The 60,948-nt window shown below is 43.7% G+C and overlaps 1 protein-coding gene, 1 long non-coding RNA gene and 1 pseudogene across 9 annotated transcripts; all 3 read left to right on the forward strand.

The window, feature by feature from the left end:
* Positions 1–9,427: 9,427 nt before the first annotated feature.
* On the forward strand, positions 9,428–14,399 carry LOC139080157 (beta-defensin 104A-like). Of its 5 annotated transcripts, none has more exons than XR_011534434.1 (3): positions 9,826–10,124; positions 11,371–11,426; positions 14,229–14,399. XR_011534434.1 is itself a non-coding variant. In XM_070599135.1 (2 exons), the coding sequence occupies exons 1-2, from the start codon at positions 10,026–10,028 to the stop codon at positions 13,556–13,558; spliced, it is 219 nt and encodes a 72-aa protein (XP_070455236.1). In that variant the 5' UTR covers positions 9,871–10,025; the 3' UTR covers positions 13,559–13,972. The 5 variants fall into 5 exon arrangements, 1 of the variants encoding a protein (XP_070455236.1); XR_011534432.1 differs by lacking the exon at positions 14,229–14,399 and adding an exon at positions 13,398–13,537 and having other exon boundaries at positions 9,845–10,124; XR_011534433.1 differs by lacking the exon at positions 14,229–14,399 and adding an exon at positions 13,398–13,537 and having other exon boundaries at positions 9,845–10,083.
* Positions 14,400–14,684: 285 nt separating this feature from the next.
* On the forward strand, positions 14,685–22,742 carry LOC139080091 (sperm-associated antigen 11B-like; annotated as a pseudogene).
* An 8,752-nt stretch (positions 22,743–31,494) lies between these two features.
* Positions 31,495–47,729, forward strand: LOC139080158 (uncharacterized). 4 transcript variants are annotated; one of them, XR_011534436.1, is made up of 4 exons: positions 31,495–31,573; positions 33,347–33,470; positions 41,553–45,787; positions 47,137–47,729. It is a non-coding gene; the product is annotated as an uncharacterized lncRNA (long non-coding RNA). The 4 variants fall into 4 exon arrangements; XR_011534437.1 differs by lacking the exon at positions 31,495–31,573 and having other exon boundaries at positions 33,226–33,470; positions 41,553–42,751; positions 42,997–45,787; XR_011534438.1 differs by lacking the exon at positions 31,495–31,573 and adding an exon at positions 34,667–34,759 and having other exon boundaries at positions 33,230–33,470; positions 45,654–45,787.
* Positions 47,730–60,948: the final 13,219 nt, after the last annotated feature.

The following is a 60,948-nucleotide window of genomic DNA, read 5'->3' on the forward strand; positions in this document are numbered from 1 at the left end:
CCGGCGAGCTCGGCAGGTGGTACCACGTGTCCGGAACATGGTTCTGGCACGTCTTAGAGATGGTTCCGGCATGCCCGGCAGGTGATTCCGGAGTGTCCGGCATGTGGTTCTGGCACCTCTGAGAGGTGGTTCCGGCATGCCCGGCAGGTGGTTCCGGAGTGTCTGCCGAGTGGTTCTGGCGTAGTCGGCAGGTGATTCTGGCGTGTCCAGCAGGTGGTTCTGGGGAGTGGATCATGTGGTTCCGGCATACTCTGCAGGTGGTACCGGCGTGTCCAGAACATGGTTCTGGCAAGTCTGAGAGGTGGTTCCGGCATGCCCGACAGGTGATTCCGGAGTGTTCGCCAAGTGGTTCTGGCGTAGCAGGCACGTCATTTTGCATGTCCGGCGGTGGTTCCGGCGAGTCGAGCCGGTGCTTCCGGCGTGTCCGGCAGGTGGTTCTGGCGTGACCGGCATGAGGTTCTGGCAGGTCTGAGAGTTGGTTCCGGCATGCCCGACAGGTGATTCCGGAGTGTCCGCCACGTGGTTCTGGCGTACCCGGCAAGTGATTTTGGCGTGTCTGGCAGGCGTTTCTTACAAGTCGAGCATTAGGCTCAGGCATGCTCAGTAGGTGATTCCGGCGTCTCTGGCACGTGGTTCTGGTGAGTCTGAGAGCTGGTTCTGGCATGTCCGGCAGATGATTCCGGAGTGTCCACCAAGTGGTTGTGGCATACCCGGCAGGTGATTTTAGCGTGTCAGGTAGGTGGTTCCAGCGAGTCGAGTAGGTGGTTCCGGCGTGCTCGGCAGGTGGTTCAGGCGGGTCTGGCAGGTGGTTTCGGTCTGTTTGGGGTGTGGTTCCAGCATCTCAGGCACATGGTTCTGGCACGTCTGATAGGTGGTTCCGGCCGGCCCGACAGGTGTTTCCATGGTGTCCGCCAAGTGGTTCTGGCATAGCTGGCAGGTGATGTTGGCGTGACCGGCAGGTGGTTCCAGCCAGCCCGGCAGGTGATTCCGAAGTGTTCACCAAATGGTTGTGGCGTAGCCGGAAGGTGATTTTGGCGTGTCCAGCAGGTGGTTTTGGCGAGTCGAGCAGGTGGTTCTGGCGTGCTCGGCAGGTGCTTCCAGTGTCATTGCCATGTGGTTCTGGCGTGTCTTAGAGGTGGTTCCGCCATGCCCGGCAGGTGATTCCGGAGTGTTCCCCAAGTGGTTCTGGCATAGCCGGCAGGTGATTTTGCATGTCCGGCAATGGTTCCGGCGAGTCGAGCCGGTGGTTCCGGCATGTCCGGCAGGTGATTCCGGCATGTCCAGCAGGTGGTACCGGCATGCCCGGCAGGTGATTCCGGAGTGTCCGGCATGTGGTTCTGGCACCTCTGAGAGGTTGTTCCAGCAAGCCCGGCAGGTGATTCCGAAGAGTTCACCAAATGGTTGTGGCATAGCCGGCAGGTGATTTTGGCGTGTCCAGCAGGTGGTTCCGGCGAGCTCGGCAGGTGGTACCGGCGTGTCCGGAACATGGTTCTGGCACGTCTGAGAGATGGTTCCGGCATGCCCGGCAGGTGATTCCGGAGTGTCCGGCATGTGGTTCTGGCACCTCTGAGATGTGGTTCCGGCATCCCCGGCAGGTGATTCCGGAGTGTCCGGCATGTGGTTCTGGCACCTCTGAGATGTGGTTCCGGCATGCCCGGCAGGTGGTTCCGGAGTTTCTGCCGAGTGGTTCTGGCGTATCCGGCATGTGATTCTGGCGTGTCCAGCAGGTGGTTCTGGGGAGTGGATCATGCGGTTCCGGCATACTCGGCAGGTGTTACCGGCGTGTCAGGAACATGGTTCTGGCAAGTCTGAGAGGTGGTTCTGGCATGCCCGACAAGTGATTCCGGAGTGTTCGCCAAGTGGTTCTGGCGTAGCCGGCATGTCATTTTGCATGTCCGGCGGTGGTTCCGGCGAGTCGAGCCGGTGGTTCCGGCGTGTCCAGCACGTGTTACCGGTCTGTCCGGCAGGTGGTTCTGGCGTGTCCGGCACGAGGTTCTGGCACGTCTGAGAGTTGGTTCCGGCATGCCAGAAAGGTGATTCCGGAGTGTCCGCCACGTGGTTCTGGCGTACCCGGCAGGTGATTTTGGCGTGTCTGGCAGGCGTTTCTGGCAAGTCGAGCATTTGGCTCAGGCATGATCAGAAGGTGCATCCGGCGTGTCTGGCACGTGGTTCTGGTGTGTCTGAGAGCTGGTTCTGGCATGTCCGGCAGATGATTCCGGAGTGTCAACCAAGTGGTTGTGGCCTACCCGGCAGGTGATTTTAGCGTGTCAGGTAGGTGGTTCCAGCGAGTCGAGTAGGTGGTTCCGGCGTGCTCGGCAGGTGGTTCAGGCGGGTCTGGCAGGTGGTTTCGGTCTTTTCGGGGTGTGGTTCCGGCATCTCAGGCACATGGTTCTGGCACGTCTGAGAGGTGGTTCCGGCCGGCCCGACAGGTGTTTCCATGGTGTCCGCCAAGTGGTTCTGACATAGCTGGCAGGTGATGTTGGCGTGACCGGCAGGTGGTTCCAGCCAGCCTGGCAGGTGATTCTGAAGATTTCACCAAATGGTTGTGGCGTAGCCGGCAGCTGATTTTGGCGTGTCCATCAGGTGGTTTTGGCGAGTCGAGCAGGTGGTTCTGGCGTGCTCGGCAGGTGCTTCCGGTGTCATTGGCATGTGGTTCCGGCATGTCTGAGATGTGGTTCCGCCATGCCCGGCAGGTGATTCCGGAGTGTTCGCCAAGTGGTTCTGGCGTAGCCGGCAGGTGATTTTGCATGTCCGGCAATGGTTCCGGCGAGTCGAGCCGGTGGTTCCGGCATGTCCGGCAGGTGGTTCCGGCATGCCCGGCAGGTGATTCCGGAGTGTCCGGCATGTGGTTCTGGCACCTCTGAGAGGTGGTTCCGGCATGCCCGGCAGGTGATACCGGAGTGTCCGGCATTTGGTTCTGGCACCTCTGAGAGCTGGTTCCGGAATGCCTGGCATGTGATTCCGGAGTGTTTGCTGAGTGGTTCTGGCGTAGCCGGCAGGTGATTTTGGCGTGTCCAGCAGGTGGTTCCGGCGAGCTCGGCAGGTGGTACCGGCGTGTCCGGAACATGGTTCGGGCACGTCTGAGAGATGGTTCCGGCATGCCCGGCAGGTGATTCCGGAGTGTCCACCAAGTGGTTCTGGTAGACCTGGCAGGTGATTTTAGCATGTCTGGAACGTGGTTCCGGCTAGTTGAGCAGGTGGATCAGGCGTGCTCGCCAGGGGGTTCAGGCGGGTCTGGCAGGTGGTTTCGGTCTGTTCGGGGTGTGGTTCCGGCATCTCAGGCACATGGTTCTGGCACGTCTGAGAGGTGGTTCCGGCCGGCCCGACAGGTGTTTCCGGAGTGTCCGCCAAGTGGTTCTGGAGTAGCTGAAAGGTGATGTTGGCGTGACGGCAGGTGGTTCCAGCCAGCCCGGCAGGTGATTCCGGAGTGTCTGCCGTAGGGTTCTGGCGTAGTTGGCAGGTGATTTTGGCGTGTCCAGCAGGTGTTTCCGGTCTGTCCGGCAGGTGGTCCTGACGTGTCCGGCACGGGGTTCTGGCACGTCTGCGAGTTGGTTCCGGCATGCCCGAAAGGTGATTCCGGAGTGTCCGCCACGTGGTTCTGGCGTACCCGGCAGGTGATTTTGGTGTGTCTGGCAGGTGTTTCTTGCAAGTCGAGCATTTGGCTCAGGCATGCTCAGCAGGTGCTTCCGGCGTGTCTGGCACGTGGTTCTGGTGTGTCTGAGAGCTGGTTCCGGCATGTCCGGCAGATGATTCCGGAGTGTCCACCAAGTGGTTGTGGCATACCCGGCAGGTGATTTTAGCGTGTCAGGTAGGTGGTTCCAGCGAGTCGAGAAGGTGGTTGCGGCGTGCACGGCAGGTGGTTCAGGCGGGTCTGGCAGGTGGTTTCGGTCTTTTCGGGGTGTGGTTCCGGCATCTCAGGCACATGGTTCTGGCACGTCTGAGAGGTGGTTCCGGCGGCCCGACAGGTGTTTCCATGGTGTCCGCCAAGTGGTTCTGGCATAGCTGGCAGGTGATGTTGGCGTGACCGGCAGGTGGTTCCAGCCAGCCCGGCAGGTGATTCCGAAGAGTTCACCAAATGGTTGTGGCGTAGCCGGCAGGTGATTTTGGTGTGTCCAGCAGGCGGTTTTGGCGAGTCGAGCAGGTGGTTCTGGCGTGCTCGGCAGGTGCTTCCGGTGTCATTGGCATGTGGTTCCGGCATGTCTGAGAGGTGGTTCCGCCATGCCCGGCAGGTGACTCCTGAGTGTCCGGCATGTGGTTCTGGAACCTCTGAGAGGTGGTTCCGGCATGCCCGGCAGGTGATACCGGAGTGTCCGGCATTTGGTTCTGGCACCTCTGAGAGGTGGTTCCGGAATGCCTGGCATGTGATTCCGGAGTGTCTGCCGAGTGGTTCTGGTGTAGCCGGCAGTTGATTTTGGCGTGTCCACTAGGTGGTTCTGGGGAGTGGATCAGCTGGTTCCGGCATACTCGGCAGGTGGTACCGGCGTGTCCAGAACATGGTTCTGGCAAGTCTGAGAGGTGGTTCCGGCACGCCCGACAGGTGATTCCGGAGCGTCCGCCAAGTGTTTCTGGCGTACCCGGCAGGTGATTTTGGCATGTCCGACAGGTGTTTCTTGCGAGACGAGCAGGTGGCTCAGGCATGCTCAGCTGGTGCTTCCGGCGTCTCTGGCACGTGGTTCTGGTGTGTCTGAGAGCTGGTTCTGGCATGTCCGGCAGATGATTCTGGAGCGTCAACCAAGTGGTTCTGGTATAACCGGCAGGTGAGTTTGGCGTGTCAGGAAGGTGGTTCCGGCTAGTTGAGCAGGTGGATCAGGCGTGCTCGCCAGGGGGTTCAGGCGGGTCTGGCAGGTGGTTTCGGTCTGTTCGGGGAGTGGTTCCGGCATCTCAGGCTCATGGTTCTGGCACGTCTGAGAGGGGGTTCCGGCCGGCCCGACAGGTGTTTCCATGGTGTCCGCCAAGTGGTTCTGGCATAGCTGGCAGGTGATGTTGGCGTGACCGGCAGGTGGTTCCAGCCAGCCCAGCAGGTGATTCCGAAGAGTTCACCAAATGGTTGTGGCGTAGCCGGCAGGTGATTTTGGCGTGTCCAGCAGGTGGTTTTGGCGAGTCGAGCAGGTGGCTCTGGTGTGCTCGGCAGGTGCTTCCGGTGTCATTGGCATGTGGTTCCGGCATGTCTGAGAGGTGGTTCCGGCATGCCCGGCAGGTGGTTCCGGAGAGTCTGCCGAGTTGTTTGGGAGCCAGCCCGGCAGGTGATTCCGAAGAGTTCACCAAATTGTTGTGGCGTAGCCGGCAGGTTATTTTGGCGTCTCAGGAAGGTGGTTCCGGCTAGTTGAGCAGGTGGATCAGGCGTGATCGCCAGGGGGTTCAGGCGGGTCTGGCAGGTGGTTTCGGTCTGTGCGGGGAGTGGTTCCAGCATCTTAGGCACATGGTTCTGGCACGTCTGAGAGGTGTTTCCGGCCGGCCGGAGAGGTGTTTCCGGAGTGTCCGCCAAGTGGTTCTGGCGTAGCTGAAAGCTCATGTTGGCGTGACCGGCAGGTGGTTCCAGCCAGCCCGGCAGGTGATTCCGGAGTGTCTGCCATGTGGTTCTGGCGTAGCTGGCAGGTGATTTTGGCGTGTCCAGCATGTGGTTCCGGCGAGCTCGGCAGGTGGTACCACGTGTCCGGAACATGGTTCTGGCACGTCTGAGAGATGGTTCCGGCATGCCCGGCAGGTGATTCCGGAGTGTCCGGCATGTGGTTCTGGCACCTCTGAGAGGTGGTTCCGGCATGCCCGGCAGGAGGTTCCGGAGTGTCTGCAGAGTGGTTCTGGCGTAGTCGGCAGGTGATTTTGGCGTGTCCAGCAGGTGTTTCTGGGGAGTGGATCAGGTGGTTCCGGCATACTCTGCAGGTGGTTCCGGCGTGTCCAGAACATGTTTCTGGCACGTCTGATAGGTGGTTCCGGCCGTCCCGACAGGTGTTTCCATGGTGTCCGCCAAGTGGTTCTGGCATAGCTGGCAGGTGATGTTGGCGTGACCGGCAGGTGGTTCCAGCCAGCCTGCCAGGTGATTCCGAAGATTTCACCAAATGGTTGTGGCGTAGCCGGCAGCTGATTTTGGCGTGTCCATCAGGTGGTTTTGGCGAGTCGAGCAGGTGGTTCTGGCGTGCTCGGCAGGTGCTTCCGGTGTCATTGGCATGTGGTTCCGGCATGTCTGAGAGGTGGTTCCGCCATGCCCGGCAGGTGATTCCGGAGTGTTCGCCAAGTGGTTCTGGCGTAGCCGGCAGGTGATTTTGCATGTCCGGCAATGGTTCCGGCGAGTCGAGCCGGTGGTTCCGGCATGTCCGGCAGGTGGTTCCGGCATGCCCGGCAGGTGATTCCGGAGTGTCCGGCATGTGGTTCTGGCACCTCTGAGAGGTGGTTCCGGCATGCCCGGCAGGTGATACCGGAGTGTCCGGCATTTGGTTCTGGCACCTCTGAGAGCTGGTTCCAGAATGCCTGGCATGTGATTCCGGAGTGTTTGCTGAGTGGTTCTGGCGTAGCCGGCAGGTGATTTTGGCGTGTCCAGCAGGTCGTTCCGGCGAGCTCGGCAGGTGGTACCGGCGTGTCCGGAACATGGTTCGGGCACGTCTGAGAGATGGTTCCGGCATGCCCGGCAGGTGATTCCGGAGTGTCCACCAAGTGGTTCTGGTAGACCTGGCAGGTGATTTTGGCGTGTCTGGAACGTGGTTCCGGCTAGTTGAGCAGGTGGATCAGGCGTGCTCGCCAGGGGGTTCAGGCGGGTCTGGCAGGTGGTTTCGGTCTGTTCGGGGTGTGGTTCCGGCATCTCAGGCACATGGTTCTGGCACGTCTGAGAGGTGGTTCCGGCCGGCCCGACAGGTGTTTCCGGAGTGTCCGCCAAGTGGTTCTGGAGTAGCTGAAAGGTGATGTTGGCGTGACGGCAGGTGGTTCCAGCCAGCCCGGCAGGTGATTCCGGAGTGTCTGCCGTAGGGTTCTGGCGTAGTTGGCAGGTGATTTTGGCGTGTCCAGCAGGTGTTTCCGGTCTGTCCGGCAGGTGGTCCTGACGTGTCCGGCACGGGGTTCTGGCACGTCTGCGAGTTGGTTCCGGCATGCCCGAAAGGTGATTCCGGAGTGTCCGCCACGTGGTTCTGGCGTACCCGGCAGGTGATTTTGGTGTGTCTGGCAGGTGTTTCTTGCAAGTCGAGCATTTGGCTCAGGCATGCTCAGCAGGTGCTTCCGGCGTGTCTGGCACGTGGTTCTGGTGTGTCTGAGAGCTGGTTCCGGCATGTCCGGCAGATGATTCCGGAGTGTCCACCAAGTGGTTGTGGCATACCCGGCAGGTGATTTTAGCGTGTCAGGTAGGTGGTTCCAGCGAGTCGAGAAGGTGGTTGCGGCGTGCACGGCAGGTGGTTCAGGCGGGTCTGGCAGGTGGTTTCGGTCTTTTCGGGGTGTGGTTCCGGCATCTCAGGCACATGGTTCTGGCACGTCTGAGAGGTGGTTCCGGCGGCCCGACAGGTGTTTCCATGGTGTCCGCCAAGTGGTTCTGGCATAGCTGGCAGGTGATGTTGGCGTGACCGGCAGGTGGTTCCAGCCAGCCCGGCAGGTGATTCCGAAGAGTTCACCAAATGGTTGTGGCGTAGCCGGCAGGTGATTTTGGTGTGTCCAGCAGGCGGTTTTGGCGAGTCGAGCAGGTGGTTCTGGCGTGCTCGGCAGGTGCTTCCGGTGTCATTGGCATGTGGTTCCGGCATGTCTGAGAGGTGGTTCCGCCATGCCCGGCAGGTGACTCCTGAGTGTCCGGCATGTGGTTCTGGAACCTCTGAGAGGTGGTTCCGGCATGCCCGGCAGGTGATACCGGAGTGTCCGGCATTTGGTTCTGGCACCTCTGAGAGGTGGTTCCGGAATGCCTGGCATGTGATTCCGGAGTGTCTGCCGAGTGGTTCTGGTGTAGCCGGCAGTTGATTTTGGCGTGTCCACTAGGTGGTTCTGGGGAGTGGATCAGCTGGTTCCGGCATACTCGGCAGGTGGTACCGGCGTGTCCAGAACATGGTTCTGGCAAGTCTGAGAGGTGGTTCCGGCACGCCCGACAGGTGATTCCGGAGCGTCCGCCAAGTGTTTCTGGCGTACCCGGCAGGTGATTTTGGCATGTCCGACAGGTGTTTCTTGCGAGACGAGCAGGTGGCTCAGGCATGCTCAGCTGGTGCTTCCGGCGTCTCTGGCACGTGGTTCTGGTGTGTCTGAGAGCTGGTTCTGGCATGTCCGGCAGATGATTCTGGAGCGTCAACCAAGTGGTTCTGGTATACCCGGCAGGTGAGTTTGGCGTGTCAGGAAGGTGGTTCCGGCTAGTTGAGCAGGTGGATCAGGCGTGCTCGCCAGGGGGTTCAGGCGGGTCTGGCAGGTGGTTTCGGTCTGTTCGGTGAGTGGTTCCGGCATCTCAGGCTCATGGTTCTGGCACGTCTGAGAGGGGGTTCCGGCCGGCCCGACAGGTGTTTCCATGGTGTCCGCCAAGTGGTTCTGGCATAGCTGGCAGGTGATGTTGGCGTGACCGGCAGGTGGTTCCAGCCAGCACGGCAGGTGATTCCGAAGAGTTCACCAAATGGTTGTGGCGTAGCCGGCAGGTGATTTTGGCGTGTCCAGCAGGTGGTTTTGGTGAGTCGAGCAGGTGGCTCTGGTGTGCTCGGCAGGTGCTTCCGGTGTCATTGGCATGTGTTTCCGGCATGTCTGAGAGGTGGTTCCGGCATGCCCGGCAGGTGGTTCCGGAGAGTCTGCCGAGTTGTTTGGGAGCCAGCCCGGCAGGTGATTCCGAAGAGTTCACCAAATTGTTGTGGCGTAGCCGGCAGGTTATTTTGGCGTCTCAGGAAGGTGGTTCCGGCTAGTTGAGCAGGTGGATCAGGCGTGATCGCCAGGGGGTTCAGGCGGGTCTGGCAGGTGGTTTCGGTCTGTGCGGGGAGTGGTTCCAGCATCTTAGGCACATGGTTCTGGCACGTCTGAGAGGTGTTTCCGGCCGGCCGGAGAGGTGTTTCCGGAGTGTCCGCCAAGTGGTTCTGGCGTAGCTGAAAGCTCATAAAACCAGCCTGTGACAGGCTGGGAGTACCCATGGGCCATAAACCATGGTGTTCTGGTTTGTTTGCTGTCAGGAGACAACACCCCACCCAGGCTACTCTCTCCCCAGGCTGCCACCAGTCACTGAATAAAAACAGAGCAAACTCAGATCTGTGCCATGTCTGCCAATGTAGGAGTCGTCCAAGGGAAACCTTAGCTCTGGGGTCCCCATTTACAATGCTGAGATGTCTTGCACTGCAGTCTGAAGCTATTCCTACCTACCTCCACCCCACCATTTCACAGGCATCGGACTCCTAACAAGGTCAAAGACTTTCCCTGCCCAGTCTTGCTCCTTTCCCTTCATCATCCACAAGCGTTCCCACAGTAAATGTCTTTCTCTTCTAATTACATTTGACATCTGCCTCATGGAGATACATATTGTCCTCATCCCACAGGTTTTCTGTTCCAGAAATTTGCTGAGATCCCTTGGCATTCATAATACCCCATGTCTCACAGCATCCTTCTTTATTTCTTTCTGTGTCTTCATTTCAGAAGGGCCCCATGAATAATGGCTTCACCTCAATTGCCTACACCGCTATTTCAACAAGAAGCTCAGACTGAAATTTACTGGGAGCAATTTAATGCCAATTGAACTGAAACAGAACTGAAAGTCCCCTCACCCAAATCACAGACTATCTAGAGAACATCTAATTCAATTATTGTTTCAGATGGGGAAACAAATGATGTGACTTGCACTAGGTTACAAAGAACTCCTCTCAATGGGTTATTTCTATGCGATAATCCGCCCCCCTACTCTGAGCACTATCTCGCTGACACTTCTAATGTCCCCAACGCCTGCCCTTGTGCTGCATGTAGTGAGTGCTCACCCACGCGTGCTGGGTTTTGAGAAACTTCAGCAATCAGGAGCAGCACTCTGCCCATAAAGAGAGCTGCTCCTCTCCTGCCTGGTGGTAATTCCCACACACCTGCTTCTGCGTCTCTTCAGCAACCCTTGCAGCATGAGGATTCTTGTCCTGCTCTTAACCATTTTTCTTCTACTCTACCAAGCTCTTCCAGGTAAAAAGAGACTCTCAGCTAGAAACTGCAGAAGATGGCAGGTAAAGAAAAAACTTGACTAAGAATAAACAACCTGTGGGATTCAGCAAACTTCTTAATCTCTCTGCCCTGATTGAGACCATGAGTAAAATGCAGTAGAAGGCTGCCCTCATAAACACTTCCTAGCACCAAGGCTTCATAGCTCAAAAACGTAGGGGTCTTAGATGTCATTGGGGATTCACTAACCATACTTATTGCATTGAAGGGATATGCAATAATTCATTGTTGATTTTCTGGAAAGAGATGCCTTCTCCCCTTGATGGCCCCCATCAGGCTCCCTCTGAAAAGTTTTGATGTGCAAAGAAGGGGGCCTATTCACCCTCTTAAATCATCCAATGCCTCTTCAGATCAAGTCAGGGGATTAGAATTAAGAGGAATGCAGTGATTTCGGTAGATAAAAAAATTTGTTGATAACACAAATAGCAGGTGTCTTTGGAGTCTGCTGAGGAAATTTCAAAGTTAGATGGAGCTATCAGCAATGTGTTGACTCCTATGTTAATCTATGCACCCAGAAGCACACAGTTTTATGACACTACAGTTGGAAGGGACATGCAAAGTCATCTAGTCTAATTCCCTCCCTTTAAAATCGGAGCCAAATGCTCTGCAGGTACAGTGAAGGAAAATAGCTTGCCCAGAGCGACTGAAATCTAGCTGTGCTGGGATAAAACCAATTGTTCTGACTTAAGGAACCCCCAAGGCTCTCCCCAAGCTCCTTGGTAGGTTCGCAATGCTCACGGGTATGCCCAGGCCATCCTCTTTGCCCAATTCCAGCGTGCATCCATGCAGTGGTACAGAAGGGTGATTTCTTTTTCTCAAAGGGTCATGTTTAGCTTAACTCTTTCTAACTTGTATCTTTTTCCTGGGTCATTTCCCATGGATGTTTCTCAGAATTTCTGCTATCATCATACTCTGGACCTGTCAAACCATGATAGTAATTTATTTATCACAAAACAGGTTCCCCTCAACCTCTGATCATGAGATAAAAAACCTGGTGAGATTGAAAGCCTGAATTTGGGTCCCTCCAGAGCCAGGGGGATGCTCGTGCGGAGCTGGTCAACATTGCCTGCATCTGGCAGCTGAGGGCTGGGTCAGATTGGCCTCTACAGTCTGATTCTGAGAAAGGCCCTCAGGAGGAAGGCGGTAGGGAGGAAAAGTGGAAGGGAAGGCAGGTGAGCACGAACTACAGTGATGCCCACCCCTCATCTGCTCCTCCTCCTTCTGGTAACTTTGGCTTTTACACACTTCCAGGACCTTGAAATGCCCACAAAGCTGGAGGATGGATGCACAGGAGGGCTATCGGTTAGGTAAGCAAGAGACTCAGTGTAATGTGGTCTACTTTGGAAAGTATTTATTACTCAGTGAATAGATTGAATTCAGAACCTGTGTTCTCTCTTTTGCTTTCCATTTAGTCTAACTGTAAGACACAAAAACTGGGGTTTGGCCCCAGTGTTGACATTAAGTTGTTGTGTGATCTCAGGTGTCACTTTCCTCCTCCGGGCCTCAATTCCTATTTCTAAATAGATGGGCTATGAGGGTTTGCTTGAAAGTGACAGTCTAGCATTTCAAGGTCTGTACTCTCTTTCTGTTCCATTCTGATTCTACCCTAAGCTTCACTGTCCCTGAGCTCACTTAGGGTCCCCGTGTTCTTCCTTTAACTCCAGGCTGTACAACAGCTGGCTCAAAAATGTCAGAAATCATATATCTGGTCCCCAGTCTCCACATACCCACTCAGCATAACGAATATTTCAGCTCACCTCACTCTTTTCTTCATTGCCTTGCACTCTGACCTCAGGTCTCAGTACTGAGGACGTCACAGCAAGGAGCCTCTTCAGTATTCTTCAAAGTACATTATTTTGTGAACATGCTTTTTATCCTCATCTACACCCTGAACAGAGAACCCTCACAGTTAGGCACTGGAAATAGGAGGCTTTCTTTACCAGGACAAAGGAAATCATAAAACCTCAGCCCAAGGATAAGCAACCTGGTTGAGTTGTCCTGCCCCTTTTGCTCTGTGGAAAATGGACAGATGAGGAGAGAGACGGCTCAGGGCTCAGGCACAATAAGGACCTTAGGCCTGGACCCCCTCAAAGGGTGCCATGTGCAGCCTCGACTGTGCACATCACACCCCCCTTTCCCAGAGCTCTCCTGACACCTTCGCCAAACCCTGTTCCTGCCCAGTGCAGGAGGCACCTGTCTACAGAACCACCCCAGGCAAAGTTCTCCAGGGAGGCTCTTTCAAGCCACCGTCTACTTTCCCTCCAGCATCAACCATGCTTCTGGGCTCTCCTGGATGTGAGATGCAACCAGTTTGACCCGTCAGGCAGCTGCAGGTTTAAATAGCTACTTTCAGCCTCATTGAGCGCTCCCAGAGACCTCTAGTAACTAACCCCACATCTCCTGCTTACTGCTCTGGGCCAAGGGTCAAAGGCTCAGGATTCTATCTCCTCTCGTCTCCTCTCCTCACATCTACTCTGCCATAGTCGATCCTTGTCTATCCAATCATGAATTCAACAGGTAATTACTGAGCACATGTGTGTGACTGGTGGTGAGTGAGCACATGATGGTGAGCATGTGACATAAACGTTGTCCTCCCACTCAGGGAACTTAGAATTCAACTGAAAAGACCAAAATACTAAAAACTTATGTAGCTACAACTTGGGATACACGTCATGAAAAATCATTAAAAAATTGCATAGGGAGGGCAAGAGCTCTGGGGCACTTTACCACATGAGCAGGACAGGGGCCGATTTCCCTGACATTGTGACACTCAGGTTGAGAGCCGAAGGTTCAAAGAGGTCATTCAGGGGAAGAGGAGAAGAGTAGTCCTGGCAGAGGGAACAGTGCGAGTGAAGGCACTGAGATAACTTCAGGAACTGAAGCTGGACCAGTGAGGTCATGGGAGGGAGAGTGAAGGCCCCGTGGAACAGCATGAGTCTGAAGAGGTGGTCCAGGGTCAGAGGAGGAAATCTTTGTAGACCACGGTCAGGGCCTTGGTTGGATTCATTTAAAAAGCAATAGCAAACTCTGGTAGGGATTTTAGGTGTGACATGAATCAATTAAAAATTCTTAAAATCATGCTGGAAGAGTATTAGATGGTGATGCCAATCAGCTAGGAAAGCAGAAGAAGGTGCGGGTATTGGGGTTTCTACTCCTCCAGGACTCCCTAGTCTTCTCCAGAGTCAATTTCACTCATCCCGCATCAAAACTCTGCAGTCAAAGTCTTGCCTTTTGGTCCTCAGGGACGATTAATCACACTGACTTATTCCATTATGTAGTGAGAAGTGACCTTGACGCAGGCAGGATATGTGGTTATGGGACTGCTCGCTGCCAGAGGAAGTGTAAAAGAGAGGATTCATTCATTGGAAGATGCCCCAACATGTATCCATGCTGTTTGAAAAAGAGGAATGCCAACTCATCACACTCTCTGAAATACTGAAACCCTGATCCCCAGAGTCGCCGACAGCTGGACCTCTGAGCCTTCCCTTCTTGAGGCCTCACACCTAGAACATCCCCAGTGGCGGCTGTCAATCCAATTATTAAGTGAGGATTTGCCGAGCTTTCACTCCACGCAGAGCCAATGTAGGAGGTTGTGGCAGAATACGGGCCTCAGGCTTCCGAGCCTCAGACGAGCTTCTCTGGCTGTGAGAAAAGAGGATAGCAATGTGGGTTAAGTGAGAATTTCAACACTTTAAAACATGAACCAAAAAATATATCTAATCAGCCACAAACAGTAAACATCATATCAATTGATCTTGGTAACATTGGTTTTCTTTTCTGATCAAAAGTTCTGCTCAGCAGTTATATATGTCTTTTGTCAATTAAAATGTAAAATAAACCAATATTAAACGCAGTTTTTTGGCCCACACTATCATTCAAAACATAGACCTCCAGGAAGAAAAACAGAAGCGATACTAGGTGATGAGAAGGTAGGGGTTCACTCAAGCAGATGTCTGTGAAGGGTCTCATCCAGCAGATGGCAGCAGAGAGCGGCCCTGCCCCTGGGCAGTGTTGGGCGAATGCTTTGAGACTCATTGTCCGGAAAACTGGTAAAGAAAGGCCAGTAATAAAACATTTGACCTGCCTTTCCTGTCCAAACTGTATTTCAGGGTAACCAAATGGTTCGTGAGCAAAAGATTCTCTCTACAAAAGTGGTCCAGCTAATACATGAAGGAGGAGAGAGAGAATGAGAATAACACTATTTCACAAAAACCTAGGGAAAGAATGATCTAGCCAATGAATGTCAAAAGCCACTAAAATAAACAAGAATGACCACTTGATGTTATGTGCCTCTTAATAACTGTGCACAACGCCACCTAGGAGCTGTTAAACTGGATTGCATCCTTTTGGCCAGAAACAGTACAATGTCCTTTCATGTAGTCAGCACTCAGCTTCAACATGCGGTTAATGTTGTTTCATCCCTTCATAAGCTCCCTGCCACCCCAATTATTTCCGAGAATATTCAAGATGCCATAAAACTTCATCAGAAAATACTTTGGAATATATAAGTCAGAGAAAAGGACTCTTTAAAAAGTGTAACCACATGGGGTTGGCCCAGTGGCACAATGGTTAAGTTTGCACATTCTGCTTTGGCAGTCTGGGGTTTGCTAGGTCAGATCGTGGGTGCGGACCTATGCACCGCTTGTCAGGCCATGCTGTGGCAAGTGCCCCACATAAAATAGTGGAAGATGGGCACAGATGTTAGCTCAGGGCTAGTCTTCGTCATCAAAAAAAAAGGAGGGTTGGTGGCAGATGTTAGCTCAGGGCTAATCTTCCCCCTCCAAAAAAAAGAAAGTGTAACCACAGCACTATTACCACACCAGAAAATATCAACACTAATTTCTAACTATAATTTAATAGCCAATCAGTGTTCAAATGACCCTGGTGATTTTCTAGGTGCGTTTGTCAGAATCGGTTTCTTAGAACCAGGATCCCGACAGGTCCACACACTGGGTTTGGTGGTTTGTGTCCAAGGCCTCTTGTAAGGATGGTGTTGCATACTTGCTGTTCCACCTATAAAGTACTGTGCCAAAAATCAGATGTGAACTGAATGAGCCTCTAGATCTCATCACAGTGATTACAGGGGAGAGAGGAACCTGTTAAACAGCCCCCAAGGATGCAACTCTCCACCTGCGTGATGCGGAATATACTATACAACACTGCAACGTTGAATTTAAATCGTGCCCCATCCTGTTTAATGTCCCTCTTCATTATTCTCATACTTTGCATTTTACAAAGTACTTCCACGTACATAATCTCTTCGATCCTCACAGTAAGCTTTTGAATTAGTCAGGATAAGTGGCATCGTCCCGACCACTTAGGTGTGGAAACTAAGGCTCAGAGCGGCTTTCCTAAAGTCGGTCAGAGTCTTGGGCAGGGCGAGGCATAGACCCCACATCCCAGCACACATCAGAGCAGCACAGTGCGGCGCGCTCGAATCCCAGCTCTCCCACCTGGAGGATAACCTTGGGAAGGTTTCTACCTTGACTTCCCATCTGTGATATGGCCGTTCAAACAACACTTAGAAGCTCAGAGCCAACTTCAGATCCTGTTGAGAAGTGATTAGTTTTTGGTCTATGACGATAGAGAAAAGAAAGGGAGTTTTCTAAACTTTATCACCACCAATGGTAGTGGTCAGGGTAGGAAAAACAAGCAGAGAGAAAAAGCATCTCGTCATCAGAAAAAATCACGTAAAATCAGAGTGGGCTTACATCCTGTTTGCCCTGAGGAACCCCAGGGGTTTTTCTTTCTTTGTTGTCATGATGTCCCAAGCTTTCACTTTCTTAAGGAGACGCACTCTGAAATAGCCCCTCTATGTGTAATTCACGTGGTCACATAAATGAACTGCAGCTCTCAGCACTGAAGGAAATTACAGTCAAGCTATTTTAATTTCCCCATGGCTTAATGGCAAAAGACCAAAGATAGATTGCTCTATGTTATTGTTTCTAGAATTAGCAAGAAATATCTGCTGCACTACTTCTACATTCTGAAACTGAATGACATTGCTAGTTTTCTTCTTTCTCTGAAGGATGGAACATCTGTAGGCTGCTGTTCAAAATGGAAGATCAATAATCATTTGAAATTAGTCTAATGAAAATCAACAGATAGAAGAATTGAGTTTGGACACTTTTCGCTTTATAATTTGTACATTTGTATTATTTCAAGCTCAGAGAGAGAGAAAGATTGATGGAGAAAACATCTGAGTGAGCAGATCCACCAACCAGGTCCTCCTTAGAGAGAGGAAACATGAAGGGGGTGGAATTTTCAGCACTGACATGTCCTCTTTCTTGCCTCCCAAGTGGCATCCCATTAAATCCTGGACGATATGACTGCGCAATATGCAGAGATATTTTAAGGAGAACATCTTCTTCTGCAATGCCACTGTCATTTGACACCATCTACTTGGTTCGAATGAATCAAGATCTCCATACTAGGCAGCTTAGTTGTATAGACAAAATAAAAATTTAAAAAAGATTTCGAACCACTGGTGAGAATATCCTCTAATGGGTTCTGCTATCCTCCCCACTGCGTGTATTTGGCTTTCAGAAGGTAAATTGTTTCATGGTTTTTCTAGAACACAGAATGCTGAGAAGAGGACTGGAACTCAGAACATTGTTCTGTTAGGACAGATGTAGCACCAACAGTCTTTATACCGATTTCACCTTCATTTATCTGTCAAAAAGGAGAACTAGCTTTTCACTGGTCCCTTCTTTTCAAGGTTATTCTTTTCAGAAGTATTAGGAAGTCTTATTTTATCTTAAGATCTGGACAGAGGAAGTAAGACATAACTATTTTTAGTTCAATTTCTTCATCTATTAGATCAAATTATTTTAATGAATTAGAACAATTATTTGAGGATGATTATCAAAATAAAGCTACATTTTGACTCATGATTCATCACTATTAATGTCTGAATATTAGAATAGGCTATCTTTTTTTTAATAGAGAAGAGCATCTATAGAAATTATTTGCCTACCTAGTCTAAAATTTGCATCACTTTTAGAAAAGATCAGAATTCTACACTTAGACAAATATAAACGCAAGTGCAAGAAATACCTTCTGGATTAGAGCATTAAAAAAAATGTGTAGGTCACGGGAGAAAAAAATCTTGAATGAGAATTGAGTTAACAGCAGCTTTCCACATACCTTCCTCACCATCTACTTTTTGTCACAGTCTGGTAGCTGTGGCGATTAATGGCCCTTGTCATAGGTCAATTGCCTCACATCTCTGCCAGTACTCTCAATATCTTCAAATTGGAAGATTTCCTAATGCCTTAAAATAAAAAGATGTGAATGCTCTTATGCTATCTCCAACTAGTACCTCAGTACTCCCTAATATTGAGTCTGTCACAAGACCTAGAGTAGTGATTGCTGTGTGAGAGCAATGCTGGGACACCTTCTGTGCACATCTGTTCTTAGCTCCAAACCTTCTCTTCCTCATTGTAGCTTCCCTGGATGCTCAGTTTCTGGTGTGGCTGCTGCCTCTTTCTCCATCCACTCTCACCTTTCTCCAAGTGGAGTATAAGTATTTTCATTTACACAAATGATATAAGACATTTTCCCTGGACCAAAGAGCATGTGCAATTGAGAGACATGGGATAAGCATCACACTTTCCAGCATAATGGATGTCATATTGGACATTAGATGCTTGTAATGCTCTTGAACCAGAGCCTATGCTTCCCTGGTTGAGTCCAGACAGGGCTGCCTGGGTTGTGCATGCCTGAGATAATGCAGCAAAACAAACCTCTGGCCTGCCAAGGGGAAGGGGAAGGACCCAGGGAAGAAGAGCCTTTTGCTTAATTATTAATAGAACAGAAAATCCAGACTCAGTAACAGAACATTTATAAGCAGAACTGAATTGGACCCAATGGCATCAATAGTCAGGCATCTGGGGAACAGAGAATAGAAAGGAGAGAGAGACATGAAGAAGAGTCAGATAAAAGAAATTCGAAACAGAAGAGTAAAAGGAGCTGATGGAGTAGTGGAGGAGGCCAAGGACCAGTGAGAGACTTGGGAGAAAGAACAGGGAAAAGAACATGGAACAGCTTAGGAGCCACCTATATGACTTCAGGAAATGACAGTTTTGAAAATCAGATCATACCCGAAATGTTTGTTTATCTGCATGATTTTTTACACTAAAATAAATATGTTCAGGAGATAGAATAGAAACAATAGGACAGCTTTTTTTTTTTTTATGTCACCATCGTAATGAATAGCAGTGGTTTAATGAGGTGCAATTGAGGAAACTGATTTTATGTTAATGACATACTTATTTTGCCTCTCTCTTTGATTTTCTGCTACTTCTCTCTTTCCCTGTTCTTTCTTGTTCACCAAACCCAGCCAAGGCACTCAGGCATGTTATTTACTTCCTGAGAAAAATGGCTCCATGGTTGTTCCCCCAGCAGTGGGAAAACAATGCACCTACATGTGTCCTCTGGGACTGAGAAATTACTCTGGAACACAGCTCTCCTGGGCACGAGGCCCACTCCCCTGCTCAGCTCTATAAAGGAAGCCCTGCTGCCCGCCCCCCACTACTCTCTGACCATCCCAGCCTGCAGCCCCTCTGGGCTGTGAAGCAATCCCTCCCTCCACTCGCCTCTCTCCTTATGGCCCTGCTGTTTCCAGGTAAGTCAGCAATGTGCCCTGGGCCCGGGGCCAGGGTCTCACCAATGATCACTTCCAGGATGGGAGTCCAGGCTGGGCAGTGAGATACTATGCCTTAGTGTTACTCCCCAAGTGTGCTCTTCTGCTCACTGCCAGACATGCCAATAATCAGGAGGCAAGGTTGTAGGAAAGAAAGAACTTTATTATATCTTGCCAGCAAGATGGAAGATGGCCAACTCATGTCCAAAAGAACTATCTCACAGAACAAAGAATACAGACCAGTTATATACTGGGCCAGTCTCCAGGTGGGGGATGAGGCTGCTCTCTGGGTGGGGCAGACATCTGGTCCCAGTTCCTGATAGTCCTTTGTTTTGCTGGATGTGCATCAGAGAATGAAGCAGCTGCCTTATATCCTGATCTTTCGGTTCTCATTGATGATGGCTATCAGCATAGGCTCTCCTGCCTGGGGATCATTACATTCCTAAGGAACTCAAAAGAACAAAATTTATCATCTTAAAGCAGCTGGGAGGGGCCACAAAATCTACAGAGCATGTCTGGGCTAGTTGGATGTCATTGAAAGTTCCAATATGGTTTCTTTTCTACAATATGGCTTTCCTTATGTCAACCTTGTGTTGAACCAGTATCACTGGGAGCCGATTTCCTGGTGAGGTTTAGGCAGGAGTCTCTGGCTGGTTTGTAAATGACTCTGAATATGCTGATGGCATAGCTTCCCAGGACAGAGGGTCCCTCCCTCGACTCCACTTTCTTATCTTTTATCATTTCCCTTCCCCTTACAGAGGATAGTCTGTGTCAGAAAGGACCTTAAATTTTAGGGGGTCTCAACAACTGTGTTGGTGATGCCCTAGGGGGATGCTCAGGTTGGCTTCCATGAGGTACTCAGGCTCCATTGTACTTTCACACATAATTTACCACTTTGCCTCTCTCTTTGTCTCTCTCTCTGCCTCTCTCTCTCTCTCTCACACACACACACACACAAATGCTTGCAACCCACTCCATCCCATCCTCCACTTCCTCTTCTTTTACAGCTTTATTGAAGCATAATTGTTATACAAAGACTTGCAAATATTAGTGTGTACAATTTGATGAATTTAGACACATGCAAACACCTATAGTACCATCACCACAGCCAAGGGAACAGATGTATCCATCACTTCCCAGAGTGTCCTTTGTGCTGGTGTTTTTTGTGGTGAGAACACTTAACGTGAGATCTCCCCTCAACGAATCTTGAAGCGCACAATACTGTGTTGTAAACTATAGACATTGTGCCATTCAGCAGGTCTCTGGAACTTATCCATCTTACACGACTGAAACATCACATCCACTGAGCAAGAACACCCTACACCCCCTCCCTCCTTCACACTGACTCCCACTTGGAGCGTATGTACTGGGTTTTCCTGGGTCTGCTGAATAGAGAGCTCTGAAAATTCTCCGCTGTGTATTTACTCTTAACCAGGATCATCCAGAGCCAGATATGTTAACCATCAAGGCAGTGAGGGTCCCAGAGAAGAGTCACCTTGACAAGGAACAAATGGGTTTCACATGTTATGCCACTAAGTACAAGGCCACCTCTTGCCACGTACTCCCCCTTATGAGGGTAAGTACAAAAGCTGGTGACAAGTTCATTCAGCTGGGAAACGTTCAGTGAATAAATAGATGGGAAGGTGACTGTGTGCATATGGGTGGGCTGAGCAGTGGTTGAGAGTCAGGACAGGCTGTGTTTCATGAAGATGCTATGTGGATCGATGTATGTCATCATGAGACTGGAATACTTATGGGGACATACAACTCCCTTAAGACATTCAAGCATCATTCTCTAGCTGACAAGCAGGGTTTTTTTTGTGTAGAGCCAGACGACTAAGCAAAACCAGAGAGCGAACTTTATAGAGAAGGAGTTTTGAATCCTAGCAAGAAAAGGATTCCTATCAATGATTGTTTTACAACTTTGGCACAGCGTTACTCGAAAAATGTGAAAGTTCTCAGCAGTATTGAGATGATTCTAGGTTCATCTGCCAGAGGTGGCATAAAGGAAATAATTCCTGCGTTGTGTTCTGGCTTGAACTAGACCGATAATAGGTCTGAATTTATAGTCTCTCTCTTGGAAGAAGCAGAGCTCTATATCTGGAGTTGACTTCATAGTTTTGAACTTGAAACAATGACCCATATGAGGTTTCTAAAATAATTAAAGACATAAAAGTAGACAATAGGATGATATTTCCAGGAGATAAGGGATGGGGGAAATATGTGGAGAGTTTTTGTTCCATAGGTATAAAGTTTCAGTTGTGCTACATGAATAAACTCTACAGATCTGCTGTACGACATACTGCCTATAGTTAGCAATGTGGTATTGTGCATTTAAAAATTTGTGGAGAGGGGAGATCTTCTGTTAAGCATTCTTACCATGAGAAAAACAAAAACGGCAAAAATCAGAAACAAAGAGACACAAGGAAACTTTTGGAGGTCATAGATACGTTTATTACCTTGATTGTGGTTATGGTATCATGGGGGTATGCTTATGTCCAAACTCATCAAATTGTATACATTAAATATGCTCAGGCTTTTGTATATCAAAAAAAAAGTGGACTATCGGGCAGAAAATGTAGTGATAAGAAAATAGTATTAATTGATTGATCAATTAATTCATTGATCTAGAAATAATTGGAATGCATACCGGTGAAAAAAACTAGGAGTGGAAGAGGGCAATATGTTTTCACATTTAATTTGTCTGAAGATCACATCACAAGCCGGTGACAAAGCCAATGATAATCGGTGCATCCTTAGCGTGGTGTCTATCAGAAGTTTTCCCCTGCCAGATACTTATCACTAATTCTCTGATATCGTGCCTCTGTTTGCATTATGTTCTTCTATTTTTTTCTGTTTTTAACACTTACCTCTCTCCCATTTCTATCAATTGTCTTCATAGTATACTATTTAAGATAAAAATCAATGTTTAATAATTCCAGTACTTGAACTCTAGAGTGAGATATCAATTTCACATTACTCAGGTAACTTGGCACACAGTGTAGGTCTCAAATAGTCTTCCAGGCACTCCATCATAATGAAGGGGAAAAATAAATCTTTTTAACTCTTTGAAACTGTACCCTGTGCTACCACTTTTCACCTGATCTGACCTAGAGATCCCAACTCCCCTCCAGGGATGGCTCAATCTGTTACTTGAGAGGACCGCTGCACTTTAATACACGCTTGATAGGGCCATATTACCTCCAAGTTTGCTTCAAAAAGTCCCTATTTGTCCCTTTATACAGAATTCTAAATTATTTTAAGTGGAACATTTGTATTGTAATTCGCCAATCATCATTTTTCTTCCCTATTGCCCCTCACTTAATATTTCTCTTTTCAGGGGTAGCAAAGATGACGTTCAAGCCAGAATCAAGGATCTGATTTTTATACTATCAGATGGTTACATGGAAATAAGAGTGATCATATACAAAAGAAACCCGTTACCTATCCCTTGTCTTCCTCCACCATATCTCTTCGGGTAAAATGACCAATGTTTGATACTTGAGATGATCTTAAGTGGCTAATGTTGGGCATTTCTTTACACAGAATCTGAACCAGATTTCAAAATTGTTGACTGCAAGAGAAGCGACGGTTACTGTAAGGAATATTGGAATTATATGGAAGTACAAGTAGGCTACCGCTCTAAGGAAAATGAGGCCTGCTGTCGACATCAGAACTGAACTTGCTGACATAGGAACCACAGTTCTGTCCACCTGCCTCTTCTGCTGGGCCACATTATCAATCCAAATGCAGGTTTTTGGGAGAAAGGGTCAAGCAGAGAGGAGCTCAGGCATTATAATCTATGCCAGAGAGTGTAAACAGCTTATTGTAGCTAAAGAAAAGACTGGCTATAAATGGTCTTATAGACTTGATCTTAGAGAACGTGACTTTGCTTGAGATGTTCAAAATCTTCCAAATCACAGAATTTTTGGTGGTACATGTGGATGTAATAAAATCTCATAGAAAAACATTGAAATAATTTGTTCTTTTGTTTTAAAAATATTTTCTGGGTAACTAATTTTGTCCTAGGCACTGAGAAATGTAATGAATTGGAAACATGAATATGTGGGGAGACAGACATCTAAATGAATAAAAATAATAAAATGCAACATATTCCATAATGTGGATATATCCAAGGCAATATGTGAAGAAGATAAATATAAGAGAATTAAGAGAAGATTCCTCAAGAAATTTGAGCAGGGTTTTGGAGGATGACAAGGAATTTGTTAAGTATAAGTGAGAGGCAGAGATTTCCAGGCAAAGGGTACAGTTTATAGAAAGACAAGGAGACATGAAAGAATGGTTTGCTAAATAAATGGGTAGAGGTAATGCACTAACTGCAAAAGAGACTAATTACAAGTATCAAATGATGCTGGTCTCAGAAATGGTGGGAAATGATCAAAGAATACAAATATTGTGATAAAGACCACAGACTGCTAAAGAAGCGAAGCTTATCAGGTGCTTCAGGAAGTGACATAATTGTATTTGTGCTTTTAGAATATTCTCTCTAACACCAGAATTGGGGATGGACTGGAAATGTGTGAGATGGAGGCAGGAACTCTAGGTAATGGATGATCACATTGGGGGAGTCCAAGGACATCCATTCAGTGACTAACGTGGAGATAATGGTTACAAAGAGGGAACAATTAAGGGGGTTCTAAAGAGACTGATTTTACAGGTTTGGTGACAGAGAAGAAAGAAGGGTGTGGAGTCGATGAGTCGTGTTAACCAATGCCATACACACAGGAAGTGGGGGAGCAGGAGGAGCATGGAGAGGAGTAGATTTGCTTTGGACATGTAGGATTTGAAGGCCTGAGGCATCCAAGATGTCCAGTGGGGACTTGAATAGACTAATTTGGATTCCAGGAGAAAAGAGGTGACAAGAAATAAAAGAGTTGACGTCACTTGTAGGTGGTAACTGAAATCTTGACAAACTCTTATAATCTATCACCCAGGGGCAACTTTCTGAGGGAGCTGAAGGACAACACTGAAGAATGCTAATGTTTAAGTAAAGCTTAGAAAAGAGGAGTCACTGAGGGAGTTGATGAGGGATGTACAAGATGAGGAAGGAGGAATTCTGGTGCAATGCAAGTGGTCCAGGAAAGAAAGTGGAGTCTGAAACAACAGGAAGAGATATTGGGAAAAAGTGAAGGAGGACATCTGTCTTCATGTTTTCTCAGCTACATCTAGCTGAGGGATTGGGCCTCAGGGCACCTGGGTCCTACATCGAGTTCTGTTAGCAACACAGCCTGGGAGATTTCTTCTTAGGATGCCAGTGTCTCCTTCTAAGTGATGAGAACGAAAGTTTACTCAGGGAAGCTTTTTGTTTGTTTTTGGTGTAAGAGTTAAAATAGTGATTATTGTGATAGTGAATGGGTGGAACATATGTGTATGTGAGGAGAAGTTTTTAAAGGAAGCATAAAGTTGAGATGACTGAGAAGGGACGGTAAAAACTAGAGGACCTCCCTGCAAAAAAGCACATCTAAATATGTCACCATTCTCCTTAAAACTCTCTAATGGCTTCCCTAGTCTCTTCACTCACTCATTCATTCATTCATTCATTCTACAAATATCTCGTAAGGATTTACAATGCGCTGGATTCTGTCCTAGATACAGGACATCCAGCAATGAACAAAATCCTCATCCTCTTGTAGCTCACATTCTAACTGGGGAGACAGTCAATAAGCAGGGTGTACCAGGAAAACAGGTCATATAATAGAAAGTGATAAATGATATGGGATAAGAAAAAAGTGAAAAGGAGTACAAATTGTCAGGCAGGGGGTTACATCTTGGGTGCAGGGCTTAGAGAAGGCCTCACTGAGTAAGGACCTAAGGGAAGTGAGGGAGTAGCCCTCCCTATGCTGTTTTGGTGGGTGGTGGGCATTCCAAGGAGAATAAATGAGAAATGCCAGTGCCCCAGGAAGGTATCCTCTTGACATATTTGAGGACCAGCAAGAGGAGGCCGGTGTGGCTACAGCCAAGGGAACTAGGGCGTCAGCCACGAGGCTAGAGGGCAGCAGAGTCAGGTAGCGAACTCGGAGCCAGAGGAAGACTTGGACTTTCACTTTGAGGAAGTTAGGAAGCCATTTAGAATTTGTTTGCTTCTTTGTTCTCCTGTATTTACAGGGAACATTTTATTGACAATATTGGGAGTAAGGTTCAACATCAAACCTGGGCTTTCCTGGGGAAATAGCCTTGTAACATTCATCAGGTTTGTGAGATGAAAACACTGCACACATCATATTTTCTGTCTCGGGAAGCCAAGTAAAAGTCACACTGGATGAAAGCCTATTGTGTCACTTGACTCTGATAGCCAATGTGAGCCTGTGACCACTGCTGTTGACTGAGAAGTATAATTATTATGATAACTCTAAATTTTCATTTGAACACTTGTAAACTTCAGCAACTTCCCATCCATTTCTTTATCCTTAGTCCCTCACTGGAATCCCATCTGAGTATTTCTCATCTTCTCCTGAGTCCCTTCTCGTGGAGGCCCCATAGACGACTGCATTTGAAAATCCTCAGTGTCACCTCAGTCCCATTTGCCCCTGGGTTCCTGACTGTAACCAGATTAGGTAAGTCCCCTGATCTGCTCACCAAGGTCCTTTGTCCTTGCTCATTTTGGAAGATCCGTGGGGCAGATCAGGATTTGTTAGGTGCCACTGAGTGTAGGACACAGACTAAGTGGGAATGGAAGCATTTTTGTTTTTGGTTTGGTTTCAGTTCCTTTCTTCTGGCTTCCATTTGCTGGCCAAGGGTTTTTGGGAAAGTGCACTTCTTCGGTATTTGGTTGTTGTTTGTCTCTTTGTCTGCCCTTTTAAAAACGTTAACATGGGAGTTGCCACATCTATTCCACTCAAAAGCCCCTTGGGGAAGATTTTAGCTGATTGGTCAACCTATGGTTACAAGCCAATGACAAAAAAACAAATGGTATTTTATTATAAAACCACCTGGCTGATCTATGTCTCAGAAAGTGAGGGAAGATGGCCATTGAATGGAACTTTGAATTATTATGCCATCTTGCAGTTGGAGTTGTTTTGTGTGAGGTATGGAAAAAGGGATGAGATTCTGTACATGCAGGGCTTTATGTAGTTGCATAATCAGGAAGGTGACTGGCCAGTGTAGGGGACTGGAATTGGTTAACCCAAGATATGTCTCTTTGGCATGAGTATTATTTTGGGCTGGTTACTTTTAAAAACTGCAGACATGAGAGAAACTCTGAAAAGCAGAAGTTACCTTTTGTAAGAGACACGCACATTTGTAAGGGAAATCTGCACTTATAAAGATATCTCCCTCTCTGTACCAGGAAGAGGGGGATGACCTTATCTCTAGAAACTCTTATCAATGCAGAAGACAAGGACTTAAATCTGCATACTAACCTTACTCTTGTTAACTGTGCTTTTCTGGTAATCTCCCATAACTGACTCACCCCACCCCCAACATCCTCCTTTGTAGCCGAAGACGGTATTTAAGATGAGAACTTCTGCCATTTTAGCGAGTTGTTCAGTTTTCCTGAGTCTCTGCCATGTATACATGTTATAAATCTTTGTTTAATTTTCTCCTGTTATTCTGTCTCATATGAATTTAATTCATAGCCTAGCCAGAAGGATCTAGAGTGGTTAGAGGAAATTTCTTCTTCCCCTACACCAGGGACAAAGCTGATAGTCCAAAGAAAAGTCAAGCCTCCAGTAGTCAAAGATGCTCAGACACCAGAAGAAAAACTTGATGACAATATGGGTACCCTAAGTGTGTTGAATCTTTTTAATCCTAATTTCAAGGTGACCCAGCCAATAGCAAGTAACCCAGACATTAGAAGGAAGCTCAATAAGATTGAAAGGGCCATAGCTGTGAATTCTGGTCAATTGGTTGAAAATACTTTCAAAGTTTATAATGCTTGAGAGCAGAGTAAATCCAAGCCAATCAAGGTGCTCTTCAAAGCTCACCCAGATGGGAGAAACAGAAAAGGGGACACTAGCCTGGGGAGGAAGGGACACCAGAAATTGGAGAAAAATCAGTGTGCCTATTGCAAAGAAGAGGGGCACTGAAAGAAACAAATGCCCTAAGTTAGAAAAAGTCAGCAAAGAAGAAAAAGAGGGCCCTTCAGAGAAGCTCATGACCTCTTGAGTCCAATAATCAAAGGAGGAAGACGATGACTGACAGGTTCCTCACCATGCTGGTAGCCTCTTTCTAATAGCCCCCCCCCACTAACCCAGGGTACAAATGACAGTGGAGACACAATTGGTTCACTTTCTAATGGATACTAGTGCCACTTTTTCAGTGTTAAACTACAAATGGACATTATTAAGTAATTCCTTGGTTGCCATTGTTGGAGTCACTTGTGAAACTCAACAGAGACCCATGCTGCAACTGCTGGAATGCAACTTGGGAAAACAAAAGCTGAAACATAGCTTTTTATATATACCAGATTGTCCTATTCCCTTCCTTGGGGGAGATGTGGTTTGTAAACTGAATGTTCAGATAACGATTTCACCCAAGAAGAAACAGTTCCACCTACAGGTGCCACTGGAAAATGCACTCAGACTAAAGGCCCTCCTGGAAAGACTGGAAGAAGGTACGAAGAATAGAAATATTTTTTGTTAGTTTTGTTAAAAAAGATAAATTTATCCTAAAGCACTAGGAAAGAAAAAAATTTAAAAAAAGAAAACATGGGACAAATTCTGAATGTAAAAAGTAACTGACAGAAGATTTGTGGAAGCAAAACCCTGAGGAGTTTTGTGCATGGTCAAGTTGGCCAAGATTTAAATAAATTCAATTAAACAAATGAGTTTCCATATCAAGGGTAAGCTGGTGTAAAGTTAGAACTTGACTTTCCTTCTCTTAAAAAGATAATTTCTTGAACTCTTGGTCTGTTTTTAATAAGGAGGTTATAGAAGATTTTTCTTTACTTTTGAGTAAATTTTGACAAGCTCCCTCTGAAAAAAAGTATCCAAGTCCTAAATTAAAAACTTCTTTTGAACTGAAAGAATGAGGAGAGTTTCACTGGGGATTTTCAGAGCACCCCTGAGACTTCTCAAAGAGATTTGCTCTCTTTCCATAATGAAAAAACTTCTAAACTAATTAGGCTTACTTGGATGTTAAATTAGGTGGGAAGTGTTGTCAAATAAGTAGTGATAAACTTTCTTAGATGGTATTATGTGGATAGATGTTATTGATATAAATATTTAAAAATTATATAAGATTCCTAAAATTCTGATCTGTCTTGGTTATCAATCATAATTCTGGTTATTATCTCAAAGTGATATGTCACAGAAATGGTGAAGTGTCTTTGTCAATTGCCATTTTTAAGTCTTTTGCTGTTTGCAGACAGTTGTTTTACTCTGATGTTTTTGAAAATATGTTTCATCTTCAGAAAAATTCATGGAAAGGATGCTAACAATTGCTCTAGAATACAAGTTTCTGATAAACTTTCAGATTATGAAACTGAACTGAGTAAGAAACTATAGAAGGGTAACTGAAAAGCTGATGGACTCATGAAACTGCCAACAGAAGATCAAAAATTGATCTACATGAAACTGACTGAACTGGTAAAAATAATTAGAATTCTTATGAATTTTTGTTTAAAATATTACTAAATTTTAATGGTTTATTTTACAGATTTAAGAAAACCTTTTGCTCTTTTCTCTTAAGAAACTATGAATTATAGCAATTTGTAAACAGAATTGGAGCATTTATCTTTCTCTCCCTATCTGATCTCTCCAGAATTTGAAAACTCTTGATAAAAGAGTATTCGTATTTTCATGGCAATATAATTATTTGCATAAATTCCATAAGAATCTGTTCTTCTTATAACAGTACACAATTGGAAACATTAATTATAATATGAAGGCTTTGACTGGAACATCATATTTCAGAAAAACATGCAGACTCAGATATTACCAGTCAGCTTTTGAGGAATGAAGTTTGACTTTATGGAATAAAGCCATTTGAAAATGTTGGCCTAGTACCTTGCTTACGGGTTCCCAATAACCTGGTAAGGTTGAGTAAAGAAGGTCTCTCCCTCTGGCAGGTGCAGGGAACCTCAATATTTTGAGGATCTCAGAAGAGAGAAATTCACTCAAATCTGTAGGTATTGCAGGCAGACTCTAATGACATGTCCTTGGCTTGCCTTTCCTGGCCTTGAGAGGCCGGGAAGTTTCAATCACCCTCCCTGCAAACAGCAGACTTTTAAAATCCTTTACCCACTTCTCAGTGGGGAGCCAGCAGTTCCTGAAGCCTTAGCCAGCTGTTATTCCCTTTGCCTGGCAAAGAAAATAATAAAACTATTTTTTTCCTTTTCACTCAAAACTCTGTTCTCCTTATTTGAATTGGCACCAAGTTCAGAGACTGAACTTTCTGTAACAATAGGGTAAGTAAGCACATGCTGATGGGAAAGGATGAGTGTGTTCCAGGAATAAAACTCATTTCGTCTTTATCTTAGAACTTTGTGTTGAGTATCTCTACTCAAAAGGATTTTCTGAGATATCTTAATAGATTCATAGCAAGAAAATAGTGGTATTTTCATAAACTTAGTATGAAATATTTATAAGTTGTGGTTATTTTTAAGCTCAAGCTAATTATTAGTAAAATGTTTATAACTCATGTTACAAAACTTTTAGTTCGTCATTCTCTCAACGTCTTTCTTTGTCTCTCATGAGTTAAGAATCCTCTCTGCACATCACAAGGAAAAATACTTCTTTCTTTTTCTTTTTCTCCTATCTATATGAGAAGATGGATGTTCACTAAACTTATCATAATAATTGCACAATACATGTAAGTCAAATCATTATGTTGTACACTTTAAACTTACACAGTGCTGTATGTCAATTATATCTCAATAAAGCCAGAAAAAACAGAAAGATATTATGTCCCTTCAAAAAAGAAAGAAAGTAAAGGAACCTTTCTAACATTTTTATCTATGGGTGACTGGATTAAAATCAGAATTCCAGAGCTCAGAGTAACAAAACTAGGCACATAGACCTCTTTACAAAATGCTACCATTCCAGGCTTCTTTCTGCATAAATGCAGTCCATACTTGATTCACTCAGGGGCACACTCACATGAAGCTGACATCCAGGGACAGTGAAGGTATTGAAGCCAGGTACCTGAGGGATATTGTAGGTGTTAAACCAATTTACTGTTTTTCCTGGTTAACTTGAGGAGTGACTCTGGGGTCTTTGTGAGCTTGTTTTTCAGCAGAAAGCAAATGCCTTCAGGGAGGTTGTGATCACCTAAAGGCCCTCAGTGCCTTTGAAGCCCAGAAGTCACATTGCCCAGAGACTTATCAAGAGTAACCCTGTTGTTTCAAGAGGGTCTTCCTTCCAACCCCTTAGCTCTGTAAACACCCCAGCTTTCTGTCCTTAGGGAGGCAAATTTGAGTGAACCCAGGCTTCCACCTACTTGTTTTGGCCAATTCGAATAAATGTTTCCATCTTCAAGCACCATGTCTCAATGTTTGACTTGCTGGGCAGTGGGCACGTGAACTTGAGATTATGAGGTTCAGTATCAGTAAAATGAAACTAGTACTTACATAAAAAAACAGAAGCACTGCTAATCTTATGTTCTCTTTGTGAAGCAATTATTAAATATGTATGTAAGACATAAAATACTTGTATTCATTGTCTCAGTTATTCTGCTTCTCAGAAATTTCTATTCTATAGGTATAAAGTTCCAGTTTTACAAGATGAACAGGTTATAGACATCTGCCGTACAACGTTGTGCCTATGGTTAACAACACAGTGATGCGCATTAAAAACATTGTTTAGAAGAGCAATCTCATGTTAAAAGTTCTTATCTTTTAAATAAAAAAAAAATAAATTATCCTCAGGTAAAAATATTGAGAAATATCTTGAAAAAATCAAAATGTTCAAAATGGAGCAATACCTTAGCAAACGATGGTACATCCACTTAAAGGGATGTTCCATATCCCCTAGGTATAATAAACACAAAACCAAATAAAATCATAAAAAGGTATAATATAAAAATTTCATGATAACTTTCTGTCTTAGAAATTACAGGATAAAATTTTCACCTTTGATGTAAAATTAATTATGAAAAATATGTCCAAAAGCAAAAAAATAAAAAAAAATTAGGTTCCAACATTAAGATTATTGATGATTTTAAAATTATTTTGTCTTTAAAAATACGCTGTCAAGTTATTGTATTACTCTTAAATTTTAGATACACGTTTAAAAAGACAAAATTGATGTGCCTAAGGATAAATATGTGCACACATATAAACAGAGACACACTTCCATCCTAGGCAAAGACTTTCTACAGTAGACTTAAGTTGAATCCAGGACGTCATAAATTTAGCATAAGAAAGAACTTCCTGAGCATTAAGATTGTAAAACATCACAGCATGTTACCCATAGAGGTTTTGGAACCCACTTTAGGATTCATAAGAAAAGGTAAACACTGATTTTTTTCTACCATTCTACGGTAACTTTTGCAGTTCTGCTTGGAGACAAGGGAATGACCATGATGGCCTCTCGAGGTCAGTTCTGAGCCAGCAACTCGGTTACTTACACTTGTCTTGTTATTTTCACAGAAGCCTGCTTAGTGCAGGACCCTGAGCGATAATGATGCTTTATGGACACCGGTTGTACCCTTGGTGGGAAGAGATCCTTTAGCCAGGAAGTTGCTCCGGGTCATTACAGAGCCAGTCATAACACACCTGACTGCCTTGCTTTCTGCTTTTTTCCACGCCCACCATCCACACACAGTGTCCTGCCCTCCCACTGCACCCCTAGAAGCCTCTGTGAGCTTTGATCCCTCTGTCTCATCCATCTCCCAGAGCTTCCGTGTCATCAGGTAGTCTATTTCCCCCTCAGTGACAAGGTCTGTTGTGGTGGGGGCAGGGTGGGGAGGCTCAGTCAGTCATATGCCATTTGTCTTCTTGTGCCTTTAATAATGGCCTCACCTAATCTTTTCTTCCTGTCCACACATGTGGTGGTCACTATACCCCTATAGGCTGGGCCCTGCTCTGACCTGGCTTACTATTATCTCTTGGGTCATAGTAATGACGTTACTGGACCAAGGGAATCATTTAGAGATAAGAAAAAAATTAAAATTTGTATGTCCAAATGAAGGAACACCGAGTTCACTAACACAAAGTCTTCCTCTTTCTGGATAATGTGAAAAAAAAAGTTCCTGGAGTCAGATGAGTAACACTAACATTACCTATGAGGACAACAGCAAAGAGAATTGACCCTGACTGCAGGAAAACAATGTTGATTCCCACTGTGAGGCAGAGGGTGCTTCTCTCAGAGTGGTCTGATTAAATGGCTCTGTCAGGTCTAAGTGCATCAGTGGGCACTGCGGTGAAGCATGTGGCCAGTCCTTTTATGCTTTCATGAGAGCAGGAAATCATCAGAGAATCTGTTCTCTCTTCCATCTGTTTCCTATGGACTCCTTCTCTGATTTGTCTCCACTCTGCACCTCCTTTCTCTGAGAGCTATGGGAACTCCCTTAGAGAATTCAGTGCTATCTTCTACCTGCCTATCCAAGGCATCTGTAATGGACTATTTATTATTTCTGTTTCACTGTAGGAAAAACTAAGGTCAGAGTTAAGTGATCTGACCCAGATCAGTTGATATATCCAGGACCCTTACCCAGCTCACTTCAAGCCAAAAGTCTCAAAATGCTGGCTTTCTTTGTCTGACACAACATTGATGTTTCTAAGCAAACACACATTTTTTTTTTCTCAGAATATTTCCTGGCCAAATCTCAGAGAGATAGACACTGGCTGGGACAAGGATAATAAGCTGGAGAAAGGTGCTCTTCCTGTGGAGGGCATATTGCTCTGTGATACTGTTACCAAACTGAAACAGGTTTGCTTTCTGATGAGTTAAAATCAGACTGTCCGCCAGAAGTAGTTGCCACACAAAGTAAGGTATATTTGCAGCAAATAGAAGATCACAGAGAATCATCTCCAAAGTGGCAGCTCTCCCTATGCACAGGACAGCAGGGGCCTTTTATCTCATATGGGGAATGAATATTCAAAAGAGATAGGGGTGCATTTTCTTGTGCAAGCTCAGTTTTTCCTCCATGCATGTGCTGCTCTTGCAATGGGGCTCAGTCTGGTTCAGAGTGGCTGGTGATTGCATCTCTTAACATAACAAAACAAAGTAAACAGATAAAAAGACAATTAAGAGAAACAGTGAAATGCTTCCAAAACCTCTCTTTACTTCCTTGAGGCAATTGGTGACAAAATCCCTCCTCTAGATTCACCCTGATCCTCATTCTTGAGGGGCACAGACTGAAGGTCCATTGTCTGTAACTGCTTCCTGCTGAGCATGGGTATTGTCATAGGGACCGGTAGAGGAGCAGAATTTTTTCACAGCTAATCTAAGATGGGTCTGTACTTCATCAGGCATAGCCAGGAGTTATTCATATCCTTGGGTAACAACCATCTGTTCTCAATGTGCTTAGTCACAAATTGTACCAAACAATTAAATATGAAGGGTTCAGAGAGCAAGATAAGACAGATAGCTATTAAGAGGCCCAAGAGTGGGTGGTCTGTCTGGCTTCTTTCTGTTAGCCAAGTGGCCTTTTCCAGTAACCCGGTTGTATTCTCTTCTATAGTGCCACTAGCACTAACATAGAAAAAGCAAGATGTATTATCTAAGGCACAGACTCCTCCTGGCTATGATGTGACAGAAGAACACAAAGGCATCGATGACAATAAAGCTATCTATAACACTGCACGGTAAGCTAGCCATTCTAACTTTTAATGTTCCTACTGGGAGCAGGAGTCATCATCTCTTTATCAAGAGTAGACTAAAAGTTTAAGAGAATTATCCTTTTAAGAGGAGAAAAAAGAAAGGAAAACACCAAATTCTAATTTTGTAACAGCTTACTTTTGACAATTAAAACTCATTCACTTAATTAAATTCATTTTAATCTTAGCCAACTTGACCATGCACAAAACTGTCTCCTTGAGGTTCCTCTTCCACAAACCTTCTATAACATTCTTCTTACACTCAAAATTTGTCCCACACTCTCATTATTTCCATTTAGTACTTTAGGACAAAGTTATCTTTCTTAAAAAACAACAAAAATATTTCCATTCTTTATAATACCTTTTTTTACTGAAAGCATACATCTTACTTTCCTTGAATACAGAGATGTTTTCCTTATTAATTTTTAGTAGCTTTACTCACATACATTAATTAGAATTTTCAACCCTTACACACTTTAATTTTTAGTGAAAACTAAGAAGTAAGCAGTTATGACTGTCTTTTTTAATGCTATATATATGTTTTTTTGGTGAGGAAGATTGGCCCTGAGCTAACATCTGTTGTCAATCTTCCACTTTTCTCTTATCCCCAATGCCCCAGTACCTTGTTGTATATCCTAGATGTAAGTACTTCTAGTTCTTCTATGTGGGATGCTGCCACAGCATGGCTTGGTGAATAGTGTGTAGGTCCACACCCAGGATCCAAACTGGCAAACCCCAGGCTGCCAAAGTGGAGCACATGAACTTAACCGCTACACCACTGGGCTTGCCCCCTGAACTGTGGTTTATATCAGCATTCTACGGCTTAGCAACTTTATGAATACTTTTCACGATTTCTAGAAACATGTTGCTTCATAGTACAATCTTCTAATAAAAACACAAGACGCTTACTAATAGACCCAAAGGTCTTTAGTTTCTCTGTAATAAGAAGCCAGATGTCAACAAACCTATTTCTAGTAATTAATGTCTAATACTTTATCTTATTTTCAGATGATCTAGATAGTCAATGAATTTTCCATCATTTAATTTAACCTAGCAAAATTTCAAAGATTCAAATTACCAAAGAGATTTTGGAAATTATTTTAAATACACATGCCATAAAATTATTGCTATAATTTTTGCTAAAATTTTGCTAAATTTTATCTATAATGTCTCTTTTTCTTTAGCAGTGAAAGATTCACCCTGAGCTAACATCTGTTGCCAATCTTCCTCTTTTTTTCCCTCCCCAAAGCCTAAAGGCATGGTTGTATACCCTACTTGTAAGTATTTCTAGTTCTTCTATGTGAGCCACCACCATTGCATGGCAACTGATAGACAGGCAGTGTGGTTCCAGGACTGGGAAATGAACCTGGGCCACAGAAGCAGTGAGCACTGATCTTTAACTACTAGGCCATCAGGGCTCTATCTATAATCCACAGGCTCTATCTATAACTATCTCACTTGCATCTAAATCATTTCCTCTCAACAATTATAGTTTGATTACTGGTGAAACCTTCATGAGTCATTAGACAAAATTAGCTATCAAATTAATTTATTGTTTTTGCTGTCCAGTTTTTTAACAGAGATAACATGAGCTTATTTGAGTAGTAAACCCAGGACATATGTTGGCATCATATCCAATGTTGTTAATTCTGAGAATAAGCCTATTTCAATCAAACCAACAAAGTTAGTCTTTCATTTACCAAAGATTATTTCATATCACGTTAACTTGAAAGACACTTGGGTTAGTTTCCATTGCATTTAGAAATAATTTATATAAGCACTTACTTTAAACCAACTAAATAGTTTTTTTTTGAAATTACACTATCCAGAGATAAAACACCAAACATACATAATGTACACATAGACACCTATACACAAAGACTCCACAGCTACTTTTTTTAAACTTTAGGACAGCATATCAAACCTTTAAAAGTCTGCACAAGGTGTTTAACAAAGATTATTTCCAAGAAATGTCCTTTAGTCTCTAGGCTAGAGACTTGGTGAGAGTTTTACACCATAATGGGTAAGCCCATAGTCAGTTTTTCTGCTTCCTTGATGAAGAGGCAGCTGGCAGCTACAGCTCTCAAGCATGGGGGCCATCCTTTCACCGTGGTGTCTAACTGCTTTGAGAAACAGGCTATAACTCTTTGTAAGGATCCCAACATTTGGGTTAGCACTCCTGCAGCTATTCCCTGTCTTTCATAAACATACAGGTTAAATGTTTTGCTCAAGTCTGGTAAGGCTAGTGCAGGCACTTCCATTAGCAAGTTTTTAAGCTTATTGAAAGCTTGGTCACATAGCTGATCCCATTCAAAGGGGTCCATTTCTGGCCCCTGTAGTTTGTCATAGAGAAGTTTAGCAATCAACCAAAGTTAGAGGTCCAAATGTGGCAAAAGCCAGTCATCCCCAAGAGTCCTTGTAGCCGTCTATGAGTTTTGGTGGAGCAAGTTGACATATTATCATTTTTCTCTCTTGAGGAAGGCTGCATTGCACTTTTGAAATGACAAACCCCAAATACTTTATAGTCTCTTTAGATGTGTGTGCCTTCTCTTTAGACACTTTATTTCCCTTACTGGCTAAGAAGTTCAACATATTTAACTTAATTCTGAGACTATCTACCCGGGTATAGCATCAGATCCCACAGGTTAAGGGTTCAGTCCCAAAAGACAATCCCTTGCCTCCCATTTTAGATGACAATTGCAAATCCAGGTTGTCCCCTGGGCTTCTGACAAACCGGCTATAGATCAGAGGTTCGCATGACACTCACCTTGGGTTTGATTAATTCAATTGAGCAGCTCACAGAATTCAGGAAAGCATTCAACTTAGACAGATGGAAGAGATGCATAGAGCAAGATACGTGGGAAGCGATGTGGAGCTTCCAGGCTCTCTCTGGGCATGCCACTCTCCCGAGCTTGTACATTTTCACTAAGCCAGAAGCCATCTGAACACCATATTTTTTGGTTTTAATGGAGCCTTCATTGAATGGTTGATTAAATCATTGACCATTGGGGATTGAACTCAATCTTCAGCCCTCTCCCCACACCGGAGGTGGTGAGAGGGGGATGGGGCTGGAAGTTCCAATCCTCTAATAACATAATTGGTTCCACTGGGAACTAGCCCTCACCCTTAGGGGTTTTCTAAAAGTCACCTTATTGACATAAATTTAGGTATATTTGAAAGCGGCTTGTTATTAATAACAAAAGACACCCATTTCACCTTTATTCCTCTAGAGTTATTTCAGGAACTGAGGAAAAAGTATTTTTTCAACCAAAGATGCCCATATGTCTCTTGTTTAAGCAATCACAAGGGTTTTAGGAGCTCTGTGTCAGAAATGAAATGAAGACAAAATATATATTTCTTATACATCACAATATCACACTGACCCAGCAGGATTTCTGCTGAGGGAAGGGCAGGGTGACCAGACATCACCTTGGGGGGTGGTGAGGATCCAACGGGATGAAGAAACAAAGCATCTTTTAAATCCAGCACTGTACAAAACCTGCTATCCCAAGAGAGATTAACTAACAGGGCATAAGGATTAGGACTATAGGATGACTGTTTCCTACTGCTACATTGACAGCCCTAAGCCTTGAACAAATCTATATTCTCTAATTCCTGGCTTTTTAACAGATAAAATGGGAATGCTGCATGGGGATCTACATGGCCTGATCAATTCTTGTTCTAAAAATCTGTTAATTACAAGAAGGTTTCCTCTTATGGCCGCTGGCTACAAGGGGTATTGTTTGACCTGAGGCCAACTATCTATTTGTTTTTATTCCACATTTACAACTGGGGCACTGGCTGCTGATCCTACCTGCCCTCATGTCTATACTTCCAAATTAACTTGGCTTAAACATTTAAGGGAATCTTTTCCTTCTCAGGTGCTGTTGTATCTTGCAATAGGATCATGAGCTCAATTCCCCAACTTTTAGAGACTTGGATCTCTATTTTATCTTATCTTGTTCCCAGCTTATTAAAGCCCATAACTTAGATAGTATGTCCCTCCCTAGAAGAGGAACAGGCCATTCTTGTACATATAGAAAAGAATGCTTCAGCATTTTGGATCCTATTTCCTAGGTGAAGGGCTCAAAAAACCTTTTGGCCTCTCCTTTTCCTGATATGCATTTTATTTCATACTTTTTATTGAAAGTGTTTCCCTTTTGGGTATTCAACACCAAAAATGTGGCTCCAGTATTGAGCATGAATTTCACATGCTTGCCTCACACTGTCAAGGTCTCACATTGATCCTCACTGGAGATGAGAATTTGGTTGCCTGGGTCCAACAGGGTAGCCTCATGGCCCCACCACATCTCATCTGTAGTCAAGGGTAGTTGGTGTGACCCAGTCCTGTTCAATCACCTCCCTCTCAGGGAACAGTTCCGACAATCCCCCACCAAGGCCCTTCCTGACAGCAGTATGCACATTGATTAGTCCTCAACTATTCTGATGGCCTTCTGGTCCCCCATTGGGAGCCAGCATGACACATTCTTGATGTCTTTATCTTCTTCCTGGGGTTACCTTGAGCAGTCTGGAGGGCTACTAGGAGCAGATCCACCTGTCTCTCCATCTTTTTATCATCCTTCTTTTCCCTAGCTTCATCCAAGTGGTTGAACACCCTGGAAGTGGCCTCTACTAGCTGTGCAGAATTAGTATCAGGATGTGTGTAGTCAAAATGTGGCATTTCCTATAGAAGTCTGGAGCACTTTAAGATAAGAAATAGCTTTTAAGAACCACTGTACTGCCCTTGGCCTCAAGGGTCCCAATTTGTATATCTCCTGAGGGAGGCCCCTAGCCTCTGAAAAGAAAAGGCAGAAGGGTTTTCCTCAGGACCATGTTGGACCTCTCTTAAGTTAAACCAGTTAATCGGTGGCTGGCCTACCATTTGTATGGCTTACAAAAGCACACCCCAAAAATGTCCTAGCTTTTCTCAGTCATCAGGGTCATTGGGATTCCACCTGGGCTCAGTTCTGGGCAAGGTTTTCCCACTGGGTGCATGAATTTCTGACTCAGGGACACATCCACTATCTGCTTATTTCCTGGATTTTAACAGAATGGCTGACTTTTCCTTGACTGTGAGGAAGGTAGTTAACAGGCCCTTTGTCAGGTTTATGAATTCCCCTGAGTCAGCCCTCAATCCTCTGGTGTGTGCTCTTCACTTGTAAATGAAAGGGCCAGTATCATCCCTGAATTAGAAGCCTATTTATACTGGCAAAATGCCAACAGCCCTCTTGGCTCCTCTTCTGTCTCAGTGTCCAATCCACAGTGAAGCCACTAGGCACAGAGCCTCTTCCATCGCTTCTGCTGCTGCTCATGGCCCCTGGGTCAAGCCAGGCTGGGCCAAGTGGAGTGCAGAGTACCTGCACCTGGGCACCCACCTGCCCTCTGGTCACATCTCCTGCAGCTGCAGCTGCTGCCTTGATGAGGCAGGGTGCACTGGGAAACCCTGTACCACATCCTGGACACCTTCCCCTCGTTGCTGCCACCACTGCCACCAGCTGAGAGCGTCACAGCCTGAGAGTGTCTGGAGAAGGGTGAAAAGAGCTGGAGTCTTTTCTTATAGTCTGTTTTCAACCTCCCAGGGGCACCTTATGCAGATTTTCCCCAGAGAAGATTTAGTACCCTAGTAGCCTGAATCTAGACCCAAGCCAAGTAACTAAATCTCCAGGGGGAATCTAACCCCACCTAAGGGGAACCCTCCTTCTTTCACAGACACAACACAAACACAAAAGGGGCTCAAATCCACACTCAGTGATCAATGTCAGCATCCCTGAGCACAAAGATAGACTCAACAACTCTTGAGGGAATTTAACCCCACACAAGGACCTCTCCTTCAGTGAGAGACACAGACATAGATTACACACACTCAGCAGTTTCAGAGGGGCCTCAAGCCCACATATTCCAAGGGGGCTTTGAACACCCAAAAGGCAGATTCAGTGACTCCAGCGAGGGCCTCAAACCCCCACCTCACCATTCCAAAGAAGGCTCAAACTCCACAGGGGACTAAACCCATTAACAACTAGTCAAGTGTTGGTCACTTGCATTTCACTTGACCCAAAACATTGGGCCCCTCCAAAAGCCAGGTCCTATAGTCCCTTAATCTTATTATTTTTATTTATTTTTTATTTTTTTGAGGAAGATTAGCCCTGAGCTAACTACTGCCAACCCTCCTCTTTTTGCTGAGGAAGACTGGCCCTGTGCTAACATCCATGCGAATCTTCCTCTTCTTTATGCGTGGGAGGCCTACCACAGCATGGCTTTTTGCTAAGCCGTGCCATGCCTGCACCCGGGATCCAAACCGGCGAACCTTGGGCCGCGGAGAAGCGGAATGTGTGAACTTAACTGCTGCGCCACTGGGCTGGCTCCTCTTAATCTTATAAAACAGACTTGAATTGACTCAGGCTTAACCAGCCAGAGGGGACTAAAACCCTCAAAGACAGCCAGAGGAGACTTGAATCCCCTAAAGACAGAGCCAGGGTTAAACATACTTTGTGCGACAACTTAAAACACAACTCTTATAGCTGTGTCATGGGGTCAGCATCACTTACATCCATTGAAACACCTTCCAAGAAAAGCACTCAGTGGAGCGAATGGTCTCCCATTGGGGCAGTGATATCAAGCCAGGGGCACAACCACCAAGAAGGGTGTCCCACCTGGGTTGCCAAATTTGTTACCAAAACAAAGTGGCTTTGCTTCCTGGTGAGTTAAAGTCAGACTTTCCACCAGAATTAGTTGCCACACTAAGTAGGGTTTATTTTCAGCAAATAGGAGATCACACAGAATCATTGCAAAAGTCCAGGTTCTCCCTGAGCTTGAGTGAGCAGGGGCCTTTTATTTCAGATGGAGAATGAATATTCTAAAGGGAGAGGTTGGAATTCACTTGCACAGGCTCAGTTGGTTCTTCTGTGCAGATGCCCCTCTTGTGGGGCTTGGTCTGGTTCAGGATGCTTGGTGATTTCATTTCTTAACAAAAAACAAACAAACAACAACAATAGAAAACAATTTGGAGAAATAGTTAAATGCTTCTAAAACTTCCCTTGAGTTCTTTGGGGGCATTTAGTCTGAACAAAGCTGGGGGCATCACAATCCCTGACTTCAAAAGGTATTACAAAGCCATAGTGATCAAAACAGCATGGTACTGTTACAAAAACAGGCACACAGATCAATGGAACAGAACCAAAAGCCCAGAAATAAAACCACTCATCTACAGATGGCTAATCTTTGACAAAGGTACCAAGAACATACAATGGAGAAAAGATAGTCTCTTCAATAATTGGTGTTGGGAAAACTGGACAGCCACATGGAAAAGAATGAAAGTAGTCCATTATCTCAGCTCATACACAAAAATAAACTCAAGATGGATCAAAGACAAGAAGATATGTCCTGAAACAATAAAACTCCTGGAAGATAATATACGTAGTACATTCTTTGACATGGAACTTAAAGGGATCTTTTCAAGTATCATGTCTTCTCACACAAGGGAAACAAATGAAAAAATAAACAAGTGGGAATCCATCAGACTAAAGAGCTTCTGCAAGGAAAAAGAAACTAGGATCAAAACAAAAAGACAACTCACCAATTGGGAGAAAATATTTGCAAATTGTATATCCAGTGAGAGGTTAATCTCCATAATACATAAGGAACTCACACAAATGAACAACAAAAAAAACAAACAGCCCAATCAAAAACTAGGCAGAGGATATGAAGAGACACTTTTCCAAAGAAGATATACAGATGGCCAATAAACACTTGAAAAGATGCTCAACATCACTAATCATCAGGAAAATGCAAATCAAAACTACACTAGGATACCGCCTTACCCCACTTAACATGGCTATAATCACTAAGACTAAAAATAACAAATGTTGGAGAGGGTGTGGAGAAAAAGGAACCCTCATACACTGCTGGTGGGAATGCAAACTGGTGCAGCCACTATGGAAAACAGTATGGAGATTACTCAAAAAAACAAAAATAGAACTGCCATATGACCCAAAAATCTCACTACTGTTGTTTACCCAAACAACTTGAAATCAACAATCCAAAGTAACATATGCACCCCTATGTTCATTGCAGCACTATTCCCAATAGCCAAGACATGGAAACAATCCAAGTGTCCATGGACTGACGATTGGATAAAGAAGACGTGGTGTATATATATATATATATACAACAGAATACTACTCAGCCATAAAAAAGGTAAAATCATCCCATTTGCCGCAACACGGACAGAGCTGGAGGGAATTACACTAAGTGAAATAAGCCAGCGAATGAATGAATACTCACATGGAAGAAAAAAAACATGGATGAATGAATAAATGGATAGATGGAGGAAAGAAATAAGGGAGAGAAACAAAGAAAGAAAAGACGGAGGAAGGAAGAGAGGGGGACACAGGGAAGCAGACATTCCCACTCATCTAATAATGGTCGAGATATATTAATAATCAATACTAATGTTAGGGAGTCAAAAGGGATGTTGCTTCTGAGATGCAGATATCAAAGAAATCAAGCAAGCCCTGAAGGAAGCTGTGGACTTTCGGGGAAAAGAGAAAGAAAGAACTTCATTCAATAACTAATAAGGTTTTGAGTCAGACAGACTTTGGCTCAAAGTCTCTCCTCTGTGACTCATAAACTGAGTAATCTTGAAGTAAGCTTTTAAGGCTCCAGGGTCCTAGGAGGAGTCAGTGGCTGACTAACACCTCTCTATGCAGAGAGATGGGTTTGAATCAGGATCACTGCTGAGGGTTTCAACATAAACTATAAGAAGGACTTTCTAGGCGACTTATGGGCCTCCAAAATAACACAAGAGGTTAGTTTCTTCTATCAAGGGCTGGAATGGCTCAGAAAAACACTGAAATTTAAAACTTAAATTGGTCTGGGTCAAGGCTGTCCCAGGGAGAGAAGCCCAAGGTGTTCTGGGCTACATGCTGATCTATATGACCTAATTCATATCTCAAGTTATAAGACTGCACAGTAACCAGACCCTGCCCTCAATGATACCATTTTAATATATTTTTGCATGACCTTTCCTCTGTCTAATAAAAAGAACTCACATACCCATGCCTGATAAATTTAGCCCTACCTTCAATGTTTAGCAGCTCTTCACTGCCCATGGGTCCTGTCCGCATGCTATTCTCTGAGTAAACGTGCACTACTACCAGACCTTGAGAGTCCAAGAAATCTTTCTTTCGACTCCTTGGTTCACTGAGCCCACATCATTTCTTCGTGGGCCCATACGGGGATTTTGCTTCACCAGCTTGTGAGCTTAAGTTCTGGTAAGTGGACTTTTCTTCCTTGTGCCTTTGTCTTTTTCAAGGATGGATCTAAATTCACTTCTTCATTGGGAATCTGCTCAGACAGCCGTATGAATCCACGTTTGCTGCCCATGGCTACTCTATGGGGCAAACCATGGCATTCAGCCCAAAGAGAACCAATACCTTAAGCCTGAGGGTGATGAAGAATGATTTCATCCATTCCTTCCTAATCCTACTTCTAATATATAAATTTTACATGGACACAGGTTTACCACTTAAATCATTAGGATGGTCGCCAATCTCCAAGACTCCCATGGCAGGTTTCTTTTCCCAAGGCTGGATTGGGATCCCTCCCTGTGGCTCCTGATCATACCCTGAAGCATGTGAAAGTCCCAACTGAGACTCCAGTTCAAGGAAAGTACAAAACTCTAATCTTTGGTTGAGTATGGGAACCCCTTCTTGGGAGAATGGCTCCAGGATGCAATTGGGTAGAATGTCCCCTAGCCTGGAGGAAAGTTCTTCACTGTTTTTCACTATTCTTCTTTTATCTCTTGGAACATTCACCAGGCACCTATTACTTCCAGGCATAATAGGGAAGATATACAAAGGATGTAATGTAGGGGAGCACCCCTATCACCTCTTGCTACAGGAACCCCACAGGCAGAACAATGGGTAGAATGCTGCCCTAGGTTCAGGGGGGACTTTCAAGGTAATGGACCCTTTCCTTTCATCTCTCTTGTATTTTTGCTTCCTAGGACCATGGGAGCTTCTAATTCCATTCCTAAGGACTCACCTTTGGGTTGCCTTTTAAATAACTGGGCAAAATTCGATCTACAAGATCTAAAGAAAAAGAGACTTATTTTTTTTACTGTAGTACTTTTTGGCCTCAATACACTCTGAATGAGGAAACACAGCCCCTGAATGGCACCATAAACTGTAATATTATTATTTAAGTAGACTTATTTTGCTGCTACCTGAGAAAATGGTCTGAAATGCCTTATTTTTGGGCATTCATGGCCCTAAATCAAGACCCTGAACTCAGAGCAATTTTTCACGTGTCTAACTTCCCCTCCATCTGGAGTCCTTACGCTTATGGCAAGGTCATCTGGGGTCCAATAGGACCATCTGGGTGCACACTCACATTGGGAACAGTTGTAGGACTTTATCCCCTAAATCTGGGAACTAGTCCACTAGTGTACTGTGTTGGTTATGAGGATAGGAGACCTGTAATTTATTCTGTAAACTGTCCTGCCAATGTTGTGTGCCCAACATGGGAATTGTTGTGTGACTCTTATCTTGATAACTCTTGGGAAGAGGCCATGAGAGTAAGGCCTGGCTTCTTTTTTCCTTTCTTTGTCTATTTCCATTCATTGCCTCCTCTGTTGTCACCAAGTTGGAGGTTAAGTTCGAGCTGGACCTGAGCAGAACCTCGACCTTCTGTAAACTTGAAAACTTGAAAACATTTTGCCAGGGACTTAACTGTCAACCATGGCACAGAGAGCACAAGCCCCCAGCCAGCTCCAGGACTTTGCCTCCTGCTTCCCAGGCTCACCTTGTGCTGGCTCAGGGATTAAGTGCCAGGGCTGAGAAGGACTTGACTAAATCTTATATACATTGACAGCTGCAATCAAGGTCTGCACCCTTTCTCTGGCCCACTGTCATTCAGACACTGACAGTGCTTTATCACGATGGGGAATGCCCCAAACATCCCTGGAGACTGATCCGTCAGGTACATTTTAACCAGTTGGAAATATTTTTAATTGATTGGGTTATGCCTCAGAAACTCCACCTGGAAGAAAACTTGAGTAGTTTCTCTATGCCTTTATGATGTAGTTGAACAGGTAGGTGAACATATACCATCATTTGAGTTACAACCCAGTTTCTGAGAAATCAAGAGCAACTTTCCTTAGAAAATCCTTCCAAGACAGGTAAAGCAGATCAGATTCCACCAACTTCCTGTATCTGAAAAAGGATTATCATCTTGCCTCTCCAGGAACTATATAGCCCAAGACTAATTCCTAGGACTGAAGAAAAAAACAAAAAATAAAAAGGAAAAAACAGTCACAAGAGTGCCTTCACAAAAAATCTAGCATCTTGAGTGTCTTATCCACAAATATTAGTAAAAAGGCTCAAAACAAAATTTGGATTCACAACTGGTGAGCTTTGTATTACTCTACCTTATTCATGGCAGTAATTTTTAAGACAATAGCTGTGGAGACTCTGTGTATATGTGCCTATATGTATGTTATATATGTACGGTCTTTTACCTCCAGATGGTATGACCAAAATTAAGAGTTCTGTTTAATTGGCTTACAGTAAGTGCTTACATAAATTCTAAATGCAGTAGAAATTAACCCAATGTCTTTCAAGTTAACATGATATGAATTAACCTTTGGTAAATGAAAATTTGCTTAAGATTGTTGGTTTGATTCAAATAGGCGTATCCTTAAAGTCAGTATTTGGATATGATGCAGACATGCAGCCTGGGTTTATTGGACAAATAAACGCATGCTGTCTTTTACAAATTAATCAGCAAAATAATAAATTTACAAGATAGCTAATTTTGTCTAATGTCTCATGAAGGTTTACTGGGTAATCTGAACATAATTGTTGGAAACAAATAATTTAGATAGATGAAAATGGGTAAGAGTTTTTGGGTACAATAATTATGTTTTATGGTCTGCATACTTGGGGGAAAAAAAACAGCTTCCAAAGTCTTTTTGGTAAAAATTATATAACATTTGTAAAACTCTGATATGCCATAGTTGTCAGCTATAATTCTAGTTATTATCTTGAAGTGTTGTATGTCACAAAAGTAGCCAAGTTCCTTTGTCAATTTGCCCTTTGAGTCTTTTGTCATTTGCAGATAGTTGCTATTTCACTCTCATGCTTTTGCTTTTTCGAATATGTTTCATTTTCTGAGGAATTCATGGAAAGGATTATGACACAGGATTCTAGAATACAGGTTTTTGATAAAATTTCAAGTCATAAAACTGAACTGAGTAAGAAATTGCAGAAGTCTAACAGAGAAACTGATGACCTCATGAAACTGCTGAGGTAAGACTAAGATCAAGAATCAATTACACAGGACTGAATGAACTGATGAGGATGATTACATTTTTTTATAACTTTTGTTTGAAATATTGTTGAGTTTTTGACGTTTTGTTTTGTTTTCTCAGATTTAACAAAATCTTTTTCTCTTTTCTCTTATGCTAACTATAATTTATACCAATTTGGCGAAATTATACATCTGTGAACAGAATTGAAACATTTACCTCTTTCTCTCTACCTGATCACTCCATAATTTAAAAATTCTTAGTGAGTATATTTATTTTCATGGCAATATAGTTATTTGCATAAGTTCAATACAAATCTGTTTTCCTTATAACAGGACATATTTGGAAACATTGGTTATATAAACAAGGTTTGGATTGGAATGTTATATTTGAGAGAAACATACAGGCTCAGATATGACAATACAGCCTTTGAGGAATAAAGGTTGACTTTCTGGAATAAAGCCACTTGAAAATATTGACCTGGTACCTTGTTTACAGAGATTCCAGCAATCTTACCTGTAAAGTAAGGAAGGTCACTTATCTGGCAGGTGCCTGGAACCTCAAAATATTTTGGGGGACCTCAAGAAGAGAAAAATCCACCCAAGGCTGTAGGTATTGCAGGCTAAATCTCATGACAAGTCCTTGGCTTGGCTTTCCTGGCCTTGAGAGGCCTTTAAAGTTCAATCTGAGATTCCTCACAAAAAGTTCCAGTAAACCAGATTGCTGTTCTTGCTTCAGTTAAGTAAATAATTGGACCAAGTTTTACTGAAAGTGAATTCATTTTGCAATCCATTTAATCTAAATTTGTCTATCTTTTGTAAAAAAAAAAAAAATGAGGGTGATTTTAGAGAGAAAACATATGCTTCAGTAGAAGCTATAGTACCCATTCATGGATATTAGATTCTAGCTCTTCTCTTCTACAAGATTCATCTATCACTAATCATAAAGTCTCCTGGTCACCATCCACCTCTGATACCTTGGTGCTCCCTAGCTACAATCAAACCTTTTCCTTCAACTCTACCAACCAAATACTAACTAGATTTGCCTTGTCACAGGTGGATCATGAGCATTGGATGTCTTGATGGCAGCACAGGGGGGGACTTGTGCCATTATAAAAATCAAATGTTGTGTCTATATTTCTGACTACCACAAAAATATCTCTGGCCTCCTATTCAATATGAGTCACCAAATTAAATCCATGTCTGACCCTACCCTATCTCTAAATGATTGGTTGGACTCCTGTTCAGGTCCCAGTCTCTGGACTACTATCAAAACTTTATTCATTGGGTTAATCACATTGCTTGTATTTATTACTATAGTTTGTTGTCTACTTTGTTGTTTGTCTTCCAGATGTCAACAAATTTTTGACTCCTGGGCAGCTTCTTGTCAAATGATTCTCTCATCTCCAGGGGACCTGTATACCTTGTCTGCCTTGGACTCCGCAGGCACAACCTTCTGGTCCACTGAAATTCTTGCCTATATCCCTATGGCCCCCACTTAGGGACAGCTTTATGACTTTGTAGGGCTGGAAGTAGTTACAGAAGATGGGCCATCATCCATATCGCCAACGGATTTCAAGGCCAAATGGGTTCAGGGGAGATTTTATGATGTGGATCAAGGCTGCCCCAGGAAGAGAAGTCCAAGCTGTCTTGGCCTACATGCTGATCTATATCATCCTCTGGGAAGTATAGGACGTCCTGACCTGATTCATATCTAAACTCATACGACCACACAATACCCAGACCTCATCTGCACTGATACCATTTTAATGACTTTTTACATGATCTTTCCTTTATCTAGTAAATAACTCACATACCCAAGGCTCATAAATTTAACCCTACCCTCAACATGTTGCCTCTGGGTCCTGTCCCCATGCTATGGCTCTTCACTGTCCATGGGCCCTGTCCCCATCCTATTCTCTGAATAAAAGAGCACTAATACCAGACCTTGAAAGTTCAAGAAATCTTTCTTTTGACTCCTTGGCTTGCCAAGCCCACATCAGAATGAGGTCAAATTGTGCTTTTTTGAGCCCATGGAACTAGATGCAGATAGCAAAACTTTGGTTATTTTTGGCAACAAAGAAAGATGCTTTTAAAAAAGAACCTACAATTGTAGGTATATACACACAATTCCACATTGAATTTCACTTATGAAATCAACCATGACTTCATAAATTTACATCATTTAATTCAATGATATTGAGCCTCTCAGTCCAGTGAGAAGGAATGGGACACATCTTTTTTGACGACTTATTATGTCCCAGGAATCTTAAAAATGATATCTCAGTTCACACAATTGCCAAGTGAGGTAGATATTTTCATTCTTTAAGCAATCAAAAGCAGGTTGTACAACTAGTGATAGATCCTAGATTTGTACTCTGTCTATCCGTTTTCAAAACTTTTATTTATTTTGCAGTTTTTCATGCTGAGAAAAGAAAGATAGCTCTTGCTGGATGAAGGAATATAGCTATAGTGAGATAAACGTGTTTGTGCGTGTGCGTGTGTGTGTGTGTGCATGTATATGTGTGCACATTTGAGACCAAGTGTGTGAGTGAGAGAATGAGTGGGGTGCTGTGTATCAAAAATATTCTAAATTATCCTTTCCTCTCAAAGAGGGAAATGATGTGGCATAAATCATGTGAGTAAAGGTTAGTGATCCCTGAGCAAGTTAACGAAATTATTTATCAACAAAACTGAGATACTTTTTAGAATGAAACGGGTGTATTATTCATAGCTATGCTGGAACAATAGACTAGGACTGTCTCAGACAATGTGAGAGATATTGCCATGCTGTCCCTAAGAAAACCTCCTTAATAAGCACAAATTTCTTTGCTGAAGTTTAGGCAAAGACTGGGAGTTGATGATTCTCTCTCCAGTGCTCTCTCCACTGCCTCTCTGGAAGTGGCCAACAGCACATCGACTGAACACAAGGGTCTCCTAGGACACAGTGATAATCAATGGCACTGGCTTGACTTTCCAAATCATTCTTTGTCCATTTTCCTCTCTCAGTCCAGAGACGGTGTCAGGGTTGGACTGGGAAACATACTACTACCATATTACATTTGGAAGTCTTGTCAAGTTAATTAGTAGGCACTTCTGATGTTTTGCTAAGGAGAAACACAGTTTTACTTCTAACCATGTACCATTCACAAAGCTCTAATAATATACATAGCATTCTCGCAGATTTATGAATCTGGAAGGAATCTCAAGAGGGTTTTCCTGCTTCCCATTCTTTTTGGTACAAACTGATCCACCAATTCTTAGAAAACCCTCCCCACACTAAGATAACACAAATCCTTTTTGGAACAAGCTTGGGGTCTCAACAAATAACTTCTTTCATATTTTGGCCCAGGCATGATCTTCTGGGTTTGGAGGGTAAGGTGAGAACCCATTATCTTTCTTGATCCTAGACTGTTCTGTGTGAGCATCTACACAGTCCTCCCCTCCCTCAGTCTGTCATTGATCTCACCTTCCCACACCCTTCTCTTTTCCATCTTAAAGGAACTAAATATATTTCTTATATTTTCTCTCAGTCTGGACACAACTTAGCAATAACATAGATCCACTTTTGAATCTTGTGATCAGCATTTTAATATTTCACAAAGTAGACATCTATTTTAGTTTAGTGATATTGACATAAAAATAGAGTGTGCAGATGTAGTAATCTGTTTAGCTAAACCGTGCTTAATGCTATACAGTAACTGTGAGGGTTTTACTTCTCTGGACCAGTAACAGTACCTTTAATAATAAAAATACAAATAAATAATAATAATAGAAAAGAAAGTATAGACTGAGAGCTCTGCTCCACATTCCTATCTCCTATACTTATACACTGAAAGCAATCTTGTTGACGGACTCCCTAAATAGTATGCATATATCCCCACCCCTTCTTCAATCACAAATGATGTCTTCCTGATAACCTATCTTGCAGCTGGTTCCCCCACTTTCACAGACTATCTACCGCCTGTCCATTCAGACAGGCTTGCCTGAAAGCAGCTGCCCACCGCCTCATAATTAGTGGTCAGAAAAACAGTGGGCAGAGGGAAGGTTGAATGGGTAATGCAGGATGCATTATGGTCCCGTATAGAAGAGTCATTTGGGGGAAGAGTTGGGAAAGGAGCCCAGTTTGGATGGTATAAACTCCCAAGAGAAGGATGAGAAGACATGTTGACTGAGTAGACACTCCTTCCAAAAGATTTTGCTGAAAAACCAAGTGAAGACAAGAAATATTAGCTGACCAATGATACAGTGTCAAAGAAGAGGCGTTTGTTTATTTTCAGTTTTTATAGAGGCAGTGGAGGGAGGTACGAGGTAGAGCAGGTGAGAGTTTTGTCCATGAGTAGCTGGAGAAAGGAGACCCAGGACCCAAGTGGCAAAGTTAGCCTTAGACCAGAGCATGACCCAATAGTTCATGATTCACATGGAAAAGTCACCCCTTCTTCCTACTGAATTTGGAAAGGTATTCCTCCCATGTGAGAGTCACAATAAGACACTTAGAACTGTTTTGACAATAAGATATTAACAGATTGTACAGGGTAAAACTTAAAATTTTAGAGAAAATTTAAAAATTGAAACCCCAATAAAGAGATAAAAGTCTAGTAAACGCTAGAACCAAATCACATTTAAAAATGATGAATGACAACAAAATAAGCTAAAAATAAAGAATAAAATTGGATGCAGGATATATGAAGTATTAGGTTAACATAAAGAATACAACCAATGAGATGAAGGAAGAAAAAGTTGTTCTTAATGAATGGAAATTCAGAACTGGGGGCAAAAATTTAATAAAAAGTACACTAGAAAAAGCATAATAAGGATTTTGGAAGTCAAGGTTGAGGCAAACAGGTCAAAGAAAATGTTAAAGTCTTTGTTTAATTCCTGGGCTAAGGAAAACTTGTGAAGGGTTTTAAGAAAATTAACATTTGGAAATATGAACTGTAAGATCTCTTTCAAGCTATCATAAAATAATTTTTGTGTGGATAAGGAAGAGATTGTTAAAAGTTAATGTGACTCCATCAGACAATGAACCCTTGTGCAACAGGAATAAAATTCCACTGATCAGATTTCCCTCCCTTTCCGATGTGTTGGGAGATGCATTTTTGGGAAGGCATCTTCACGGAACCCATGAAAACACAGAACATGGAGGGTTTACCCAGCACCTCAGCCTAAGGGCAGAACTCTGCTGCATAAACCCCTAAGTGCGCAATCTTGAAATGAGTGCCTGCCACATGAAATTGAGCCCAGGGATCCTTTGAGGGAGGGGGAATTTGCAGATGTGTTTGTGTGAATGAATATAAAAATGTGTACAATCATCAACAAATTCAACAGTTTTTCATTATTTTGTCTGTGGTTCCATTCAACAAATCTAGGTTTTGGTGCTGTACCATTTATTCTCACAACATATAATTTTTAAGTAGTAAAATAAGACAGCAGAGTTTAAGAAATTAATACCCTAATACATCAGTAAAAAACAATAAGTCTATAAGGTAACATCAAAGTGATTTAGCTTTGAGAATCAAAGCCATTAATTCTAGGACATTCTTCTCCAAATAGGGAAAGCAAGATGATGCATAAGTGTAAAGATTTAAGGCTGCAGTGCAAGCCTTTCTTGAAAGCTTCACTAAGTTTCCATTTTCTTTACATTACGGAACTCTGCATGACTCTTTTGTCTCATTGGGGGAAGACTGCAATGAGACCAACAGGACCAATGCTGCCCCCTAGGACTTTGACAATGATGGAAATGTTCTACATCCATGAAGTCCAGTATGGCAGCCATTGGCCTCTTGTGGATATTGAGCACTTGAAATGTGGCTGGTGTGGCAGAGGATCTGAATTTTAAATTCTATTTACTTTTCAGCTTTTTCTTTTTTTCCTTTTGACCCCTTTTGTAGAGCCATTATTAGTCCATATTACAGGTGGAGAAATAAATTTTGGAGTTGAATCTTTGTCTAAGTTCATTGAGGACGCTAGTGACTTCTAAGGCAAATCTCTCTGATGTTCAAAAGGAATTCTCTCATTTTCTATGCTGTCTTTTCTCTCAGCTGACCAATCAAAGACGTTTGCTGCCAGGGCATCAGGAGAGCAATCATTTGATTACATCTGTCCACTAAGACAAAGCATTTCTGGTCTAATTGTGTTAGAATATATCATATTCTATACAATTCTGTTTAACATATTACACATTATATATGTAATATATAGATTAAAAAGCTATGCAAAAATATACAGTCAAATGCATAAAAATTGCATAGATGTGGATCTTCTTACTATTAAATTCCCTCAACAAGAAAGACTGAGGGCCATTCTCTTATCTCTTTCCCTTGAACTCTGTTGCCCTCTGCCTGAGTCCCATGGGATATTTTTAATTGTGTCTACATTCCCATGTTTCCTGCCAACATTTATTTCAGTTATACTACATCTTTATTCAGAAAATAAAACCTAAAGAATTATACCGTAGTGTGTCCAATTCAATATTACACAATGAGATGGAAATCCATTGGAAAAAAAAGTCCTTGTCTGCAAAGACCTTGCAGCTAAGTGGAATATGTAAAAGAAACACAGGAACACAGTGAAAGTTGAGGGAGAGGCATCCATTGAAAGGAGCAGAACTGTGTGCTGCTCAGAAGATGGAGAGATTTTATTCGTTGGTGGGTTGGGAATGGTTTCTTGAAAGGCACAGGATCTGATCTGGGTCTTGAAGCATGGGTCAGATTTGTAGTGATCTAGCTGGCATAGGAGGTGACACTCCAAGCAGCTGGAATAGCGAGAGCAATGTATAGATTATAGGAAAAGAGGGCATAGATGGGAAGACAGGTGTCCAATTTGTCTGGAGCTTAAATGGTAACCCAGCAATGTAAGTTCGGGTGCACTGTGGAGCTGCTGAATGCTAGTGTGAAGACTATTTAATTCGGAGGCAAATGAGAAATAATTAGGGATCTCTTTGACAGCCCTGAGTGAAACACCACACAATACTGAGAATTACAAGAGGTCAGGTTCTCTGATTCTGAGCAAAGTGATTTAAGTGGGTGTATATTTTATAAATATGCCATAAGGGAACAGTTTCTGTCTCCATAGGGGTCCCAGTAGCTGGCTTTCTTTATTCCTATTTCCCTTTTCTGAAGCATTTTTCTGTGGGTAGGAGATACCTGCTGGTCTCTACCCAGTTAGGAGGGCACCTGATGAGAAAACAAAAGCCCCTGCTCCCAATGCAAGATAAAGGAAATAAGACTCTTCTGGAGAAGCCTAGAATGAAAGGAGAGCACCAGGAGAAGTTCCAGCACCATTTCAGGAGGACTCAAAACATGAATCATTGTCCCTCTTCATAAATACTTTGGGGAACAGCTTCTTTTCCAAGGACGGGGCTATCTGATGGCAATGATTTTGACATGGGGTTACAATTTGTAGTAGATGATTTTCTGACAAAGGTTCTGGAAACTTGTTCTTGAAGAAACAGATTGTTGAACCTTCCTATTTGTGGCTGAGTGACCTGGGCCACTAGGCCTGATCAGGTAGAATCTTGTGGAGTATTTCCTGCAAATCTCTCCCCTTGGCAAGGAAGTCAACTGGAGGCTACAGAAAGTCAGCAGTTACCAAACACAGGTCAGCAGATCTCAGTTCAGAAAAGGCAAACAGGAGTCCATTTGTTTGTTTTTCTTTTTCCCAAATCATCTGGTTAACTGAGTTAGAGTTTAGATGGGAAGAAATCCTAATTGTATGATAAACATTTAATCATCTGAGTGCTATCACGTCAACTCAATAGTACAGTTATACAAACAAGAGATTTATAATATTTTTTATTTCTGCTGTTTTCTCAAGTTCCTTCTCTTCTTCCTTCCCACCCCGTCCTTCCTCTCTTCTTTCCTGTTTCCTTATCTGTTTTTCAGTTCCCCTCATTTCTATCTTTTTACTTCAATTACTATAAATGCGAGGACAAAAGATAGGAAGTCAACCAAGTAAATGTAGCTCAAGCTCCCCTGCAAACCCAAGAGACAACAATATTCTCCAGACAATTTCTAATGTGAAGAGACAACATGGCACACGTATGACAAAGGTTTCCAGAGTGTTACCATGGCAGCCTAGTTGTATTATGAATTTCCCTAGGTGTCCAAAGGCTCCCTCTTTTGATTATAAAAGGGTAGCCTGAATTTATATCCTTGAAATAAAGTTAATTCTCCTATTTCTATTTAGAAAGGCACTTAACTTATGCTTCAAGTATAGGTATTGCAGTTTCCTGCCATGAAAAAGCAGTGGGATTTCAGCACTCATTTAGTTTGTTAGGTTGGGTTAAGAAAAAACAAACTCTAAAAACTTCTTCAAGGTCTTAAGCATCTTCACTGTTAATGAGAGGGTGTTTAGTTTTAATGAGCAATTCAAATAATCTATTTAGTCTAGAGAAATAATAAGTAAAAAGCTTCAGTTTATCTTCAAATTATTTCAAGCCTCTTGTTTCTCAGATCCATCTTACCTGGAGCAGGGATCAAGAATAAACGTGGCAATGTGAAGAAAGATAATGGAACCTCATAGCTGACAAGTGACAAATACAGTGACTAGCTAAAGTGGAAGAGCAAATGACATTTTTCCCAGTTTTTATGAAGATTCAGGCAACGTGGTTACTTGCAAAAGTCATGTTTGCAATTCTAGTAAAATTATGCAACGATGAAAATGTCACATCTTTCCTCCCGGGTCTCATGCCTTGCTCTTAGAACATGTAACCCTGAGCTGGTGGTAACATGCCCCAGAAATTGTGATCTTGCTTCCATTTGGGATAGAGAAGTCTTATCCATGAATGGATTCCTTCTGGTAGTGGATATGGATGGGGTGGAGGTATCTTGGTTTTGTCGCCATTTGGTAGTAATCTTATAACATGTAACCAGGGTTTAATGTGTTCCCACTGTGGTCCTTTATACTCCTAATGTCCTATCCTCTCCCAAGAGACAGGAGACAAATCGAGGCCAAAATGGTCTTCAATTCAGTACGCCTGGGGCATATTCAAGCATGGACATGAATTAGGACTTGCTCAGACCAAGAATCTGCATAGATACTCTAGGTGTTTGGACAGGACAGAATAGATTAATTTTTGCCAGTAAGAGCAGAGAGAAAAAGTGAGTTACCTTCAACAGATAAATGACTGCGTGGCACTTGATATTTCATGTAATATTAAACTTCATGTGAACAGCCTCTTAAATTCATCATTAACTAAAAGCCACAGACATCATGAGTTAGGATTATATGTCATTTCTCATCGTCAGAGAAGGAGAATGTTGGGCTAATGTAACTGAGTGGATCCTCACTTTTTTAGATTCTCTGACACTTTTTATGCAAATGAGGATTCTAGGAATTTACCTTTCTGATGTCAGGTTATTCATAGTTTACGATTATTCATGTCCAGAACTCAGGTGACATTTGAAGGAATTTAAGGCAACTTAGCATTTTGTGTGGCTGCAGCTGGCTTTGTTTTTTGTAAAATACCCCTCTGGGGCTATGTGATGGATTACTAAAGAATTAAACTTTGAACTGTAAGAATAAGCCTTCGATAGTAGAAATTTATTCCTTGTCAACTGTATGAGGAAATGCTCTTTGGGGTAGGGATCTTCCTGGAGATGTGAAATCACAGGACACAGACAGCAGCCCTCCACCTCCACTTATGGCTAGAGTTGTTCACAGTAAATCCAAACTACAAATATGAAATAAATGTCTCCTTCTTCTAACAGAGAGCCCAAGGCCCCCACTAAGGGAGGTAAGTTGACATATGAACCAAGGGCATTTCTGTGAAAAAAGATATGTAAAATTGAGTAAAATGTTGATGGTTTTCACCAATGTTGCCATTAAACAATGCAGGTTTTCATCTCTACTGCTGCTAATTTTATGCTCAGTGCATCATTTTAAACTACTAGCATATTCGTGCCTATTGTTGCAAGTGACGAATTGCCACAAGCTTAGTGGCTTCAAACAAAAAACATTTATTATCTTGCAATTCTGGGTATCAAAAGTCCAAAATGGGACTCACTGGGCTAATATCAAGGTTTTAGCAAGACCGTGTTCCTTCTGGAAGTTCTAAGGGAGGATGTGTCTTTTTCTCTTTTCAAGCTTTAGAAGCTGCGCACATTCCTTGGCTGTGGCCCCTTCCATCATCTTTAAAGCCAGCAGTGGCTGCTTAAGTCTGTCTCACACCACATCACTCTGACACTGACGGTTCTGCCTCCCTCCTCCACATTTCAGGTTCCTTGTGATTACACAGGGCTCACGCAGCTCATCTCCCTATTCTAAGGTCAGCTGAGTAGCATCCTTATTCCATCTGCTAATTTAGTTCTAATTTGGGAAGTGTCTACGTCTGTTCAGGCTACTGTAACATAACTACCATGGACTAGGTGGCTGATAAACAACATGAATTTATTTCTCATGGTTCTGGAAGTTGAGAAGTCTAAGATCAAGAGAGTGGTAGGTCAGGTGTCTGGTGAGAGTCTGTTTCCTTATGAACCGAGTTTGGCGCTGTAGCCTCACATGGTGAAGGGACAAGCTAGGTTTCTAGTGTCCTTTATATAAGAGCACTAATCCCATTCATGAGGGCCCCACCCTCATAATCTAATCACCTATCAAAGGCACCATCTTCTAACTCTATCACATTGGGCATTTGTTTTTCAACCATGAATTTAGAGGCAGGGGGAGGGCAAAAACATTTAGTCCATTTCACCATGTCAGAAAGCATATTCATAGGTTCTAGGGGTTAGGACATGGACAAATTTGGGATACCATTATTCTGCCTACCATACCTAGGAAAAATAAAATTCAATTGTGTAATAAACACTTTGGTCAAAATATTGTCCTTAAGGAGAAACATTTCAATGATTTACAGGTTTGTCAGACAAAATACAGGATGTCTTGTCAAATTTAAATTTCAGACAAACCACTAATAATCTTTTAGGATATGTGTGTCACATATATTGCATGGGATATATTATGCCAAAAAATTACTGATTGTTTATCTGAAATTCATAATTAACTGGATGTCCTGTATTTTTCCTTACGAAATATTCCACCCTAGTGATTTAGAGTTAATAAAAACTGATATGTGTTTTTCCTAAGTTGTCCATCTGTGAGGACAAAAACAAGAAAACAACATTCAGGGCTATATCACCGGTCTCTTTTTCAAAGAAGTGCTAAGGTTCCTGATGTGACACCACCCCTAAATTGCCCTATAGCTAGATCTTTTTAGTATTTCTTCAGCGGTTTGTCATTATGTTTTTTTGATCAAAAGCTTCACTTGAAATGATTGTCTTTAAACACACTACTCCTCCATCTTAGTTTCATTAAGGGGCAGGTGTTAGGATGAACAATCTTGTAATCCCAAGAGGCCTGGGAGATCTTCAAAATAGCTGACAATACCCATTTTTGTATAGGTCCTCTTGAGGAGTTAAAAACTTATCAAATGTTAATTCTAGAACTTAAAATATAATACCTACTATAAAAATCACAACGGATGTGTTCAATAGCAGTTTGGCTATAACAGGAGGAGATTTGAGGATTAGAATACAAATCAACGGAAGATTTTCAGATCAATGCACAGAGGAAAAAAAAAGGAAAATGCAGAAAATAGCACAAACTACATGAAAGCATGGTGAAGAGATGTCATATATATGCAATTCTCTTCCTGGGAAGAGAGGTGACAGAGGACACACGGCAGTAGTTCTTGAAGGGATGATGGCTAGAGATGTTCTAAAAGCAAAGATGTGAACCCATATATTCCAATAGCTCTGAGAAACACAAACAAGATATAGACAAAGAACACTAGACCTAGACTTATCAGAGAAAGGCCCTGTTCCTTGGAGAGTCTCCTCATGTGGTTTAGACACAGTTGGGAAAAATATCACATGCTAATTTTGTTAGTTATCCAGGTGAACTCAATAAAAAGTAATAAAGAAGCTACAGTATTTAATAGACTTTCCCTTGTTTTTTTTCTCATGATACTTCAGCACGTTGGGACAGTGTGATTTTCTTTTTTTAAGTGACAAGTGAGCAGATTAAAACAGTCAGAGTAACATGCCTGTGGACTCTGTTGGCAAGCAGTCTGCCAATGCCCCACATTCTGAGGTTATCCTGTTGATTGTTTTTTGTTAATACCCAAATTAAACAATTCCAGCTTCCATCCCATATAAATTCTGGCAAATATCCAAATGTTTCTCAGGATTTCCAGTTGGTGCTTATGCTCACAATATTTTGTCCAATGCCCACTTCCTGCTGTTCCATAACCTTCTCTGGCCAATTCTCCCTCACTTCCTGTGGCAACCACCCTCTTGCTTTAGAGCTTTGCACCAAGTATGACAGAGGCTCTCCTCCACTTCCCAAGATTTCACAATCACAAAGACAGTGAGGGAAACAAGATTTTGTGAAAATTTGAAAGTAATGATATACGGTTACTACACAAAAGGGTCAAAAAATAAAATTGGAATTCAGAATGCAGTTGTGAAACTGAATAAAGGAAACCTCGTTTTAAATGAAGCCGGCAGATGGCAGCTAGACTTTTGCTGGTGAACACGATGTGGTCTATACACAAGTAGAAATATAATGATGTACAACTGAAATTTATATAATGTTACAAACCAATGTGACCTCAAGAAAAAAGCAAATGAGGCTGGGGGGCTGAAAGTGGAAGCTCTCACACACTGTTGCCCAACCTCAATTAAGGGAAGAAAAGTCCCTTAAAGACGCCAACAGAAAGAGATGCACATTGCACTCCAACAAAAAACGATCCACCCCAGCACCTCAACCAATGAGAACTGTCATCACCTTGAACTCTCACTTTCCACCAGCAGACTTTTGTTCAAAAGAATCCCTCCTGACTTCCTCTTCTTTCTCTATAAAGTAGTACTTCTTTCCTTTGTTTGCTGGACCTGCCTATGGCTTTTGCTATAGCTTGCTTATGCCGAATAACAATTCTTCTGCTCTTCCCAAATAAACCTATGTTGCTGGTGAAATACCTGGCTGTTTGATGTGTTTAGGCCAATACACTCTTGCTAAAGCTTTCCCGCCATTCTTAGTTGTTGATCTCTCCAGGCCATGTCTTATCATAATGTAGACACACACGTTCCTTTGGCAACCCGAAACTGTCATTCTTAATCTCTGTGCCCCTAGCCAATCCCACCGCTGATTCCAGGTGGAAAACCAAAAAAATCCTTTTACTTTTAGAAATGTAGAGCTACTTAGCTCTTACTTGCTTTCCTCTCTGTTTTAAAGATGTACACAGGTATCTTGCCTTTCAAAACCAAAATAACCATTAAAATGATTTTTTAAATAAAAGAGAATAAATAGAATTGCTTTCTTAAATAAACACATTTGTCATCCCTTTCAAACACAGTAATAAGTGACACTGTTACAATGTCACTCAGCAACACATTTAATGCGCTAAATTATATATCCTTCATACAATCAAAGATGCATATTTCTGGGCACCAAGAGAGTGACAGATCTATAAAATATAAAAATGTCCTAAATTATTAAAAGTAAATGGTTAAATCCAGACAGGACTGAGGTTAGAACGAGGCCCGTGAATCAGAGTTGTGAAAGTACAGGACCAGATACTGTCGATATTGTCCTTATTTGAAATGTTGATGTTTTTGCTGCTTATGGGTGTCTCTGTATTAATTTTCATTTAAAAATATTAAATTATATTATTTATCTTGATTGCAGAATTTTTGGGCAGCTCTTTAAGTTTCACAGCCATTGCAAGTGCTCCGCTCTCCTCACCCTAGTCATGGCAACATTATCAGGTGATTCGATCCAAAGAAATTTTTATTCTGCAAGGTCTGATTTCTCTCTTCTGTTTGGAGTCTGTAGGAAATGCAAGGAATTGATTTGGAGCTAAAGAACAATTACTCAGAAGTAAATTTTAGGTAGACTGAGTGAAGAGTCAATGTAAAAAGACAGAGAACTGTTTACACATACAGGCTACCCCAAATGAACTCTGGATTTAATTCCCAAACCCTCCCAAGGAAGAGGCCGCACCCAAGGGCAGCAGCCCATTGTTCCCTGGCTGCCTGTGGTCTCTTTCTTTCAGTGTTTGGTCCCCTCTCTCTGTGTTCTATGCCATATCATCTTAATTTCATCATGCTTGCAACAGGGACTTGTTTTTGCGAAGCACCTACTCGCATCATGTGATTTCCACATGGAGAGAAACGCTTTATCCCACTCACCTTTGCCATCCATCTGGTACTAATTTATGAAGCAGCGTCTCCCTCGACGGCCAGAACATGAATGAATAAGACAAAGTCCACTCCCATAGAGGTCGTACAGCCCCACAGAGAAGAAGTTTACCCCCATGTGCACAAGGCAGGGCTGAGGAAGCCCAGACCACAGGAGGTGAGGAAGTGGGGAGCATGGAGGAGGAGCGGCTGCTTCCTGTGCGGATCAGCCATGGTTTCCGGCAGGAAGGCGGTGGTGATCTAGTGGGTACTGGATGAATGAGGGAACGTCTGAGGGATGATGGGGCGGGTGAGGGCCGGTGAGGGCGGGAAGAACAAAGCACAGCTGACAGGACAGCACAGGCAGTGACTGGGGGAGGCCAGGTGACCATCGCCCTGAACAGCATAGAAGGGTCCCACGTGGTGGCCCTGGTGGTCAGTATGGGGAGCTAAAAGGGGATCCTCAAGGAGCTTGGAGATCAGCCTGTGTGATCAAACACCACGCAACCACCACAGTGACCAGCACGCAAGATTCTTTGTCTTTGAACAAAACAGTTTAATTTGGTTTAAATTTCACACGTCTTTGCGAAGGGAGCAGTTACTGACTCTACATCTGTCACGGCTATTTCCAGTTTATTTTGCGGCATTTTTTCCCCTGCAATGCCACAGGGGTAAATCACTTTGGTCCATGGAGGACAGAAAAACCAAAAGCATACGCCTCCACCAATAAAGCAGTGAAGGCGGTGCACTATGTCTTCAGAAAAACCTAAAAGGAAATAAGACAAAAGAGTGTCAGAAACCGGAGCACAGAGTCAGAAAGGCAGACGGCGTCCCTTGACCAGATCCTCAGCGCTTCCCTTCCCGAGGCTGCGGCTGTTCTGTCCCACAGGCTGACGTGCAGTTTCCAGACAGAGGCTGGCAGCGCGGAGGTTCCAGGGGGGCCTCGCGTTTCTAGAACCAGAACGCTGTGCTGCGCGGCCCAGAGCCTG

Source organism: Equus przewalskii, chromosome 28, assembly GCF_037783145.1.
Source record: "Equus przewalskii isolate Varuska chromosome 28, EquPr2, whole genome shotgun sequence".
Classification (NCBI taxonomy): Eukaryota; Metazoa; Chordata; class Mammalia; order Perissodactyla; family Equidae; genus Equus; species Equus przewalskii.

Coding starts and splice junctions, on each gene's coding strand:
- LOC139080157 (XM_070599135.1), top strand. CDS start 10,026: ATGAGGATTCTTGTCCTGCTCTTAACCATTTTTCTTCTACTCTACCAA. Junction 10,084..13,397: donor ACTCTACCAAGCTCTTCCAG/GTAAAAAGAGAC, acceptor TCCATTATGTAG/TGAGAAGTGACCTTGACGCA.